The sequence below is a fragment of the Schistocerca piceifrons genome, unplaced genomic scaffold (genome assembly GCF_021461385.2).
Source record: "Schistocerca piceifrons isolate TAMUIC-IGC-003096 unplaced genomic scaffold, iqSchPice1.1 HiC_scaffold_2304, whole genome shotgun sequence".
In the NCBI taxonomy this organism is placed as follows: Eukaryota; Metazoa; Arthropoda; class Insecta; order Orthoptera; family Acrididae; genus Schistocerca; species Schistocerca piceifrons.
The window spans coordinates 1032144-1104232 of record NW_025728234.1 but is presented as its reverse complement, the minus strand read 5'-3'; the positions used below and the strand labels follow the sequence as shown (position 1 = coordinate 1104232).

At 38.4% G+C, this 72089-nt stretch overlaps 1 pseudogene; it reads left to right on the top strand.

The window, feature by feature from the left end:
- The first annotated feature begins 38298 nt into the window (after positions 1–38298).
- LOC124742298 lies at positions 38299–63149 on the top strand (annotated as a pseudogene).
- Positions 63150–72089: the final 8940 nt, after the last annotated feature.

The following is a 72089-nucleotide window of genomic DNA, read 5'->3' as shown; positions in this document are numbered from 1 at the left end:
TGAACTACCACCAGGAAAGAGGGTCATTCCGAACAGTTGGGTATACGAAGTGAAAACAAATGCTGATGGATCAGTCAATAAATTCAATTCAAGATTGGTGGTGGAGGACTACTCTCAGAGGAGTGGAGTTGGCTAAGATAAAACCTTTAGTCTTGTAACTCGAGTGTCTACTAATGAAGCACTACTCTGTGTTGCAGCAATTGACGTTCCAACATCTTTTCTTTTTAATGATTTGAAAGAAACCACATACATGCAGCAACCTGAAGGATGTGATGATGGGTCTGGGAGAGAATGTAGCTTAAAGAAACGTCTGCATGGACTGAAGCAGGCTCCTTGTTGCTGGAATGAAAAGTTCAGTAATCATATCTCTAAACTTGGCTTCCAGAGGACTGAAGCTGATTCTTGTATTGTCATGAGATAGAAAGGCTCTCATAAAATATTCGCCAGCCTCTGTGGCCTTGCGGTTCTAGGCGCTTCTGTCCAGAACCACGTTGCTGCAAAGGAAGCGGGTTCGAATCCTGCCTCGGGCATGGATGTGTGTAATGTCCTTAGGTTAGTTAGGTTTAAGTAGTTCTAAGTAAGGAGACTGATGACCTCAGATGTTCAGTCCCATAGTGCTTAGAGCCAATTTTTAAATAAAATACTGCTTGTGCTTTATGTTGATGATGGTTTGATTGCAGCTCACAGTGAATAGTAACTACAATAATTTATCATTGATTTAACAGAAGATTTCAAAATTACTTCATCACCTGCATCATTTCTCTTAGGACTGGAAACTGATTAACAAGAAGACGGATCTGTTCACGTAAGTCAGTCTCATTTTGCAGAGAAGATATTAGAGCACTTCAACATGAATAAGTGCAAGGCAATATCTACCTCGGTTGCGAATGACAGTGATGCAGAAGAAAGTCATCATTACTCTGAATTTCGGTTCAGACTAGCTGTCGGAACACTAATGTTTCTGATGTGTGGGACAGTTCCTGATACTGCGTATGCTGTCAGTGTGGTGTCTACAAATCCGGACAAACCACAGGTCGTGATTTAAGAGGATTCTACAATACCTGAGAGGTTCAACAAATTGTGGGCTTGTTTATAAAAAAGCTCAAAAAGGGGGATTTTTGAATGCTATGGTGATTCTGATCCGAGTAGAGATGTTGGCACAGGGCGCTCAAAATCAGGTGTTCTTTGTCCTTATTCTGAGGCACCCATCTCCTGGATTAGTCAAAGACAATCTTCTGTTTCCATATTCACAACTGAAGCTGAGATTGTAGCCACTAGCGAAGCTGCTTGAGGGATAGTCCGGATGAAGAAGCTTTTCACACAATTGGATCAGTTGAAATCGACACCAATTTTACATATTGATAGCAAAGCTGCTATCCAGCGAGCCTAGAATCCTAAATTTCATCGACAAACGTAGCATATTCGTATAAGACATATCTTTGTTCACGTTTGTTAGTGCTAGTGAAATTACAGACTTAAAAGTGGACACTGAAGGACAACTTACTGACATATCAACGAAACCATTGTTTTCAGTTAGATTTCAATGGTTGTGTAATAATACTGGATTCTGTAAGTTAGTAAATAAGGGAGAGTGGTGCTGTATTTTTTTTTTCATCTTTGGAAATTTAATAACTGAACTCTGTACCTTTGTTTTCAGCAGTTGGCAGTACAAGTGTGTAATCTTTTACCTTTTGATCATGTGCCTTTGTTTGGTTTGGTTTTGAATAAAGCTTGCATTATTCAACTGTGTAAACGTTCGTTTTTCTTCTTGTGTTTTTCAAGTGTCTAAATATTCATTTGTGATACAGTAACTCTCAGCAATATGTAAAATAACAAGATAACTAAGTCGATTGATCTTAAATAAGATTCGATGGATGTAAAAACGAAAACCTTCGTTCATTAGGAAAGGATGATAAATGTAATAGGCAAACGAAGGAAGTGCACAAATCTAGGAATTAGTCCCATTGCCCATTCAAACATTTTTAAGAACTGAAAACCTCCTCTCAAGTTCTTTTCGTGCTCATTTTATCTATTCAAAACTTACAAAAACATGTCTCTATCACTTATCAATCTCTCTCCATCAAAATCTCTTTTGTAAAAATTTTACAATTTAATCGACACCTGTAGGATGCCCAAGAGTAAATTTTTCCAATGATTTGAAAAATTTTGCAGATTGGTTCCCAAATCTACTCTTGAGTGATGCAATCAACTGGTTGAAAACTTCAGACTCTGATTGCTGGCAAATTCAGGAAGCGTTTTGAATTTACCTTGATCGAGACATTTTGGATTTTTGTGCTGACACAGATGTTTAGATTTGCCAACAACAAGGTCAGCAACATCTTGATAACTTTCACAGCGAATTTCCTGAAATTTAAATTAATAGGTAACCATTCACCCTCAAAAATAGAAGCTAAAAAAATGATATGATTGTATCTGTATGGATGTTTCCATTGGTAACTTGCTTACACTGTCTATATTGCCTTCTGAAGAAGACGTTTTTATAGAAGTTGAAAATCTGGTAAAGGGGTTTTAATAAACCAGCCAATTTGCAGCTGATTGGCTGTGTTCTATCTCTAGAAAGAAAGTATGTTTAACCATATCACAATCCCTGTCAAACTCTTCACGCAGTATCATATCTCCCATTTAATCTTCATCTACATCCTCTTCCATTTCCATAATATTGTCCTCAAGTGCATCGCCCTTGTATAAACCCTCTATATACTCCTTCCACCTTTCTGCCTTCCCTTCTTTGCTTAGAACTGTGTTGCCATCTGAGCTCTTGATATTCATACAAGTGGTTCTCTTCTCTCCAAAGGTCTCTTGAATTTTCCTGTAGGCAGTATCTATCTTACCCCTAGTGAGACAAGCCTCTACATCCTTACATTTGTCCTCTAGCCATCCCTGCTTAGCCATTTTGCACTTCCTGTCGATCTCATTTTTAAGACGTTTGTATTCCTTTTTGCCTGCTTCATTTACTGCATTTTTATATTTTCTCCTTTCATCAATTAAATTCAATATTTCTTCTGTTACCCAAGGATTTCTACTAGCCCTCTTCTTTTTACCTCCTTGATCCTCTGCTGCCTTCACTATTTCATCCCTCAGAACTACCCATTCTTCTTGTACTGTATTTCTTTCCCCAATTCCTGTCAATTGTTCCCCTGTGCTCTCCCTGAAACTCTGTATAACCTCTGGTTTAGTCAGTTTATACAGGTCCCATCTCTTTAAATTCCCACCTTTTTGCAGTTTCTTCAGTTTTAATTTACAGTTCATATCCAATAGATTGTGGTCAGAGTCCACATCTCCTCCTGGAAATGTCTTACAATTTAAAACCTGGTTCCTAAATCTCTGTCTCACCATTATATAATCTATCTGATATCTTCTAATATCTCCAAAATTCTTCCACGTATAGAACCTTCTATTATGATTCTTGAACCAAGTGTTAGCTATGATTAAGTTATGCTCTGTGCAAAATTCTACCAGAGGGCTGTCTCTTTCATTTCTTACCCCTTTTCCATATTCACCTACTACATTTCCTTCTCTTCCTTTCACTACTATCGAATTCCAGTCACCCATGACTGTTAAATTTTCGTCTCCCTTCACTATCTAAATAATTTCTTTTATCTCATCATACATTTCATCAATCTCTTCGTCATCTGCGGAGGTAGTGATCATATAAACTTGTTCTCCTGTGGTAGGCATGGGCTTTGTATCTATCTTGGCCACAATAATGCGTTCACTATGCTGTTTGTAGTAGTTTACCCACACTCCTATTTTTTATTCATTATTAAACCTACTCCTGCATTACCCCTATTTGATTTTGTATTTATAACCCTGTATTCACCTGACCAAAAGTCTTGTTCCTCCTGCCACCGAACTTCACTAATTCCCACTATATCTAACTTTAACCTATCCGTTTCCCATTTTAAATTTTCTAACCTACCTGCCCAATTAATGGATCTGACATTCCACGCTCTGATCCGTAGAACGCCGGTTTTCTTTCTCCTGATAACGACATCCTCTTGAGTAGTTCCCCGCCCGGATATCCGAATGGGGGACTATTTTACCTCCGGAATATTTTACCCAAGAGGACGCCATCATCATTTAACCATACAGTTAAGCTGCATGCCCTCTGGAAAAATTACAGCTGTAGTTGCCCCTTGCTTTCAGTCGTTCGCAGTACCAGCACAGCAATGCCGTTTTGGTAAGTGTTACAAGGGCAGATCAGTCAATCATTCGGACTGTGCCCCTGCAACTACTGAAAAGGCTGCTGCCCTCTTCAGGAACCACACGTTTGTCTGGCCTCTCAACAGATACCCCTCCATTGTGGTTGCACCTACGGTACGGCCATCTGTATCGTTGAGGCATGCAAGCCTCCCCACCAACGGCAAGATCCATGGTTCATGGGTTGGGGGGGGGGGGGCTGTTATATAAATAAGGAACAGCAGAAGCTCTATAACACTACGTTAGGGAAAGCCTGAAATCTCTTCTGTTTTACGCGATGACTTTCCGTCAATTACTACGAACTGTGACCTCTCTGACAGGGCCGGCTGGGGTGGCTGACCGGTTCTAGGCGCTATATTCTGGAACCGCGCGACCGCTACGGTCGCAGGTTCGAATCCTGCTTCGGACATTGATGTTTGTGATGTCCTTAGGTTAGTTAGGTTTAAGTAGTTCTAAGTTCTAGGGGACTGATGACCTCAGAAGTTGTCCCATAGTGCTCAGGGCCTTTTGAACCATTTTTTCTCTGACAGGAAATTGCAAATCCAGTCACATAACTGAGACAATATTCCATAAGCACGCAATTTCACTACGAGCCTCTTGTGTGGTACAGTGTCAAAAGGCTTCTGGAAATCCAGGAAAACGGAATCGGTCTGAAATCTCTTGTCAATAGCACTCAGCACTTCATGTGAATACAGAGCTAGTTGTGTTTCACAGGAACGATGTTTTCTGAACCCATGTTGACTGTGTGTCAATAGGCATAGTGTTGCGGAAAACGGTGGACAGCATACTGCACATGTTTTGCGCCAGTCACATGGAAATTAATAATACGATTTGATTTTTATTGATGCTTTTTACGCGCTTTTTTGCTTCTGGACAATTAAAAACCGATGTGATTGATCCTTTTTATGCGGTTTTTGGCTTCAGGACAATTAAAAACCGATGTGACTGATACTTTTTAAGTGGTTTTATGCCTCAGAACAATTAAAAACCCATGTGAGTGATGCTTTTTATGCGGTTTTGACCTCAGGACATTAAAAATCGATTTTTCCCATCTTATGTGATGTGACCTTGCCATGGTGGATGGGCTTACTTAACTAACAGTATCACAACTGTACACCCATGCACACTGAGTAGTACAGTTTTTTTAAAGTCAAACATACACCTTAGGTATCGTTGTATGATTCATTCTTCATTTTTAGTCGACCACTATTAAATCATGATGCTTACAGGGCCCTCTTTTCCTACATTTTGTAACTATTTGTTTTTCTTCTGCCATACGTTTTCTCCCTTCTCCGATAATATTACATATCAATTTGAAGTTATTCTGACCAGTGGTGTTATTTCTACAGTGGTTTGAAAGTTTAACTTTAATTATAATGTTTCTGTATTTTTAATTATTTCTAGTTCATATTCCACATCATGGTCTCTATCCCATCTCCTTGGATTATCATTAACATAAAATTAGGTAGAAGCAGAAAGTGTGAAAAAGCTATCTATGATGTTAATGTTACTTAACACAAATTTAATCTTTCATTTTGTTGTCACAATGCTACAAAGGCCAGTTCCCCTGCTCTTGGTAATCAGAAGTCCATACCTGGCTCTAAAACTGGGTTTCTACTGGCATGAATTTCTTACAAGTAGATCCCCTGCTACCACTCCCATAATTCAACATACGTGTGGAAACATACAATTTGCATGTTGTTATACCAACTTACACCTAACTTTTGAAAGTTAAGTGGCGTTCTACCTCCTCCACCATCATCTACAAGTTTCAGCAACTATGATTAGTGGATCTGCTCTCATTCTACTCTGATTCATTCAACAGCACAGATCTAGAATCGTTTGTTTATTTACGTGAAAAGTTAGCGTCATAACAAAATAATGTGCTTGCTCTTCAACTAAGTAAATGAATATCTTCTAAAGTGACAAAATTTTCTTAAACTATGTGACAGGGACATCTTTTTAACATTCAACAACTCTTTATAATCATTTATTTGTATCAGAGTAACATATCATCTTTCAAAGCGATGAAATGATTAAACAGTATCGTTACTGGCAGAATGGACTTGTTGAAGTTCATATTACAGCAGAACACTCAATACTGTAAAGGTATTTTTTATTTCAGTATAGTGATAATAAGGTCTTGCTTTAGTCATTGAGTGTAAGTATTATGGCGAAATAGAAGTTTATTTTTAACTTTAGAGAATTAAAACTACTCTTGTCCATCATTAAAATACTATGCAAATATGACATTGTTCATATTGGTGCTGTTACTGAGTGATTACTTTTCTCCACAACTTTGTAAATTTTGATTACAAAATAAGTGCTGCACCAGTGAAACAAACATATACAAATATTGCAGTGACTTCAGTTTGCCAGATGTTTCAGTGTTACTTCTAATGTAATGTGAGGTGGCATGACAGCTTGCATACATGTACTAAATCTTGCTACAGAGCCACAAATATAGCTCAAAAAAGATTTCAAAATTGATGTTACTCATTCAAAAATGATTTTAAAATGAATGCTGTCTCAAGCAGATAACTTCCTTATTAACATACTGGATGTTCCCAAGTGATTGCTACAAGATGTCCACTCCCATATCCAACTTTAATAAAAAAATATGACCTTTTAAGTTGAAAAAACTTTTTGAGTATCCCATTCATCAAAAAACAAAGTTCATTGTATATTTTATTTTTAGTTTCAGAAATGTTGATGTACGAAATCATATGATTGTTTTTATACACACTGTTCATAATTCACTGGGTCTCAGTGTGGTTTCAGGCCCCAATGGTTCATATTCAAAGATGTGAAAATGTTATTTCTTTCGTGCAAGCTTCTTTTGAATCAAAACCATCTACTGAAGGCACTCTAGCTGATCTGAGTAATGTATTTGATTTAGTAAACTGGAGATACCAAGGCATTATGGTATCCACGACTTGGAACCTTTGCCTAAGGATCAATTCTTCAGGCACTGTCATTTGCAATGTTTGTTAATGATCTTCAGAGTAATTTGTCATGTATATCTGTACATGATGCAGATGACACAATGACTGCAAATTCTGGAAAAGAGGTGAACAAACTGAAACTACAAAATGGTGAGTCCTTCAAGTTATCAAATACTTGGTTTAATGCCAATGAATATCTGGTAAACTACTTGGCATGTATATGGATGCAGATTTTATCTGTTGAGTAAACTACATAAATGTCTTTATGAAAAACTGTACCTTTGTTCATACTGTGCATTCTTTCACTTTTATATAAGATTTGGTTTTGTTGGGTGGGGTGATTCTCCTGGAGAAAAAAAAATTTAGCAGAAGTAGAGCATTAGCTGTTTCCATAACTGAAACATTTTGTGGGCCTTATTGCAAACAGTAAATTGTATTAATAGTTACATGTCTTTTCATACACAGTTTTCCCTTGCTTTAAAAGAAAACCACCGCCAGTATAGCCTAAGGCAGCCTGTGCACAAACATAATACTTATCAAATATTAAAAACAGATACACAAACAACTAGAGAAAACGCAGTGTAGTTACAAGTGTCAAGTTACAAGACGTTTTAGTATATTACCTTCATAGGTACCTCAGGTCTCACAAAAGTGGCTGAAAGAGAAGGTCTATCTTAAACTTGAAGAATATGAGAATTGTGTAGAGGTTGATCTTAATTAATAATTAATTAACAAAGTTTACAGCTTCCACCACCTGAGGAGGTGCAGTGGGGAATTAGTCCACATTAAAGAAGAATTACATGATTGTCAGAACACTCAATAAGGAAGTAGATCATAAATTGAAATAATGGCCGTAATCTAAACATACTGTCTCACAAAAGGGAAAACACTTCATCCTGACAACTCATTGAAGAGCCCAGACTACTTCTGTGCTGTAAATCTGATAAGAAAAATAAACAGAAACCCAGGAAAAAATAACGATTTTGAAGGGGGTTTCATCGAAAAATATTGTTGTTGTTCTTAACTATGTGACCAATAGTTGAGATTACAGTAGCACACGAGCCATTACCAGCAATTCAATAAAGAAACTTTAGAATACCTGCTTGGTTGATGAGTAATTATTAAAGCCATCAACTCTGCTGTTGAAGAATGAGTGGGAAGATCGTCAATCACAATTTCTAAGGACTAAAACTGTTTCATTGGTTCCACAACTATGTCATAGAATTGAGAAGTGAATGTGTCAGCCACCCATTAACTTTCAGCAATGGAGTCCACCTGGCACAGTGATCCAGCTCGTCATCAGTGTCCGCTACACACCATACTGCACAGCAACTGTGGTGAGCTGTACTTAATTCATACTACTTTTTTGTGACAGTAGTACCTACTGTGAAATAATTTAAAAGTGTCTACATCCAAAAACAGAGACGTTGAACGAAATATATATACGCCAGCTTGACAGTTCATGGGGTCGCGGGTAAATATTCAAATGGTCATTTCTTTTGTTATGTACTTATGAATAAGCACTTAAATTTTGTGTGCATGCTTTACACCTTCCTTTGATATTTGCAAGAGCCTGGAAACTAATTTTGCAATCTGGCAGAAAGTAGTGGAGAACATACTGAGCATAATTTCCAGTCTGCAAGTCCAGATTCCTCTTTATGCTCACTGAAAGAAAATGTGCCTCTTTGCTGCTTACTCAGCAGGATCAGGAACTACGACTATTAGTAAAACTTTTGAGTTTTAACTGATTGCTATATTCTGTAAAAGTTCACATGTACAAAATATAATAATATCCCTGATAATAATAATAATCATAATAATAATCGTTTCAGAAACAGCACTATTAACAGTGCAGAGATGACCACTGTGGGAACTTCCAAGTAAAATGGTATATCATCCTGATTTCTAATCACCAAAAGTTACTTCATTGCCAATATAGCGGAAAAATAATTTCCTCACTTGCCACGTGGTTTTGTCAGCATTGTGAGCGACACACAGTTACTTCTGTGAAATTTAAGGGAACCAGGATAGTGGAATATCTTCACAGGTTCACTTCCAGCTTTTATGGAAAATCGCATTCAACTCTGCCAAGCTCTGACGTCGTCCAAGACACCAGGCAAGCAGGCATTTGACTGACATGAACATATTGATATCCAGGTTCAAAGTGTCTCTCCTAACTGCCTCTCTGGCCATTTTTATATATGGCCACAGTGGACCACCAAAGGTAACATCTACTATCAGTCGTCCTAGGGACAGGGTCGGAATCTAAAAGGCCCATTTCTCGGACACGTATTAATTAATAATAATTGTTTACCAATTTGTAATCTTCTCAATTTGTATATAAATAGAATTAAGTTTGGTTTAGTTATTAAAATGTTTTAGCTGGCTACAATTTTTTAAAGCGGAATCGACAGTAGAACATGACCTCTGAACTGCCTTTTTAAGATTCCTTGTTCTCACAGTTATTTATGAACTGTCTCGAAACTTGCTATAGCTGTATTACTGCATTATTGCAATTGCGTACTGTAAGTACAACTTTCTATTACAAATACAAATGATAATCAATTATGAGTAAGGACTTCATTTCAAATTTCGTTTTTAGTAAATAATTTGAAAACCAATAGAGGTAACTTATTGGTGCTACATATAGAAGATGTTTACATCTTACTGAGGATGTTTCTATGTCTAGTATTTAGAACCTTTAATTTTTCATAAAAACCCAAATAACTTTTGATTGTGATGTACATGATGTGCATTTGTATATTATGACCAGTTTTTAGCTCTCTAGTTCTATTATTTAGTGCCACTATTTTTTCTTAAGGTCGTATATTTTGCCTGACATATGAAGGGCTTATTTCAATAGTATAATTGAATATTTCTGGTATCTCAACTGCAGATTTTTCAGCGCTCATTTAATTTTAGGACTCTATATCTCAGAATGGACAAAAATGGACTTGTACAACTATTGAAATAAGCCCTTCATATTCTTTTGATCATTCTGAGACCTTAAAATGTTAAAAATAATATACTTAAGCCTACACTGATGAAGTTTGGAGCATTTATTTTAGATTTAATGTCACAATTATATTATGGTGTAATCCTTTGTATGTTAAGCACAGATGTTATGATGATGTGACATTGGTAGTAGTGAACTGGAGTAAACCCCTGCACACTAGCTTTCCCCTGTGCCTCTTATAACGATACAGCACTTGTTTAGCCTCAAGTTAGCAGCAGTAGAATATTAGGTGCAAACTCGTTATGGTTCTACCATATGCCAATATGAGATGGAAGAGCTATTCAAGGTTTTTGCAGAATTAAAATCTGTCTTTAATAATAAATTGGATACTACTTATGCAAATATTGAAACTGGAGGTATTAAGTTAAACCCAGAGGCAGATGTACATTCTACATGTTTTTAAAGATATTTTATAAGTCCCTGCTTAAGTGTTGTGATGAATCTAAAAAACTGTTTTTCCCTGAGTTATTTGGAAGAGGATGGTGCTAAATGAGGAACTGGTCATTCGAAGAATTCCCTTCTTGGAATGATTTTCAGGAAATGTGTAAGAAGTACTGGTTGCCCAGCACACAGGAAAAGTTAATGCTAGAGTTATTTGGCCCAAAATATTATAGTAATAGTTGGCATCTTGGTAGTTATAAGAAATACAGAATGTCCCAAAATAATGTATACATTCTTTGAAACTGAACATCTCTTTAATGAAAGGGGTTAGAAATACAATTTTAGTGGTACTAGGTGCCTCATGACCCGACTTAAGATGGTAAATGTTCAAAGTGGTGTCTGTCCATCACAATACACTGTCGACAAAGACTTACAACTGAGCGACATGCCAATGTTATTGTTTCCAACGGAATAGCAGCACAGACTTGTTTAATTTGCTCTCTAAGGTCATCCAGTGTGTGTGGTCTCACAGTGTAAACTGTATTCTTGAGAGTACCCCAAAGAAAGAAGTCTAGAGGAGTTAAATCTGGAGATTGAGCAGGATACTCCACACTCCATCTTCGTCCTATCCATCTGGTACGGAATGTATGATTGAGAAATGCCTTCACATCCAGGTGAAAGTGAGGTGGCGTCCCATCCTGTTGAAAGTAATAATCTTCATTTCCAGACACAACGCTAAGACCAGGAGTTATCATTTACAACATTTCCAAGTACGAGTCACCCGTGACAGTGTTGTTGAAGAAGTATGGCCTGATTAACCCTCTAGAAGACAGACCACAACAGACTGTTACTCCTAGTAGATTAATATGCCTTTGCTCAGTTACGTATGGATTCTCCCTGGCCCAGTACACGCAATTATGGTTGTTAATTGCTCCATCAAGTTCAAACGTCGCTTCATCTGACCAAATAATTCGATCTTGGAAACATTGCTCTTCTTCACATCTGTTAATGTGCCACTCACAAAATTCGCTTCACCTATCAGGATCATCCTCGTTAAGAGCATGGAGAAGTCTTGGAATGTAAGGCTTAAAGTTCTGAGACGGCAAAATTGTATGAATGAACACTGCTTCTGCAGATCCCAGCCCCATGAGAGCATTGCCTCACATATTTCTTCGGGGATCGTGTGTATGCCTGGATTACTGCATCAAAACCCTCGTTGTCTGTTGAACTTCTCTTTCGTCCGCTATGTCTCTTCTTCTCATTGTGCACTGTTTCTTCGATTTCAAATTTATCTCTGACTATTAGAATTGTTACTCTTGTTGGTGGTGGTATTCCAAATTCAGCTCTCCAATGTCTCCAATTTTTCCCGAGGACATGCAGCTTTACTGTGTGATTAAATGATGATGGCGTCCTCTTGGGTAAAATATTCCGGAGGTAAAATAGTCCTCCATTCGGATCTCTGGGCGGGGACTACCCAAGAGGACGTCGTTATCAGGAGAAAGAAAACAGGCGTTCTACGGATCAGAGCGTGGAATGTCAAATCCCTTAATCGGGCAGGTAGGTTAGAAAATTTAAAAAGGGAAATGGATTGGTTAAAGTTAGATATAGTGGGAATTAGTGAAGTTCGGTGGCAGGAGGAACGAGACTTTTGGTGAGGTGATTACAGGGTTATAAATACAAAATCAAATAGGGGTAATGCAGGAGTAGGTTTAATAATGAATAAAAGAATAGGAGTGCGGGTTAGCTACTACAAACAGCATAGTGAACGCATTATTGTCGCCAAGATAGACACAAAGCCCATGCCTACTACAGTAGTATAAGTTTATATGCCAACTAGCTCTGCAGATAATGAAGAAATAGATGAAATGTATGACGAGATAAAAGAAATTATTCAGGTAGTGAAGGGAGACGAAAATTTAATAGTCATGGGTGACTGGAATTCGTCAGTAGGAAAAGGGAGAGAAGGAAACATAGTAGGTGAATATGGATTGGGGGGAAGAAACGAAAGAGGAAGCCGCCTTGTAGAATTTTGCACAGAGCATGACTTAATCATAGCTAACACTTGGTTCAAGAATTATAAAAGAAGGTTGTATACCTGGAAGAATCCCGGAGATACTAAAAGGTATCAGATAGATTATATAATGGTGAGACAGAGATTTAGGAACCAGGTTTTAAATTGTAAGACATTTCCAGGGGCAGATGTGCATTCTGACCACAATCTATTGGTTATAAACTGCAGATTGAAACTGAAGAAACTGCAAAAAGGTGGGAATTTAAGGAGATGGGACCTGGATAAACTGAAAGAACCAGAGGTTGTAGAGAGTTTCAGAGCATAAGGGAACAATTGACAGGAATGGGGGAAATAAATACAGTAGAAGAAGAATGAGTAGCTCTGAGGGATGAAGTAGTGAAGGCAGCAGACGATCAAGTAGGTAAAAAGACGAGGGCTAATAGAAATCCTTGGGTAACAGAAGAAATATTGAATTTAATTGATGAAAGGAGAAAATATAAAAATGCAGTAAATGAAGCAGGCAAAAAGGAATACAAACGTCTCAAAAATGAGATCGACAGGAAGTGCAAAATGGCTAAGCAGGGGTGGCTAGAGGACAAATGTAAGGATGTAGAGGCCTATCTCACTAGGGGTAAGATAGATACCGCCTACAGGAAAATTAAAGAGACCTTTGGAGAGAAGACATCCACTTGTATGAATATCAAGAGCTCAGATGGAAACCCAGTTCTAAGCAAAGAAGGGAAGGCAGAAAGGTGGAAGGAGTATATAGAGGGTTTATACAAAGGCGATGTACTTGAGGACAATAGTATGGAAATGGAAGAGGATGTAGATGAAGATGAAATGGGAGATAAGATACTGCGTGAAGAGTTTGACAGAGCACTGAAAGACCTGAGTCGAAACAAGGCCCCCGGAGTAGACAACATTCCATTAGAATTACTGACAACCTTGGGAGAGCCAGTCCTGACAAAACTCTACCATCTGGTGAGCAAGATGTATGAGACAGGCGAAATACCCTCAGACTTCAAGAAGAATATAGTAATTCCAATCCCAAAGAAAGCAGGTGTTGACAGATGTGAAAATTACCGAACTATCAGCTTAATAAGTCACAGCTGCAAAATACTAACGCGAATTCTTTACAGACGAATGGAAAAACTGGTAGAAGGGGACCTCAGGGAAGATCAGTTTGTATTCCATAGAAATGTTGGAACACGGGAGGCAATACTAACCTTACGACTTATCTTAGAAGGAAGTTTAAGAAAACGCAAACCTACGTTTCTAGCATTTGTAGACTTAGAGAAGGCTTTTGACAGTGTTAACTTGAATACTCTCTTTCAAATTCTGAAGGTGGCGGGGGTAAAATACAGGGAGCGAAAGGCTATTTACAATTTGTACAGAAACCAGATGGCAGTTATAAGAGTCGAGGGGCATGAAAGGGAAGCAGTGGTTGGGAAAGGAGCCTCTCCCCAATGTTATTCAATCTGTATATTGAGCATGCAGTAAAGGAAACAAAAGAAAAATTCGGGGAAGGTATTAAAATTCATGGAGAAGAAGTAAAAACTTTGAGGTTCGCTGATGACTTTGTAATTCTGTCAGAGACAGCAAAGGACTTGGAAGAGCAGTTGAACGGAATGGACAGTGTCTTGAAAGGAGGATATAAGATGAACATCAAGAAAAGCAAAACGAGGATGATGGAATGTAGTCAAATTAAATCGGTTGATGCTGAGGGAATTAGATTAGGAAATAAGACACTTAAAGTAGTAAAGGAGTTTTGCTATTTGGGGAGTAAAATAACTGATGATGGTCGAAGTAGAGAGGATATAAAATGTAGACTGGCAATGGCAAGGAAATTGTTTCTGAAGAAGAGAAATTTGTTAACGTCGAGTATAGATTTAAGTGTCAGGAAGTCGTTTCTGAAAGTATTTGTATGGAGTGTAGCCATGTATGGAAGTGAAACATGGACGATAACTAGTTTGGACAAGAAGAGAATAGGAACTTTCGAAATATGGTGCTACAGAAGAATGCTGAAGATAAGGTGGGTAGATCACGTAACTAATGAGGAGGTATTGAATAGGATTGGGGAGAAGAGAAGTTTGTGGCACAACTTGACTAGAAGAAGGGATCGGTTGGTAGGACATGTTTTGAGGCATCAAGGGATCACAAATTTAGCATTGGAGGGCAGCGTGGAGGGTAAAAATCGTAGAGGGAGACCAAGAGATGAATACGTTAAGCAGATTCAGAAGGATGTAGGTTGCAGTAGGTACTGGGTGATGAAGAAGCTTGCACAGGATAAAGTAGCATGGAGAGCTGCATCAAACCAGTCTCAGGACTGAAGACCACAACAACAACAACAACAACATGTCAGCATACGACACTCACATTCTCTGTTTTCCAGTAACACTTTAGCGTCCATTTCCTTTGTTCAAACGATAACGCCATGTTCGCTGACAATCCTGAAACAGAAGAAATCATTGTTATGTTTTTCACCGCCTTCTTAATTATTACGCATAAAAATTGTATTTCTGTCTCCTTTAATTAAAGATATTCTCTGTTTCAAAGAGCGTATACATTATTTTGGGACACCCTGTATATTGAGTGGTAGCTAAAAAGCTCAAAATACGTGGACAATCCTATAAAGGACAGCCTGTAATCAAAGTGTTGGTGCAGAGGATACCTTACTATGTCAAGAAAGATATATAATATTTTAGCAGATGACGGCAATCTGTTTATTGACATTTATCAAAGGTATTGATATACTGAACAAAGAATGAGGAGACTATGCACAAGGTGACAATTGCCAACCAGACAATAATGAAGAGAAAGGTATCCACACACATTTTAACGAAAAAGTAATACGAATTATTGTGAAGTAAGGATGTGGAATAATAATAGGAGAAATAATCAAGGAAGTAACGAGGCATAGACAATTCATTCTAGTAATGTAAACAACATCATCAGAAACTAGGTTGACACTTAGTGTGGTGGCTGATGTGAAGGTGGCTGATGTGAAGGTATGTCCAGCAGCTGTCGCTCCCATCAGCCACCGTGCCAAGTGTCAGCTTGTTGCGTGAACAGTAATGTAAGTACTAATATGCTGATTGACTGGAGAACACCTTGCAGTTTGTTGTTCACTTTATTGATCAGATGAACACGAGCTCAATGCAACTCATTTTGCTTATGTTGCACAATAGACAGGGCATCACACAGTTGAGTACCATCAGCTTACAGTCATGTGATGCCTTTTGATACCACTGGAAAGTTGGCGTTGTTTTGTAAAGGGCTCGTCGATACTGCTGTGGAGGCCGAGTTGCCACCGTGTTACGGCAGGCTGAGTTTGAGAGTTTGTGGAATGGCTTCTGGTGCAGTACACCGCTAAGATAATTTGTCCCTGCCACTATTACACAACTGTGCCCCAGTGTCAGGTGACAGGATAGGTGAATGAAGGTTCAACAACACTCCAACAAATTAGCAACGAAGTCACACAAATTAGTTAAAAAGGTTTACTTGTCTTTGTGACTTGTTGAATGATTAAGTCTGCAATACTGCATATAATATAAGACAAAAGAGGCCCTCAATGGCTAAGTGCAAATGATTGAAGGTAAACTTCACAGTACATAGCAAATGAAATTTTTACAAGAACTGTCTGTTCACTTTTAAGAGTTCACTAAATGACGTTCCCTGTCCGAGTCAGCCCTGGACGATGATCTATAAACAAGTGGGCGAGAGCTGCTCTTCTATCGTCCGAGCAGGCTTCTTTCGTTGTCGTCTGGTCATTGGCGGACCGTAATCGGTCAGCAATTGGCTGAGGCGAGGTCGATATCTTTACCCTCAGCGCCATGGAGGTAAGAATAAGGGGAGATGGCGCTACGTATCCCAGCCGTACTACGTTTTGAAGCCATGGGGGCGTGGCTCGCTGCCATGTCACTCTGACCAAAACATTGTCAGTGTGCTATAGTGCTGCCTGTATTACAGTGGCTAATTGCACCATATACGCATGTAACGTCATCAGATTGGTTGTTTCAAAGTTTTTGTTTAAAATAAAATCTCGTAAAGGCGAAATTCCGCATGTCTTCTGATTAAAAATAGTTTTTAATGTAATATTACGAACAGCTAGCCTTCAATGTAAACGATACAATGTTGTTAATTCAGTAATATACGTGTATCACAAACTAAATAATAGAAACTGAAAACTAAGTTAGCTATACCCTCCCTCCAAAGCCCCATAAATACATCTTGTTTGTAATACGTACTGGGACATTTCAGTTACGTTACACTACTGGGAAACACTCTTCATTACCACCAATATTTACTGAAATGTGGTACATAGAATGGCAAATCTACACAGTGTCCTGTTTAGGCCAGTTAATGTAGTGTTAGCTTTTAATTTGGTACATGATGAAGACAAAGTGAGTTACTCAACACTTCGATTATCGACGATACGTACATATTATACTGAAACGTGAACTTGAAAACTAAGAATTTAATTCTTTGAATTAACATACCTTTTGCAAATGTTTTGGGTGTGTAGGAAAAACTGATGGTACAGCATTTTCTCGGAGCCTTACTGTTGAAACGGAAGTTCGGTCTATGTCCTCTTCTCGGAAATGCTGAGAACATATAGTGCTCCATTTAGACGCACACCAATTCTTCCTCCTCACGGCATTCTCCCACAGAGCTTTCCGACTTTCATTTTTAGGAAATCTACAGGAGAAAAACACGCTATAGTACAAGTACCGATGCAGCACACGTTCATTCACAATGAAGTTGTAAAATCACACTTAACGAGACAACTTACACATGAAATGTTATTCCCTTCGATTTCGCATCACAATCAGAAAGATTCGTACATCCGAACACCACACAAGTCACCATAATAGCGCAAAATCCTTCCAAAAGTGAGCGACAAGCCTATGCACACAAGCTTACAGCAGCAATGTTTCGGTCGGATTGAGATGGCTACCCTCAGCTTCACATAGCTTCACAGCTGTGACGTCACGGCGTCTCCCTCTATTCTTACCTCCATGCTCAGCGCCGACAGTGGCGCAGGTGGAACTCGCGCAAGTGGAGAGTCTCTATGGCACTGGCACCAGCTCCCATCTTTGCACCTGTGTCTTGTTCGGACGACACAGCGCGTTGATGTATGTCAAGTTTAGAGACAATGTATCTGTAAAGAACTCTTTCGCAGTTCTGATAGCACTTTATTAATCACTATCAGGCTCAGAAAAGATCGTCTTGTTTTGGTGTAATAGGTACAGTAATACTCAACAACATTAACCCAAGAACCTCATTGTGTAAGTACAAGCTGAGGGGGAAATGGAGGGAAGCTCCTGTTCTATAATTTTTGTACTCTTAGTGGAGCTTTCACATAGATTATCTTGCTAGAGGAGATCGGTTGACTCACATCAGTGCAATTTAATTTCACCTCTTCTACAGCTCTGTACAATGCGTGTGCAAGGCAAGTGATGTGTGCCACACTGGGATAGAGACTCTGAAGTCTGTAGGCTGCTACAGCCATGTATGAAGCACCATTTATTGGTCTCTATTCACACCAACTAGCGACAGTAGCTTCATTGAGTTGTCAAACGCAAAGGCGGTTGTCGAGCTGTTTATTCTGCTGAGAGCTTCACACCCTTAGGAGAAACATTTCTCCAGGTCCGTCAACTTTAAGAACACCAACAAAAGTATTTACAATTTAACCCCTATCCAAATTGGTGATTTCCGATAGACGCCCTAATCTCTTGGTCAACAACTTTAGTTCGTATTTTATCGAGCACTTCCTCGTAGCACACAGATAAATAGTCGTTTCTCAGCGTAGCTTCATCTGGAACTGGATTTATTTTGTACTTCAAGAACTGTCTGAAGCGGGGATTCTTCAGCTTCTCCAATAGGACATTGCAAGACACCACCATCTTAAACAAGTTCTTGCACCTCTGAAGATGGACATGTCTACTCAAATAACAGCGTTCGCCTGCTGTCCTTTTCAGCACTTATCTTCGTGCAGCTACTGTGTTTGGAGGTGTTGCAGTGTTTTTACACGATAAAGCCGTTTCCCCCATTAACCTTAACTTCATATAGTTTATAAAATAATATTTCCTTGTCATTGCTGAAGAATTTCTCCCCTGGTTCGTCGAATAGGACTAAGTTTGTATTCAAACTGAATGGGGCGACTACTTGTGCTACGTTTATTACGCCAGAAGCCACCCTTGTTGGCTTCGAGAATGTTTTGTAGACTCTGTGCAACAATCTTTACATCAGTGAACGGACTACATAATGTGTTACACTGCTTGTCTACTATAAACCCGATAAATAAATCTTTGTAGTAATTGTGTTTAATTGTGACAACATTACCTCAAACATTGTCATGTGAGCAAAATTTTCGTGTTTATATTCTTGTGTACTTAAAAATACGACAAATATTTGGATTTCTGGAAAAAAATTTGGTCGAAATATGATTCATTATGGAAAAAGTTGTCCGAAATTTGACCTATTACTAAAAAAGATATAAACATAATTTTTGCTACATTAAAACTTTGTGGATGAATTGTTGTAAAATTCACCCTAAAGTTCAGGAAAAAGATTTGACACTAAGATCCATGCCAAACTAATAATAGAATAGTAGGCCCTCATTCAGAGAAGACAGTAATCCTCACATGGCTGAGACCTATTCTTGAGTAGTTGTTTAAAGAAGGAAAAGTAACAGCTAAGGAAGAACATTGTAAACCAATAGTAGTGAGTGACATTTTTGGAAAGAAAGTTGATGTTCACCTATATTCTGTGCATAAAATATCATTAATCTTACACCATGGCTAGCGCTAATGAGGAAGAAATATTGTTGCCTCCTAGTACCAGTAATGGGAGTGTGTGTTACTGGAACCACCTGTAATAAAGGGAAGCAAATTAAAAAAGAAATATGACTACCAGTTACGATTAAAAAGTGGAACTTCCATCAAACATTGTTGCTGGTGCCATAGATATCCTGTTAGGATAAGATTGGTTACTTGATAATTATTATCGATTGGATTTCAACCAGAAAATATTTGTGTGGAAAATAGGTAAAAAGGTAGCTAGCATAGCTTTCCAAAGTAATCCATTGAAATCTAAGCAAGGCCCATCATCAGAGGAGCATATTCATTTAGTTGTGTTTACTGATATTATTGCAACAGATGAAAATAAACAAGAAAAAGAAGGGAAGTATTAAATCAAGAGGAGTTGGCATTTAATCGATAGCAAGAGAATCACCTGTAGTGCCAGAAGAACAGAAATTTTAATTAGAAGGTATTCTGTTAAAACGTAAAGATGTGGTCACAGATAACTTGGGACTAATGAAGGAATACTTCTGTAACTTTAAAGTAAAAGATGACACAGTTTTTTTCCTTTTGCAAGTCATATCCACTACCAATAAACGTTCGAATTGCCGTGAGAGATGAAATACGAAAGGAGATAGACAGCAATATAACTCAATGTATTTTTAGGGTCTGTTGTGGGTACTTAAGAGACTTGTGGTAGGTGTTCATTTAGTTTTAGATTCATGATCACTCCATAAACACAAAGAGACAGAAAGGGTTAGAACCCTGAGTACAGAAGAGATGTTATCTAACTTTGATGAAGCTGAATTTCATATTTCCATAGATTTCATGGAAGGATACTGGCAGGTAGCATTACATGAACACTCAAGGCCATACACAGCCTTCTTATTTGAAAGAAAATCTTTACAGTTTAAAGTAAATGCCATGGAAGTATTACAATTCGCCTTGGGTTGTGAGCTGTACCAAGGAGAATGGAATCCAGGAGAGGGTGATCACAGAACAATAGCTTTCATTAGTTGAAGTCTTGGCAAGCATGATTGAATTACTCCATTACCGAATTGGACATTCCTGTGTCGGTTTTCATTCCTGCTCAATATTTATTAGGGAGGGAATTAGTGCAAGAATTAATAATGTATGTCAATGATTTATTAATAGTCTACAAGACTTGGGAAGACTGTTGACAATTATTGATATATATTTTGAGGTAACTGGAAGAAAAAGGGCTACTAATAAAAGTTTATAAAACATACTTTTGGTGACAAGAGTTGACTTTTTGGGACACAGTGTGGGAATAATGGGAATACAACCATGTCCAGAAAGAATGCAAGTTATAAAAGACTGTCCAGAGACTAGAAATATTAAGCATCTATGATCACTTTTAGATTTGGCTGGATTCTATAGGAGCTTTGTAAGAGGCTAAGCTGTGAAAGATGCTCATTTATCGAACTTATTGAAATAGAAAACTATCTGGAACTGTGATGAAAGTACAAAAGAAGACTTTAGCAATATTAACCAAGCTACAGCAAAAGCATCATCCTAAAGTGAATCAGGTGTTAAAACTAGCCATTGATGTATAATAATTCAACTTGGGTTGTGAGCTGTACCAAGGAGAATCGAATCCAGGAGAGGGAGCTCACAGAACAACAGCTTTCATTACCTGAAATATTGGCAAGCATGAGGTGAATTACTCAGTTACCGAACAATTTGGAAGCAAGACAAGTCACTATTTTACACTGACTATGAACTTCACTACATAATAGGTGAGAATAAATATTTTATGAGTATATAGCGTCCCCAGTGCTATATTACGAAAAGACTTAAAAAACAGTATTTATAAAAGATGAGACATTTAAAAGTTGAATGATGGATTTTTATCATGTAGCCGTAAAACAATAATTCCTCTGTCGAGAAATGCAAAGAAATGCAATACAGAGAAATATAACAAAGTGATCTAAAGAGACAACAAGATACGCTCTTTCATTAAGTTTTTTAGTAGTCTTCACTTCTTCTCTTGTCTTGATTGTGTATAGACGGACATCTTACGAGTGCTGGCAAATGTAAGCATCTTTGTATGAGTTAAGCAGATTATATATATATATATATATATATATATATATATTTAATATTATTGTGCACTTTTAATTTGTAAGAGGTGATCCCGATTTCATGTCCGCCTTCCTTGAATTAACCTGCATTCAAGTAATTTACAGTTCAACAATTGCAGCGGCTGATGCAGCCAACAACGCCATTACGTGGCGATATTAACTTATGAAAAATTAGTGGAAGCGAAATACTCGCCCGCTATTAACATAATATTAAATTTTCTCCACGGTCGCATGAAGTTGCAGAAATACGTAGCTTTAAGATTCTTATTTTCAGTACCATAGCCGAGAGCCAGAGCCAGGACTCCGACTACAATACAATGGTTAATGGATGTAAGAAAAAATACTCTCGCGCGTGTGTGGGCCGCAATTGTAATTAATAACTAAAGATCTTTTGCTTTAAAGTGAGCTGACTAGCCGAGGAAATTAATATGAAAAGTTTATTACATTGTTCAGCTTATATGCTCATGTTTTAAGATTCAGCGAGTCTAACATTCATTAACGTAACAAATAATTTGAGATTAATATTGCTAAAAAGGAGACCTTCAGGAAAGCATTTAATCGTAAATCAAAATTAAATGAAATATCATTTTTATTAAGGCCCACCACGTAAGTCGGCAACAATCAAAAAATAATAACAACAATAATAATATATTAAATTACGACGGCCGACGGACGCGAGACCAGAAAGAATGCAAGTTATAAAAGACTGTCCAGAGACTAGAAATATTAAGCATCTATGATCACTTTTAGATTTGGCTGGATTCTATAGGAGCTTTATAAGAGGCTAGTCTGTGAAAGATGCTCATTTATCGAGCTTATTGAAATAGAAAACTATCTGGAACTGCGATGAAAGTACAAAAGAAGGCTTTAGCAATATTAACCAAGCTACAGCAAAAGCATTATCCTAAAGTGAATCAGGTGTTCAAACTAGCCATTGATGTATAATAATTCAACTTGGGTTGTGAGCTGTACCAAGGAGAATCGAATCCAGGAGAGGGAGCTCAAAGAAAAACAGCTTTCATTACCTGAAATATTGGCAAGCATGAGTTGAATTACTCAATTACCGAACAATTTGGAAGCAAGACAAGTCACTATTTCACACTGACTATGAACTTCACTACATAATACATGAGAATAAGTATTTTGTGAGTAATATCTAGATAAGTATGCATGAGAAGATAGCATTTACTATTAAGGAATTACTCATTACTCACAGAAGTCACCATAATTTACCACAGCTCACATTTAAAAAGAACAAGAGATCAGAAGAGACATCAGAACTGAATAGATTCTCTCTTACATGCATAGCCATCACCACATAGAGAGATGGTAATAAATGGCAAGAATATCCAGATTACATTCTAAGTCCAAAAAGGCTACTCTGTAAAAGGAACAACATATATTTTGTCAAGGACAACCTTGTTCTGTAAGTTCTAACCTTTTCGATCTCTGATAGTGGCAGGAGCTGAAGTGGTGTAATAAATGAAGAAAATCTTAATATCGGTCTAGATGACTTTACTCAAAATAATGTTTCTTGTTCATGCTGAGTTGAACAAAGAGTAGTATATTTAAGAGACAGTCGTATATTTAAGAGACAGTAGTATATTTAAGAGGAAACTCAGTAATAAGGTGTGGGTTCAAAATACAATAGAATTAAGGTAACTAAAGTTATAAGAGGGAAGACGAGAAAGTAGTGGTTTAATGGGAGTGATGTAATAATGAACAGGCTATGAGACACATATATACATGAATTATATTATGAATAGTGCAGGTGGGATAAAGGGAGTATTACTTAAGTTTAAATGGAGGAAAAATGGAGGCATATATATATAGGGCCAATACAGTTATAAAATTTGAATGGTCTTTATGAAGGATTTTTCTGTAGGAGGAGGAGTATTTATGGGTTTCTGCAGAAGTAGGATACTATTAGCTTTGAGGATTACTCCAAAGTTGCCAAATATAGGAACGAACCTGAGTTTTGTGGTCTAATTCTTATACTCATTTCAGAAATGGATAACTAGGACAGAATTGTCTTAACTTTGTGTGCTGCTCTTAACACAGAAAGTAGGAAGTTAACGAGTTTACTACACTAGTTGTTCTCAACACTTATTACATTTGATTGTTTGGAATTGACAGATTAATATATAAACTCCGAAAAGCTCGAAGTGTCTAGGGAAAACTATAATTTGCTGTCAGAACTGAATGGATACATCCAACGACTTGGGATGTTTGCGTGTTTCACAACTATTCCTTAGAATGTTTCGTACTTTTCTTATGGTTAGCAGTACCTTTGTTTGCTAGGAGCTTTTTACGAGGGGAATTTTTACTTATTTTGGATGGTTAAATCACATGATTTAGTTTATACACATTTTTAGGGAATGTTAGCTTAACTTAGAATAAGTAGGTTAACTGCCTGCTTACCTTATCCTACTTGAAGGAAGTGTAGAGGAAATAAGAAATGAGGCTCCTAAGCCTATGTTTCCTCACAAGTTTAGTTGGTAATCCAGATGAAGATACAACTATGATCAATTCATAATAGGAATTAATAATTACTCCATGTCCAGTCAGCATGACTAGGCTACGAATACTCACTGTGTCTGAATAGACCATTGATAATTAAAACAGAGGTACAGCTGGTTTACCAGCCACCATTGTGGCTGGTCCACATACATAAATAGAGACAATGAAAAAATAATATATGGTCATAACATTTTAAGACTATAACTTACTTCAAGAATTCAAATTCCTATTGAAGAATGGTTACTTTGCACCAGTGTTTATCCGACCTCAAGCATAGTATTTGAGATCAGATACATTGAAATGATAAATTTTTACTGAGTCTTTGTAAGTAATCCACAAGTAATCATTAAGTAAGGTTAGGGCTATATCATGAGTAAAGATGTTTTGAAATGGAATTATATGAAATATTACTTAGTTCAAATACCATAAGTAAAGGGTTTTTATTTTACAAAGTTTTAACAATTTTCGTTTCTGAAGACAAATGTACAATCTGAACTAGCAGTATTATTTATTTCTCTATGTCCTGTGGTTGTGATGACATCGTTTACATACACAAAAAGGTGACATACAGTATAACATACCACTTGGGTAAGGTAATGTGTTGCACAATGTCTACCAGGCCGACAAATGATGAGTATCATAGTGAGCATACCGGTTTTTTATAAGTATGTTGTTCTAGAATAGCATGTTGTTTGGAAGTTTATGACTGTCTGTGCATGTACATGGGTAAGGATGGGAGCCACATGTCTGCAAGGTGGAATGACGGCAGCTGCTTTACTTTACTTTTTTGGTACTTGCTGGTTCGGCTGTTAATTCTATCGGAGATGTGACTTGCCATGAAACTGCATACTCTGTGACAATATGAATTATTGCATGCAGAGAAAAAAACAAAACAAACATTTTTTATATGTCAAAATGGATTAAGATAACTTTCATTAAGGTTAAGCAGAATGCATGTAACGTTACAGCTCATATTTGAAAACAAACCTTTATCAAGTGTTTTTGCATCATATATGAATGGTCAGTACAATTGTACTTCCAAAGAAATGCTATCTCCTAATTAGCAGAAAGTTACTAATTTGAGAAAAATATACAGCTTACAGCACCAGAAAAGTTACAGTGAAGAGAAATCCATATTAACAAATAATTACACAGACCAACAATGGAAAACTTTTTGGTGAAAATACCTTATTCTTTTTATTGTTAGGATGGGAAATCTAAATATGATACTTCAAAAACTGTATCACCCACCATTTCTTCACACTTTACAGTTAAATTCATTAAATTAAGCGATTTTTTAAAGAATTTAACAGCTTTTGTATAGTTAAAATAATTTAAAATGAGGTGTAATAAATGTAGATGAGAAACATTTGCTGGCACAAAAGGTCAATTCTATTTTTGTGTTAACAGATGGTGGTTTGTATACTGTCAATCTAACTTCACTTTCTCGTTTCCTGTACATGTGCTCAATACAGTGTTTAATCGTGGTTGTAAAAACTCTGCTGACAGTTTTTGTTATATTTGTTCTGAATTTGTGATTAAAAACACCAAAGAAACATTGTTGACTTTTTGAAAAAGGTTTATCTATCATACTTTCGATCTAAACTTGGTGATCAAGATAAATTTTAGGCGCCACACAAGGTATATTGTGTGTGTGTTGGAGACCTGAGAAAATGGTTCAAAAAGGAGAAAAAAGCCTTTAGATTTGCTGTTCCCATGATATGGAGGAAGCCAAGAAATCATTCCGATGATTGCTACTTTTGCAGTGTTGATATTACTGGTCATTATGCAGAAAACAAAAAAGGTAATAAGCTACTCTAACCTTTCATCTGCCATCCGACCAGTAAGGTATGGTGTAGATTTGCTGTTTCCTGACCCACCAGATGATTTAAATTCTGTTCTAACAGAAGTATTTTCTGATGCACAATGTGATTTAGATGAACCAGATGATGATGAATTCCAATGTAATACAGAAAGTCTAGAGCCCAAATTGTTTACTGAGACCGAGCTTAACGATTTGGTTAGGGATCTGGGCTTAATGAAAGAAAAAGTTGAATTGCTTGGCTTTAGATTAAAAGAAAAGAACTTATTGGCAGTTGAAACCAGCATATACATGCATAGAAAGAGTGAGCAGCAATTTTCCAACTTTTTTCAACAAGAAGGTGATTTAGTGCACTGCTCAGACATTCCAGGTCTGATGAATGAGTTTGGTATTGAATACAGCAAGGAAGACTGGAGGATGTTTATTGATTCATCCAAAACTAGTTTTAAGGCTGTTTTATTAGACAATTGTAACATGTATGCATCTATACCTGTTGGACAATCTGTACACATGAAAAAAAGCTATGAAAATCTAGAAATAATGTTAAATAAAATAGGCTATTCTGCTCATGGTTGGATGATATGTGGCGATCTAAAAGTAACATGCATGCTCCTTGGTCAGCAAGGTGGCTTTACCAAATTTCCATGTTTCTTGTGTGAATGGGACAGTAGGGCTAGGGATGAACACTGGTACAGAAAGAACTCGTCTGTGAGGAAGTCTTTAAACCCTGGCGAGAAGAACATTCTACACAAAACCTTGTAGATCCAAATAACGTCCTCCTGCCACCTCTACATATAAAGTTAGGCATAATGAAATAGTTTGTAAAGGCTTTGCCTAAAGATGGACTACTTCTTTTTCTCGATCAGTCGATAATAGCTGACGTCGAGAGATTGTGAATAAGATATTGGCCACGCCTTCTTTGCCAGCCTCCTCCACTTTCGTCTCGCACGCCGCTGCTATGTAAGACCACCTTCGTTTTACAACTTATTGTTAAACCTAAATCGCACTACACTGACTTGTGACCGCTTTGAGTTTCCCGTCATTTCGCCTCAGACAAAACTCACACACAGGAGTGGGTATGATGACAGTTTTTCATACCGGATATTATCAGATTTCTAATTTACCACGAGTAGTCGTAATTTTTTCTTCATACTTGGTGTTTATTCACTCATGCCGTAACTACGGCTATAATGGTTCTGCAAACAAATATGCTGCATGAGTGTGGAAAACCACAGGATGGTTGTTATTTGTCATGATTAACATTTTTTTAAAAACTTTCGAGAAATCGTGTTTTCACTAATAGAAGCAATAGATTTCTTTTATGTTGCCTCATTTGGTAAGAGGGTTTGAGTTGATTTGGGGTGAGGGGACCAAATAGCGAGATCATCGGTGGTCGCATCGGATTAGGGAAGGACGGGGGAGGTAGTCGGCCATGCCCTTTCAAAGCTGTCACCCCGGCATTTGCCTGAAACGATTTAGGGAGATCACAGAAACTTCAATCAGGAAGGCCGAACGCGGGTTTAAACCGTCGTCCTCCCAAATGCGAGTACAGTGAGCTAACCAATGCGTCAGCTTGCCCAGTCGTATGGCAAGAGTACTGCGCAAAAGAAACAGGAAGAACGAAGTCCTGTAAGCTGCCGTCATTCCGTCGGTCACGTGGTGACGTGCTGACACGGGATTGGCTGCCTTGAAGTGGCGTGATACTCTCATAGCAGTACAGAGCAGGGTGCGGTCGCATCCACGTCATCTCAGCACACAGATCGTTGGAAAGAGTGATATTGTATTTCTCTAAATACAATTTTAATAACATTCTCGGATTAACACATCAATTCAAAAATGCAAAATTAGCCTCTCAGACAGTGCAATCTTTATGGTTAAAGCCTAACACAACTGTGAAGCTAGTAGCGGTATCCATTCCCTTTGTTTCTAGCGTCTCAAGCATAGCAATAAGGAAAATATAATAATAATAATGCTACCAATAAAACGTGATGTAGTTGTTGATGTGGTCTTGAATCAAAGACTGGTTTGTGCAGCTCTCCACCTTACTGTATCCTGTGCAAGCCTCCTCATGTTGGCTAAATACAGCAACCTCTAATTGAAACTGCTTAACTGTATTCATTGCTTGGCCTCCCTCTACAATTTTTACTCAGCACACTTCCCTCTACTATCAAACTACCGCTACCTTCATGCCTTAGGACATGTAGTACCAAATGGTCCCTTCTTCTAGTCAAATCCTTCTATAAATTTCTTTTCTCCCCAATTAGATTCAGTACCACCTCATTAGACACTCGATCTACCTATCTAATTTTCAGCATTATTCTGTAGTACCACATTTGGAAAACTTCTATTCTCTTCTTATTTGAACTGCTTGTAATGCACATTTCATTTCTGTAGAAGGCTACACTCCACACAAATAGCTTCAGAGAACACTTCCTGACACTGAAATTTGTATTAGATGTTAACAAATTCTGCTTCTTGAGAAATGTGTTTCTAGCTACAACCAGTCTGCATTTTATATCCTCTCTGCTTCCGCCATCCTCAGTTACTTTGCTGTCAAAACAGCAAAAATCAACTAAAACTTTTACGTGCCTCATCAGTAAACCCATCACCTGATTCTTTAAAGATTCAAACTCATATGTATGAAACACCTTCAAACGTCTGATTAATATGCGAATGAGGTAAGGTGTTAAATATTCGACACTAACCATGTAAGGGAGAAAAAATTTAACGAAGATTTAAAATTACGTTTAAAGTTATGTTTCATGCTCCTCGATTTCATAACTGCAATACGGTCTGTTTGCTAGAAGTACATAACCTTCTGCTCTCTGTATTTTATCCCAGCTACCTTTAGAATTTAAAAGACTGTATTCCAATCAACATTGTTGAAAGCTTTCTGTGGGTCTACAAAATTATAAATGTAGGTTTATCTTCATTTAAACTGTCTTCTAAGATAATTCGTAGTCTCAGTATTGCTTTGTGTGTACCTTCATACTCCAGAACCCAAACACATATTCCCCAATATCAGCTTTAATGGTTTTTTCCATTCTTCTGTGAATATTAGTGTCTGTATTTTGCAACCATGACTAAATAATTGATGGTTCGGTAATATTCGGACTTATCTGCAGCCGCCTCTTTTGAAACTGGAATTAATACATTCTTCTTGAATTCTCAAGGTATTTCGCCTGTCTCTTACATCTTGCACATCAGGTAAAATAGTTTGTCATGGTTGGCTCTCTACAGCGTCTAATAATCCACACTGAATATTGTCCACTACAAGGCCCTTGTTTCCACTTAAGTCCTCAGTGTTCTGCCAAAATTCTTCTTCCAGTGTTATATTTTCAGCTCATCTTCATCTAATTTCTTTTCCCTTTCCATAACATTACCTTCAACATAATTTACACTGCATTGCTCTTCTGTGTATATCTTCCACCTCTCAACTTTGCCTTCTTTGATTAGTACTGGCTTGCCATTGAAGTTCTTGACATTTATACAGCAGCTTCCCTTTCTCCAAAGGACTCTTTAATTTTCTGTGGGCGGAATTTATCTTTGCCTAGTTATACATGCTTCCTAATCCTTGCATTTCTCATATAGCAGGTCCTGCTTAGCCATTTTGCACTTGCTGTCAATCTCTCTTTTTGGACATCTGTATTTCCTTTTCACGGCTGCAGTTGCCTTATTTTTATATTTTCTTCTTCGTCAATCATTTCAATATCTCGTGCATTATCCAGCTATTTCTACTGGTCCTTTTCTTTTTACTTGTTTGATACTCTACTATCTTCACCATTTTATTTCTCAGTGTTACCCATTTGCCTTCTGTTGGGTTTCTTAAGCTTCTTTCAGTCGATAGTTGCCTACTTCTTCCTTGAAATTCTCATCAACCTCTGCTTTTTTCGACTTATCTGTGTCCCATCACGTTAATTTCTTACCTTTCTGCAGTTTCCTCTGTTTTAATGTGCAATTCATAACCAATAAAAATATTTGCAGAATCCATATCTGCACCTGGAAATTTTTTGAGTTTAATATCTGGTTTCGAGATCTCTGTCCTACCATCCGGTAATGTATTTGAAATCTTTCTTGTGTCTGCAGGACTTTGCCATGTGTACAGCCTTATTTCATGATTTTTAAACCATCTATTAGTGATGATTAAATTATGATCCATGCAGAATCTACCAGAATTTTTCATTCTTTCCCCCAGTCCTTGTCCTACTACTCTTTTCCCTTCTTTTCGTTTTCCTGCTACCTAATTCCAATCCTCATCAAAGTTAAATTTTACTCTCCCTCAACTATCACAATAATTTATTTTATCTCATCATAAATTCTTTCAATCTGTACGTCATGTGCAAAGCTAGTTGGGATATAAACATGTAATTTTGTAGTGGATGTTGGCTTCATTTTTTTCTTGACTACGATAATGTGTTCACTATACTGTTCATAGAAACTTAACCTACACCCTTATTTTCTTCTTCATCATTAGACATATCCCAGCATTATCCCCAATTGATTTCGTATTTATAACCCCCTACAGACCTGACCAGAAGTCCTGTTCTTTCTGCCACTGCACTTCACTAATTTCAAATATATCAATCTTCAAGCTATTCGTTTCCCTTTTTAAATTCTCCAAACTACCTGCTCGATGCACCCCACTTGCAAACAGCACTTGGCAGACAGGGACAGTGACACATCCGAGTGCTAGCCAAGCTCTACAGCGCTTAACTTGGGTCATCCAATGGGGATCGGTGTTACCACTGTGGCAAAACCATTGCCTACATGTAGCTATAGAGTTATGAACCCTGAAGTGCAGTAGGCATGTTGCACAATATTGTGACAACCTGGGGTTAGAGTATCATCTTGTTTCTTCAGTTCTAGGCTGTTAAGTCAGTTCTACTGGTTAACTTGAGTTTTTTGGGAGCTTAGAATGCTGACTGTGGGTTGCACATTATCCAAACAAACCAAAAAAGAAGCTTCATTTTACTTTAATTATGCAGGTCAGCCCGAAACACTGGATGGTGTGAAAATAATCTAATAAATCCATTCACATGATCAGACTTTACATTTTGTAAGCCAGATGACTTCAAATTTACTATTTTAATCAGTCACTTTTTATTGTTATTTTTGTGATATTCAACAAGGTTTATGTAGCCTGTCTGACTTTTTCGTTCTATTGCAGTATTCAGTGACAATCTAAACATTATAACTATATGAACGAAAATATCTTCAGTGAATATTGTCTGCCATAATTTCCCGATTTGTTGAATCATATGCAGATGTCATTTTCGATCGTTTAATTGAAAAGAATGTATCCATATTCATTATTACTAGTACAAAAAGATTTACTTTGCATTTATTTATGAAATATGCTTGCCTTTTGGATTATGAAAGTAGTGTGTTCTTCAAAATATACAGAGTCAACTACCAATGCTTTGAGATACAATAAAACTGATAATACCATGTTACAATTTATTCTTAGGGTATAATTGTCTGCTGAGGGCCATATCAAATACGAAAATTTTAAAACCTTGACCACTCCTGAATAAATTTCTGCAAACATCCACGTTTGTTGCATTTAAATATGGCTGCCATCAATGTTTGCACCATATCATAGCTCAGAAAAGAAAATACACACTGTCATCTGAAGCTGTCAAACCAAACAAATGTGTCCCTTATTAGTTGGTTAGTAGATAACTGCCTATAACAGCTAATTTTACAATGGTGATGTGTAATGTCGTTCTTATGGCGTCAGGTTATAATTACACAATGACTTTTCAATCAAATTATCGTTTAAACAATTTCAAAGACAACCAAAATGATGTTCAGGTATCCTTACACTCTGTCTCTGTTGTTTGGAGGCAAATCGTGTTTGTAATATATTGACTAAACTGGTTTGGTGTGGGGACAGAAGGGCTAAAAGTTACGAAAACAATAATTACTACAAAACCAAAATTGTACATAATTTAATTGGTATATTAAAAGACTGTATCTGATTAGCACATTACGTATTAGGCGTCGGATTTTGTTAGGTTGAGTTATCTCGAAATTTGCTGCTACATCCTTATTTCTGTTTTAGTTAATTAATAATGACTAAAACATCTTCTTTTAGATTAACCAGATCACTTCCATCACGGCATTTTGACCTCACAGTTTGATCAATCTATCTCATATGCTTAAAAACTATATTTAACAAAAGTACCAAAAAGCAAAGTGAAACACACTTTCGTATCAGAGTTAGTGGGATTAGTCCATAGAATCCATCCTCCACACACATAATGTTACTGTGGGTGGTTCTGATTTCCACTAAGTGTTAGTAATTCTGATGATAGTTTCTAAATAAGAAAACTTAAATTACAAAGTGAAAGCTGATAAAGTAGATATAAGTGAAAAGATTTATATGAAAAGACACAATAACTTGATAGCATTTTTATGTTGTATTAGGGACTGTTTCTTATGCTATGAGTGACTGAAATCAGGAAGTACCACAGTGTGTGACTGGCATTTGCATGAAATCAGACTGTGACATGATGTCTTTCTCCCACAGTGTAATGTGCTCTTTGTCTTGACTACCACATTTATGAAAGCGCTGCTAAAGATTCGATCATAACTAAATATTTATGACAAAACGTTCAAATATGTGTGAAATCTTATGGGACTTAACTGCTAACGTCATCAGTCCCTAAGCTTACACACTACTTAACTTAAATTATCCTAAGGACAAACAGACACACCCATGCCCGAGGGAGGACTCGAACCTCCGCCGGGATCAGCCGCACAGTCCATGACTGCAGCGCCTTAGACCGCTCGGCTAATCCCAAGCAGCATTTATGACAAGCGAAACTATAAATATGGTTACTGCTCATTTCATTTGCACCAATTTAAGCTGTGCTCTTTGGTTTGTGTATAACCACACTCTCAAAAATCATGGCTTATTTCAAAGAAACCACAAAGTATTGGTAACAAGCAAGACTATACATATGATTGCTGCTCGTTTCACTCGCAGTAACTTAAGCTTTACTTGTAGGTTCCCACCTAACCACACCCTCAAGAATCATGACATATTAAAAAAAAGTCAAGTATTTGTGATAAGAAAAAATATAAATTTCATATGATGTAAATGTCTTTACTGCTTGTTTCACTAGCAGCAGTTTCATCGTTCATTTTTTAAGCTTGAAGCCATGAAAGAGAAGAAACTCATTTCATGTAAATAACATCGAATATTGTGGGACATGCTTCTATTACATAAATAAGAAGACCCAGAATGTGTTACAAAAGCAAAGCTGGAGAGAAAAGGTATTAGTGTGTTCTAGGATATTATCCTACTTCTTTCAGTTCTGTAACAATACGTCTCTAACCACAGTGAATGCATTTCATCTTGAAATCTCTTAAGGACTGATGTGTCTAAGAGATATTTAATTATAACAAATCGTATATAGAGTGATGTGTTTGTGATAAATCTTCTATTTGACGTTGCCTTCAAATTGCATACTGTCAAAAAATCCAAGTTATAACATGGAAACAACGAAATATGATGGATACAATACTGTGTCTCAAAATTAGTGAGTGAGGAATGTCACATGACCGATTTCTGATTTCAACCAAACACTAGCCACTAATTTCTGATTTCAGCCAAATGCCAGCCACATAACATAATACTTCCTAATTTTAGTGACTAACGATACGTTATGTCATAACCAGTGATTAGTATGTGAAAATTTATGTTATGATGGTACCACTTTTGTTCCAACTGGTAAAAATTGAGGAGCATTAAAGCAGTAAAGTAGGGATCATTTCAGTGCAGCCAGTAAATGGTTCCATCTCACTGAATTTTGTATTAATACTGACAAACTGTAAATATTCTCTTTACCTTATCAATTAAAGAGGATGACAATAACTGCTTCAGCTAAACTTCTTGACTTCTGTCTTCACACGAAATTAACATGGAAGAATTATACCAAATATATCTCTACTAACTTAGTATGTGTTACATATTTGTTAGGTAAACTAAGGTCATGTGTTAATGATAAGCTATTGCTAAATGCATACTATACCTTTTTCCAAGCACAATTGACATGCCATTGTGTTATTGAGGAATTTCCCTGGAGCAAAAAAAGATCACATTTGGCAAAAATAAGAAGTTCAGATGCATCTGTGGGGCTATAAATAATGAGTCTTGGAAACCCTATTTAAAAAAAAAAAATACCAACAGCTACATTCCTCTTCATATTAAGTTGTCTAATACATACAAAAGAAAACTAGCACTATTACAAACTAAAACACTCTACCCATTGATGTTATTTTGGAAATTTGTGGTACGTTCCTATTGGGACAAACTGCTGAGGTCATGAGGTCATTGGTTTACACACTACTTAATCTAAAACTATCTCACGCTAAGGATAACACACCCATCCATGCCTGAGGGAGGATCCGAACTTCTGATGGGGGGGGGGAGCTGCAGGAACTGTGACAAGGTGCCTCGACCCCGCGGTGGTGTAGCCATGTGGCCCGTCAATGTAATACACACCTAAAACAGAAGACAGACATCACAGTCGCTAGACTTAAGGAAACAGTTACAAATACATGAGGGTAAAACAGTTTAATATGTTGTCACTACAGGTACACAATGTGTCACCAATATGTTTAAAGACGTCGCACAGATGTGGCTTTGAGAGAAAAAGTATTTTATACAATAGAGGAGTTCGAAATAGGCTTTAAAAATTATCTCAGACAGTAATATAGTTTCATTACATTAAACTTATGTATGTGATTCTACAGAATACATCATACGCAGTATGATGGACAATTTAATGTCGAATAGTAATTACGTAAAATATTTCTTAGTCTGTGCTTGTTATTTATGTAATTGTATTGCTACGTCTGTGTACACAAAAGATTATGTTGGTTGCATTTTTAAAGGTGTATAATAAATAAATAAATGAAACATCCTTCATCTGAAGCACTTGATTAGATAGAAAGTGTGTATTTGTAATTGACCTTGATCTTTTTTCCTTTCAGATGATTTTGCAGTTACAGTCATCTCGAATACAGGCTGCTGTGGCAGACTTATATCCATTTATGGAATTTACCAAACTATTCTATTCGTTATGTTCGGCTGACGTAGAGACCCATAAATCTTCCTGTCTATTCCAGAAATTGGGAATCTAGCACTTTCTGCAGTGTTTGCTTATTTTTACATGACATCCATCTTCTCACTGTCGTTTCTTGGGGTGGTAGGTTTCATATTTCCACAATATTATTTTCCAACTAATGAGAACTAATCAAGTAGATATATATGCAAAACAGAACTAACAGCCCCTTGGTTTCCAGAGCTCTTACTTCCATAACATAAGGTGTGCAAAGTTAACGTATCTATAGAAATACCAGTAACTTGATGATTTTAATTTCTGGATCTGCGTCGTTTACCAGTCATGATTGGACAGACTGTGTGAAGATTAAATATGCAAGAGTTATTTATCATTTTTCATATGTATATAAGGAAATATGTATGATACACACACTGAAGAGCCAAAGAAACTGGTACACCTGCCTAATATCGGGTAGGGCCCCCGCGAGTATGCAGAAGTTTTGCAGCATGACGTGGCATGGACTCAACTAATGTCTAAAGTAGTCATGGAAGGAATGACACCATGAATCCTGCAGTGCTGCCCATAAGTCTGCTAGAGTAGAAGGGGGTCGAATCTGTTCTGAACAGCTTGTTGCAAGGCATCCCAGGTATGCCCAAACATATTCATGTCTGGAGAGTTTGGAGGCCAGTGGAAGTGCTGGACGTGTGGGGTGTCGGATTGACCTGCTGGATTTTTCCAAGTCCGTCGGAATGCACAATGGACATGAATGGAGGCAGGTAGACATGATGTTTACATATATGTCACCTGTCAGAATCGTATCTAGAAGTATAAGGGGTCCCATTTAATTCCAACTGCACACGTCCCACACCATTACAGAGCCTCCACCAGGTCGAACAGTCGCCTGCTGACATGCAGGGTCCATGAATTCATGAGGTTGTCTCCATACTCATACATGTCCATCCGTTCGATACAATTTGAAAAGAGGCAACATGGTATCAGTCATTGTTGACGGGCCCTGGCGAGGTGTAAATCTTTGTGTTGTGCAGTTGTCAATGATACACAAGTGGGCCTTCGACTGCGAAAGCCCATATTGATGCTGTTTCATTGAATGGTTTGCACACTGATGGCCCAGCATTGAAATCTGCAGCAATTTGCAGAGGGGTTACACTTCTGTCACACTGAATGCTTCTCTTCAGTCGTCGTTTCTCCCATTCTTGTAAGATTTTTTCCAGCTACAGCGATGTCGTAAATCTGATGTTTTACTGGATTTCTTATATTCACCATATGTTCGAGAAATGGTCATATGGGGAAATCACCACTTCATCGCTACCTCAGATCTGCTGTATTCCATCTCTCTTGCACTGACTATAACACCATGTTCAAACTCTTGATAAGCTGCCATTGTAGCAGTAGGTACCGATCTGATAACTGCTCCAGACACTTCTTGTCTTACATAGGCATTGCCATATTCTGTCTGTTTATATATCCCTGTATTTGAAATCACATGCCTATGCCAGTTTCCTTGGCGCTTCGGTGTTTGTGTGTGTGTGTGTGTGTGTGTGTGTGTGTGTGAGAGAGAGAGAGAGAGAAGATTACTCTTTCATATCTTGTGCAGTTGTCCTTTTGAATGGTCCTGGTGACAGGAACTGCACTTCTGGGGCAATGAGTTGAATATTTTTAAAGCAACCATTGTATCAATGTTCCTTTCATGATTATGCATGTCCTGCCTCATGCAGATAACACCTTGGTTTTCTTTTACTCTGATGTGGTATAAAAACACGTAATGGATCTAGATTTCATTATTTCTAATTGGGTGAACATAGGCCTGCAGTGCTGCAGTCTTTAGCTTGATGCAAAGATTCTGACTGCTTTTTTTATGTAGCACTGCCACATTCTTGCAGCCTTCAGAATATCCCCATAACAGTAGGCCATGATTGATGTGGCTATTAAATATTGCATAATGCACTGTTATAAGGTATGGGTCAGCTAATACACCTGTTCTCCTCAGAAGGTATATTACAGTACACACAAACTAAGTTGACACTCGGCGCGGTGGCTGAAGCGAGTGACAGTGGAGGCATCTCCCATTTACAGTCATTCCCATAAGCCACGGCGCCGAGTGTCAACTTACTTTCTGCAGACAGTACATCGGAGAGCTGGGAGCACACATACACTGTTTGTTCATTCATTATTAATTTGCTGTCAGCCAGGAATCCCAGCAGTTTGATAGCCTCCATATTATCGGGGTATGCAACATTCGTAAGGCTACATGTAAGATTTTGTTGTGTTATTTCTTCATTCGTTTTCATTTTATTGTCGAAGAACCATTGTTTGATGTTTTGTAAGATCACATTTGTTGTTTGCAGAGCTTGTGCAGCAGTTTTTGTTTTCGCAGATATTAACAGTGCACTGGCAAAAAAATAAGTTAAAATCTATGTGAATGATTGGTGCTGTACAAACAAAACACAGAAGGAAACGTATACTGGAGACTGCCCAACCGAATGAACTGCTGGACAAGGAAATATGCATGTGTGGTTGGACATTTAAAAAAGTAAAATTCGTAATGTCCTGTCGGTGCCGAATTCACTGAAGACATGATACATGCACGGATTGGAGAAGGATAGAACTGTCTCTGTTATTTTCCTTGAGTTTTTTAGTGAGATTACAGAATGCATAAATCTGGCAAATGAGTCGAGGATTATACACTTCAGAAAAGTTGCAGTAATATTTTCAGTGATCAGACCACCGCTACGATCGCAAGTTCGAATCCTGCCTCGAGCACGGGTGTGTGTGATGTCCTTAGGTTAGTTAGGTTTAAGTAGTTCTAGGGGACTGATGACCTCAGAAGTTAAGTCCCATAGTGCTCAGAGCCTTTTGAACCATTTTTTGAAACTAGTAAAGAGTCTAGGAAGGTGTTTTGTACTGAGTGACTAAAACAGTTAAACAACACTTCGAAAATGTGCCTCTGTTTAATGGTTTTGTTCAAATTTAAATACGAAACTCACGTTATGCAAAATTTACTATAAAGATAGTGACATTTATAATAAGTATCCTTTACTTCCAAAGCAATTCGTATTTTCTCCTTGAGTTTCATTATTCTACACATTTTTCTAACGCACACTGTGGACATTTTTATAAGCGGAGGTAAGTTTCTGGAAATTTCTTGTTTAGTTATTAGTGTAAGATCTACGGTCTCTATTGGATTGGATTGGCTTTGTCAGTAATGATTTTTAATTCTGTCATCAAATGCCCCCACTTTCGAAGTCAGTACTTTAATCTAAAAAGCCATGGATTCATGTCAGCAAATAACAACTCTGCTTTTTCCTTCACATTTTAAATTAATCAAATAAACTGGCTTGTTCTAGTGCGTAGTTCTGTTGCTTTGTTGTCTTTGGTTGTCGGTATTATTAAAATCCACTGCTCCGGTATGTCTTCATTTATTAAAATACAATCTCTGAAAAGTAGTTTGTTTGGAGGCGTACGAAATCCAGTGCTGTGCTTATCTAGGTTTGTTATTTTGAGTATGCGTATGGTGTCTATTGTCATGTAATCGTATCGGGTTAAGAAGTTACTTGTGTGTTCGAAGTTTGGTTGCGCGTTGCGCGATTACTTGCTAGTTGCAAGCAGTTATTTTTATCGGTGTACTGCTACAAATTATTCGATTGTTATAAAAGACGTCTCCAGGGCTATTACGAGTCATAACATATCAAAATTGATGAAAATACGTCCTAAAATAATCTCCCTTCGTTGTCTCATACCATTATTATATATACTGTCTGATGTTTTGGAGCATTAGTAACATCCAGTACTGGTATGTATAATTTCACTGATAAAATAAAACCATTACCGTCGCACCCCTCCAGTTCTGTATGACTACGGTTTTGTTGAATACAGATTTTTTAATATTGAACTGTATTAATCATCCCTTTTATGTGTAATCATGCTTATTTCTAGACCTCGGTATATTTATTTTATTATGCATTGTATCGCAGTCATGTTTTACGTGAAGTTTCATTGCTCACATCGAAATAATTGTGACGCATTGGCATTATTTCACCTAAACCAAGTATGTAAAGATCTGTATTTACGAATACCGGTACATGAAATGTGTAGATATTGTAATTGGAATTGTGAATAAGTTTTGTTTTAATTGTAGCGTAACTATGACTGTGTAGCTAATATCTAAACCCCAGAAAGCACCAAGCTGGTATTCTGAAGGGGGTGTGGAATCTGAGAAACAACCAGTATTCAAGAATATTGCTATCAAAAAGATGTTTTTGGGAGTTAATTTGACAAACTTAACCATGATAGCCTCATGATACTTATTCAAGAAACTGGACTAAGCAATAAATGCTTGTGTGTGAAAAAATAAACGTGTTTGGAGTCCAGTGAGCAACATGAGCCATAGGTAGCCTATATGAACTGTGATGTCATATGGCATCTATGATATTTTGTTTGTTTCAGTGAAATATTTTGAGTGTGTGTTTTGATCATAATATGAAGTTTATTTTTTGTGGCTGGTAGCTTAGACTGTATTGTTTGCTAGGTGTACTTTAAGTCTAGGCCTACTGGAGATGGTGTTCGACTGGGGGAATGCTTGTGGCATACAAGATGTATATATGTGTTCATTTACATTGACAGGCTGATCTGTAGACTAGTGTAAACATATATCTAGGATAGGTTGGGTTGGTAGGTCATTCCACAGATACATTTAAGGTAGGTCATTCCATAGATACATTTAAGTACCTATGTGAGGCTCCATTTTCGAATTGTGGTCTGGTATTTTCAAGTTTTTAATATATTTGAAGGACTAATAGAAAGAACATCATGGGCCCAAAACTACCTTTTCTCACAGAGATCCTGTTAGTCTCTAGCATTTTATTTCGCTGATGTTTTCGTGTTATTAGTTATGTGAGCAGTTGATCAGTTCTGTCTCTTATATCTCCACCACGTTAAGGGTGTTGTCGTTCATAAGCTTGGTATCACATTTTTAACTAATCCTGTTGTTGGCATTTCAAAGATTGATTTGGACACAACAGTTCATAACCAGTTCTTTGTCTTGCCTTTCTCCAACCAGTCAGTTATAGAGAGGTCTGTGGTTTAACATGAACTCTAAAAACAGTGCAGTTTTTATATTAACAGATTGTTGCCAGAGGTTAAAGAGTGGTAAATGACAGAAGAAAGGGGTTGTGACATTTTGAAAACTTAAAGTAAGTGCAATATTAGGGTATGCCTTCTTAGTCACTGTCCACGTTCTCAGACTAACATGTAAAAATCTTTTTATGTACCGTGATATCATGTCTTAGAGTTGAAGTTTGTTGTCTAGATAACAATAGGGGGAACAATCTTACACGTGAGGTGATATCAGTGCAAGAATCCAAATATTAAACAATGACGTTATTAAGGAATTGTTTTATAAAGAAACAGTGTGGCTGGTCACTACTGATAGTCAAGGAAGCAAGATCCCAGGAGGCCCTACTGCTGATTAACACTTTTAAAAGTGAAACACTAATCTTATTTTTCAGAACTATTCATTCTTGTCCTCACATCCTGTCTGTCTGCGTGAGGTAGGAACTAAGTTAAGGGGCCATTGGAAGTGTTCTATTCCACCTGTCTCCTTTGACCCATGAGATAATGGTGTTGTGTGTGTGTTTTTGAATTGGTTTGTGTTTGTTGAGTTTAACATGTGATATTGGGTTCATTATCACTATGGTAACATGGGTTTATTTGAGTCTGGGTAGCCAGTGCTGCAATGTGGATTTGGAAATCTTCATTTTTCAGTGATGGTTATTTATGTGTGTGGCATTTTGTTAGGTTTGATTAGTTTTTTGTGTGTGTGTGTGTGTGTGTGTGTGTGTGTGTGTGTGTGTGTGTACTGGTAGCGGCGGTCAACCTAGGTGATTTTGTTGCATGCTTTTGTTGGTAATAAACTTTTATTTTTGTTTTAATCTGTAGTAATTCTGATGTTCTGTCTGTTTTACATTTATCGTACTTTAGTTGGTTTTAATTGATCTGGTGTATATACAAGTTTTTGCGTTTTCGAGTTGTTGAAGGTTTTGGTTTTTGTGGTGTTTTTTGGTATGTTGGTGTGTGAAGTTTACATTGTTTTCATTATTATTATTATTATTATTATTATTATTGCTGGTAGGTATTGAGAGCTGCATTTGAGCTACATAGGTCAAGGGAAATGTCTGATTCCACTCTTCGGGTTGTAGCTATTGGTTCCTTGGTATCTGGGCTTCCTTTCAGCTGTATTGGTTCCTTGCTATCTGGGCTTCCTTTCAGCTGTATAGGTCGAGGGAAACATCTGATTCTGCTTTTCGTGGCACTTATGCAGTCTAGGGAGTACATGCGCTGATCACGAGAAAAGTACCTATTTTTGAAGGAAACACGTGTTTCTGAAGATATAAGCATATATATGCGCTGAATACCAAAAATTTTTTTATTTCAAAACTTGAGTGTTACAGTCATATCTGACGCGCTCTTCACCAAAAAAGTACTTATTTTTCATTTGGATGCAAAAAAAAAAAAAAAAAAAAATCAGTTAACTGTTTCAACATTTTTTTTTGTATCAAAATTGACATATTGCATATGTATGCACGGAATTTAATTTTTTTTTTTTCCTCTCTCTCTCTCTCTCTCTTCAAGAAAGGTGGAATTAATAACAAAATTGTGGAATGGATTTTCCCAAAACATTGACGCCAGAGAAATTCCGCCAGGTAGTTATTCAGCATAGCACGGTGAGTTCTGAAAGGCCTTATAGGATTTTTTCTTTAGCTTTTTGCCAGACTGACTTCATGTGATTTGTGGTTGCGTTCGTAAAGGGATCGAGAAAATAAAGCGAATGATTAACAGCCAGATTATTGTAGCCCAAGTTACCTATGGTGTTGTAAGTTGCCACAAATCAGAAACTGCTGTGGTTCCAGTAGCAAAACATACTGTTGCAAAATTGGCAGCAAATGGGTAGCATCACGTTGTGGCACAGCAACCATAAAGCTTTGCTTTGTCTCAACGTCATAACCACCAAAGACCCATTGCTCTCGCACCTGTGACTTCGATGGTGCTGACGAAGCAGCTCTCGTCTATTTCAACAGTATGGCCAGGGCCGCCCAAAACTATTGGCTCAATTAAGAAATATTCATGGCAGATATTTCTACAAAATTGGCACCAATCGACCACAGTGTGCTCACTGCCAATTTTGAGCTCCCTCATTAAAAACTTTTGCCTATTGAGTTCGAAAACCCACATGTAAGACAGTTGCAAAATTTTAGAAATGTCTAAATGACTGCCAGCAAAAAATGACATTTTCCTGATTGAACATTTCTTTCTACAGTCCCTGCCAATGGAGCGGCTCCAAATTTCGCCATCTTTCCCTGTAGTTTTCTCCAGCTTCATCTCGTTGTATCCAACACAATACCCATTTTCACACACCATATCGTTCTTCATAAGATCTTGTTGCCTAGCCCATTGTATTGAGCTTCGGGTGTTCTCCATAACATGGTATAAATCTTCCATTACAAAGTCGCTCAAATCTGGAAAATTTCTCGCCATTTTGGCACACGCAGTAATATACGATACTTCAAAACGGACAGCCTCAACAGAAAAATATAGGTTGTTGGGCGCACTGATCAAGATGCATAACTGTGAGCAACAGGGACATATACCATATGCAACAATATGCAAAGCCAACAATAGCTATCATGGTTAGGATGTATGAAACTGTAAGCATTACCTATGGCTAAAGAACTCTGTGAAGAAATATATTAAAGTGTCTGCAGCATATTGGCATAACAACATGAATAAGCTGGTGAAAGCAGACAGTTAATTAATCTTTTTTTTCCCCCACCTCCATATGAAAATAAGTACTTTTTTGGTATTCCGCGCATATATATGCTTATATCTTCAGAAATATGTTTGCTTCAAAAATAGGTATTTTTCTCATGATCAGCGCATGTACCCCCTAAACTGCGTAAGTGCCATTTTCGTTATTGCAGATGTTGGTTTTTTGGTATTGTGGGCTTGGTTTGAGCTATATAGGTCGAGTGAACTGTATGATTCCTACTGGCTTTGTGGCTGTAGCATTATGTTGTAGGTTGAGACTTTTTTAGGGGTGATGTGATGTGATGTTGTTAAAATTAGGTTGTCCTTGCCCTAGACCCCCTATTTCCCGCGGTTGTTCTGTAGTTTCATTTTATCATTGAAGTAAGATTACTTTCACTGTTTCTGTTTTCCTGCAGGTTTGTTGGCATGTGTACATAGTGACAATATTGACGACATTTTGTATACTCTGGACGTAGGCGTTTCTGTCATATGGATGACGTCATGGGTCAAAGCAGATGGATTAAATCGGATGCTTCCGAAGGTTTGATTGGATGTACTGACACTGCCTTTGACTGGTAGCATGCTACTGATGATGTGGTGTGTGTGATATCCATGCACAAAACGTCCACACAAACACATGGGTCGTTTCACAATGCCGTAATTAGTTTCAACCAGTCAGTTGTAGTCTTCAGACGAAAGGCATATGCTGAAGCTGACGGTAGACAGAGATTAGTTTCTGTTGTGTTCAATGTTGTTGAGAACAGAATGGAAACCAGTATGTGCCTTTACCCTAAAGGCGCTAGCTGGCTTGTCAAAATTGGATACAGCGTTGTGAAATGCTTGTGAGATTATGTCAAAAAATATATAAAAGAATTTTAGATCCCTTATCTCTAAAACAGTATGTCATTTTTTTCCATATGTATATTGCTTCTGCATTATTTTTAAATGCAAGTTGGGGAGCCTATGATTGTTTCGTTATGAGAATAGATAAAATTGTCGTTGCAGTGTGTGGCTGATTTCGATGAGTGATTTATGTCCAGCATTTTGATTATGTGATAGGTGAAAGCAGACGGTTGGTATTGATAAAAATCAAAATTTCTGTTATGTAAGCTAGGACTAGTGGGCCAGGGAAAAAACTAACTAGTCGCTCGGTCATTTTAGAAAAAAATTGATATTTGCTGGATGAATTCCCGAATGTTTAATGGGTTTAAAGACATTTTTTAAAAAATTTTATTCTCAACATTTAGAAACAGTGGCTATTTTTTGCTTTTACAGGCATCTGTTTTTCTTTTTTTTTTTTTTTTTTTTTTTTTAAATTGTTCAGTACTGAGTTGAAGAATCATTAACTGGACTATAAATTAAAAACCATGATAACCATGCTGAATGTATTCCTTAATATAGGCCCTACTTTTAATGGCTCAAACTTGTTGATTGCAAGCTAAAAAAGCGTATTCTTTAAACTATTTAATTGGATAGATAAAAATTCTACTCATCAAGCAGCGGCAGAACACATACATAAAAGACAGCTGTAATTGGCAAGCTTTTGGAGCCAGTGGCTCCTTCTTCAGGCAGAAGGGTGGAAGGGGAAGTAATCGAGTGAAGGAGAAAGACTGGAGAGGTCTAGGAAAAGGGTTAGATATTGGTTAAGTCACCCAGAACCGCGGGTCAGAGGAGACTTACCGTACGGGATGAGAAGGAAAGACATTACTTACGGTAAGTCTCCTCTGAGCCGCTGTTCTGGGTGACTTTCCCGATATCTACCAATTTTCCTAGACCTCTCCAGTTCTCTTCCTTCACCCCTCTTCCGTCTTTTATGTGCGAGTTCTGCTGCCACTTGGTGAGTAGATTTTTTATCAATCCTAATTGTATTTTTCCAAAGTAAGAGTAATTTCTCAGCCTTAATATTTATTGTGCTATTACACTATACAGTATAACTACTTCTTATAGTGAGAAGCTTACACAAAATGTACACTATTTTAAAAAATTGATTTTTTGAATTTTTTCGTTCTTTGACCTACAATATCTTTGTAAGGAGAGCAGATAAAAGTCTGAAAATTACACACTTAATGGATCTTCATGATATCAAACTTAAATTGGAAGTAACAAACAGAAAATATTGTGGGGAAGGCTAACCAAAGACTGCAATGTATTGGCAGTACTAAGGAGATTGCCTACACTACGCTTGTCCGTCCTCTTTTAGAATTCTGTTGCGCGGTGTGGGATCCTTGCCACATAGGACTGACAGAAGTACATTGAAAAAGTTCAAAGAAGGGCAGCACATTTTGTATTATTGCGAAATATGAGAGAGAGTGTCACAGAAATGATAATGGATTTGGGCTGGACATCATTAAAAGGAAGGCATTTTTTGTTGCAACAGAATCTTCTCATAAAATTCCAATCACCAACTTTCTCCTCTGAATGTGAAAATATTTTGTTGACACTGACCTACATAGGGAGAAACGATCACCACAATAGAATAAGGGAAATCAGAGCTCGAATGGAAAGATATAGGTGTTCCTTCTTTCTGCGCTCTATACGAGATTGGAATAATAGAGAACTGCGAAGGTGGTTCGATGAACCCTCTGCTAGGCACTTAAATGTGATTTGCAGAGTATCCATGTAGATGTAGACAAGCCTGTACAAATCTGTGTGTTGTCATCCCCCTTCCACCAACATCTGTTCACTCACACTTAGTTAATAATGAGCCCTTGAAGTGTGCAGTTGAACAATGGAATCTCAAAATAACGAGAATAGTTTTTCTAAGTGTTGGTTACTAACCTTGAAAACTCAATAGTGTGTCATTTAATTGCCAAAGTCAGGATAAATTTCTGAAGGGCAAAAGCAAACCTTGGCAGTTGATGAATGTATAGTTCTTGCTGACTTTTCTGAAAACTATTCCTTTGTTGTTCAAGTGAAATACAAGGGCGCCACTGGGTAAACAAACAGGCCACAGTTTGTCCATTTGTGTTCTGTTATAAAGATCCAGATAGACTAGAGTTATAGTTTTTGTGTTGCAAATGATTACTTTGAGCACAAAGCTACAGCAGTGCATGCTTTTCACCTGCAGTTAACAAACTACGTAAAACAGCACGACAGTTCCATAAACAAACTGATGAACTTCTCTGATGGTGCTGCAGGCCAATATAAAAGCAAACAAATATTAATATCTCCTTTCTCAAAGAAAAAAAGACTGTTGGCTCGGTGCAGAATAGCACTTTTTTGCATCATGTCCTGGGAAGAATGAGTGTGATGGCATAAAGGGTACAACAAAGCGAGCTGTCACAAAAGCTAGTCTGCAACGGACCTATGAGAACCAAATCTGGACACGTCAAGAAATGTTCAAATTCTGTAAAGAATAGGTAAAAGGGATTACGTATGTTTCATTAAATGTGAGGAAATATGAGAACTCTATGCCAATGTCTTGGAGGAAAGATTCAAAACTTGTCAGAAGATTAAAGGCACCCGATCTTTTCATTGTTTTATGCCTCAGTCATACAACTTGCTCAACTGTAAGTTCACATCAACATCCTCTGATAGTGAATGTCATCACTGTGGAAAACTTGTACCACTGACACTTCAAAGTAAGGACATAGTGGCTTGTGTCTATGACGAACAGTGGTGGATTGCCAAAGTTGGTAACATTGCTCGTCAAAACCAAGATGTGGATGTTACATTTTACCAGCACCAAGAACCCCATTTACAAAATTTGAAAAGGATCAACACGAGAGGCCCGTTAAAAATGCATTAAAGGAGTTGTCTTCTCCCCTGGAATTTATGACTGTGACTAGGCGAACATTTAACTCTGTGCCCAACATGAGTGAAGAAATATCTCTGTTGTTCAATAAACAACGTAGCAAAAACAAACAAGTTGAGAACGGGATAATGTAATGAATTGTCTCATTTTTTAAAGAGTTATCCTAGATATTTTTAAATTATGTAATTTATACACTGTTTCCATCAGCCCAGATATTGCAAACAGTAAGAAACATATTTTTGACTCATATTTGAAATTTTTTTTGTCCATGGAATCTCAAGGTTGAAATTTATACAGAAGTTTGATATCATAAAGGTCTATTAAATGTGTAATTTTCAGATTTATATCTGGTCCATTAACAAAGATTTGCAGACCAAAGAATGAAAAAATTCAAAAGATTTGTTTTTAAAGTGTTTCTAAGTATAAGCTTGTCATAATTGTTTCTCTCTAAAAAAAAAAAAAAAAAAAAAAAAGGTATCTGTACTGAGTAGTGTAATACCACAAAATGTATTAAGGCTAAGAAACTACTCTTTGGAAAGATAGTATTAAAAATGGGTTTTTAAAATTTACAACCAACAACTTTGAGACATTAAAAGTGTATTCCCTAATACATTCAGCAGGGTGATCATGGTTTTAATTTATAGTCCAGTGTCTGCTGAAATAAATACCTCTTATATGAAAGGTCTGGGGCAATCCATTACTGAATAATTTAAAAAACCACAGACGCTTATAAAAGTGTAAGAAAGCCTGAAACAAAAATGGCTGCTCTTTCTAAACGATAACCAATAAATGTTTTTAAAAAATATTTTTGAGTCCACCAAACATGAAGGAATTCACCCAGCGAATTCTTTCTACGAGAATGCAGTTGTCTCTCTTTGTAATTTTATGGCTTTCTCAAGTATGTTTCCCTTTGGATACAATTAATTGATAGTTTTATGGTTTGGATGGTGTAAGATCTTCCACGGAATGCTTTTATTTACTTAATAGGCACACGTTTAAAAATCCAAATATTAGATCATTATTTCTCTGAAGGAAACATTGTTTCCAGTATAAATCCTAGATGCAGAATTGTATTGTTTACATTGTGACTGCAGCACTATTCTTCTCTCACCTGTTGTATATAAATATTTCTGGAATAATTTTAACATCTGTTTAACAGGACACTAATGACAGCAGCAGAGAAGCTTGCTGCTGTTCCTGATGTGGATATCGACCCAGAAGGAACATTTAAGTATGTTCTAATACGTGTCTTTGGTCCAGAGGGTCCTGATGGCAAAGAACCGAGCAAATTAGTGGTCAGTAACTGGTAAACTAATATTTGGTCAACTTTGTGATACATTATTATTTGAGAGACAGTCGTTAGCATCATTTTTCAATTTTCTCAGTTGAATTTTTCTTCTGATGTCGGTGACTTGCAATGGGGAATTGTAGCCTAAGGTTGGTTGTTATCTGCATAACATAGTGTTTCAGTGTTTACTGTTAAATTGGAAGTGAGATGGTGGATGGCGATACAACTGAAAACGCACAAAAGATTTTCACTGAAACACTGTTGAACTACAGTTATGGCCCTGTGTGCTATGGTATCTTTGCCAGATAGTGTTGACAGAGGACATAAAAAAAGCATTCAAAGAAGAGCAATGTATGTTGTTTTATAGCTAAGAAGGGGGAGTGCGCCATGGACATGCAGGGTGTATACGACCCGGAAGATCCGGGGAAAAACCCAGGAAATTTTTCATTGTTTTTGTTTTCAGTTAAATTTTTGTAATTTTGATTGGTAAGAACCGATACTCTAACAAAGGATATTACTGTGTCTCAATACTGCAGCAATAAAACATGAACAAGAGAAAAAACGAAAATAAAACTTAAATTTCAAGGGAAATGCACCATATACAGCAACAAAACAGTGCTCATACAAGTGTCCGCCAACAGTAAAATGTGTCAAAGGCTTTAGGAAGACTGTGCAATGCTTCGTAACAGCAAATTGCCTCCGCTGAGCGTGACGTCACAACTGTTTACATTAAATTCATTTTAGCAGTTACGAGCTCGATCATGCGCATGCACAGTTGAGTAGTACCTTCTCCCGCTTCTGGCTACAGAAATTGTTGGCTGTGTAAGCAGTCGCAGCAAGCAGCTAAATGCTACCGGGAAAAATTTTACTGGAGCGCCCAAGCTGCCAGATTTATACATGCGCAGGAGGTCCAAATCTAGGGGGGGGGGGGGGGGGGCAAATTCATATTCTTGAGGGGGGGGGGGGGGGAGGAAACCTTGTTTCACAAAGCGACTCGCATCCAGCGCACGTTAGTTTATCGATTATTCATATTACTTTGAAACTCATCCCTGTCTGTTTTTGAACATTTTTAACACATTCTAAGTTGATTTTGAATGAATCGTAAGTTGATTTGTGAATGCGTGCGTAGTGTACATGTTTCCTCTGTCAGTGGAATCTGACAGAGCTGAGCGAAGTAAGGCTGAACGGATGAATACCAACCGCTGTCTGATTGTGTGGTTGATTGTGTTTGCAAATGATGAGCGTTGTTGTAATTACTAGCGGAATCCATAGATTCAGACTACAGGAGTGGAAATAAACGAATAACACGTAAGAATGATTACGTATTACCTTTGCGGTGTACACAAGAAAATGAAATTTTGACAAAAAATTTTTGGGCAGATCGCTATACTAGTAAGGGCGAGTTGTACAGTCCCCAGCTAGCAGCTACTTTAAGTTCTGTTCTGGAAGAAGCACGGAAAATGTGTTGTACGACCATGTAACAACGCCTAACCGGAGAATAATCACGGGATAGCTAAACCGGTGATTCTGGTAGAGTTAATGAAGTTAAGTCGAAATGTCGTTGTCTAATACTGAAAAAGCTGTTAATACAAATAGGACCCAAGACTGGTGTTGTTTCCCGATCTGATTACACCTATTTTGTCACTGTCTGTCTGTGTATGTGTGGATGGATATGTGTGTGTGTGCGAGTGTATACCTGTCCTTTTTTCCCCCTAAGGTAAGTCTTTCCGCTCCCGGGATTGGAATGACTCCTTACCCTCTCCCTTAAAACCCATATCCTTTTGTCTTTCCTTCTCCTTCCCTCTTTCCTGACGAGGCAACCATTGGTTACGAAAGCTAGAATTTTGTGTGTATGTTTGTGTTTGTTTGTGTGTCTGTCGACCTGTCAGCACTTTCATTTGGTAAGTCACATCATCTTTGTTTTTAGATATATTTTTCCTACGTGGAATGTTTCCCTCTATTATAACCATATCATTAATTTGAACCCAACAATTACGTTTGTTATTGTCGCTGTTGCATTTCGAAATCTTTCCTGTCGTCTTATTTTCCTGTATTTTCTCTTTCTGTTTTTACCAGTAGTCTCACTTTGTATTCACCTTTCCCTTTTTACCGTAATCTACTATAAAATTTTATCCCACCTATATATACTCAATAATATGTAACCCACTTCCAAAACATAACCAAAAAAATTTTATTTTCCGCTTTCAACACTACCGCTGCTATAAAATCCACCGTTTCTAGTTCAATAACAGCTGCTTTCACGTATTAAACAACCATTTCGGCTAGTTCTAAGAACTTTCACTTTATTTCCACTTCCGTTTTTGCACATCACTGATCATTTTTAGCCGCTCCCCACAGGTTTTAACGTCATTATTTCTTCGTCAGTCAATTGTTAACCCCATTTTCGTAATCTTTCACCACAACACCACTCCTTTTAATACATTTACACGTTTTTTTCGAAATTTTCCCGAATTTCTCCGTCCTTTAACGTGTTTTAGCGGCAACACAACCACGTAACCCTTATGCACATCACTCTCTACCAACCCAAGTTCACCACAGGATCAACTTAACCAACACTTTTTCGCCTTTTTTCATACCAGATTTCCAGTTGCTTTCTAGTTCACCTTTATCTCTCCCCATATATTTTTATCTTTCATTTTCATTTCAACCTCATGTTACACTTTCCACCTTCTAATACCATGTCACCCTCACAACACCCCCACAAAAAAAAAAAATGGTCTTTAAATATGTCTGCTTGTGTCTGTATATGTGTGGATGGATATGTGTGTGTGTGCGAGAGTGTATACCCATCCCTTTTTCCCCCTAGATCCGGGACTGATGCGCAGAACAGTCTGAATTACAGTTGGGAAGTGGGTAGTCTACACGTGACCCATTTTTACATTTAGTGTTTTTGCTGTTTCCTCTTCATTTGCTGCTCCCACATCAAATGAAGACAAAACAGATTTCTGTGGCCGGGAGCTATCAAGTGAATTAAAATACATTCACATAATAATGGAAGGCTAAACTGTGTTATTAGTTGCAGATTTTATTTTATTTCCATCTTTCTGACAGTCAAGCGTTAATTGCCTTTTAGAACAATGAAGTTATTTTTGTTGGTTTGCCAAAGAAATTTTCTTTCATTAATCTTTTCCACTAAGGCAGACAATATATTTGAGACACTGTGTTTGCTGCATTTCAAGTGCACATTTTCAACTTCTAGCACATTTGGCATTACGCCATAATAAAGAACCAAACATGAGACAGGACAGTACTGGTACTCCAAGAAAATTTACATCCCAAAAACCACATAGAAAAGCTTAATAACAGGTCGTGGGATTCTGGACATACAAATTTGCACTTTAAATGTGAACATTTTAGTATGGGTCACGAAATTCCAATTCTCTTGGAGTATCCTCTGATGTCTTGTTTCTTACATAATGTAAGATCTTTTAATGTTTCACACGTACGAACATGCGGGCTCCCTACGACATCGTAGCTGCGCTTGCGCGGTGACGCCTGTCATCTGGCGCTCTCTGGCAACTGCAGAAACGAACCTATTTCTAACAGGTCGTGGGAAAATATTTCGAATGGTGTGTTGAAAATCGTTACCATCAAAGTACCATTCTAGCAGTTACACCAGAACTATGTGAGATAATGTACGATGAATTTCTTAAATCACAAAGTGTTTGACTCTCATTTAAAAATCAACTCTTTGATGATGAGCCATTTAGATGAATTTTGAGCCTCGGAGATCAGACATTTATGTCGTTATTAAAAATTTTACTGGCACATTTGTGTGATACATCTTAAATTGTAATACGCGCATAAAAGACCAACATTTTATGAGAAAGCTTAGCTTCTCTTGCAGCGTATTAATCTGATAGACCAATATTATATGTGAAGGCTTTGCGTTTCGTTTAGCAACACTATTTACATTAATTTGAGCCATTAACTTTTTCTGTTTGTGTGTTCGCGCTACTTAACAGTGATGTTGCTGTTGGTTGACTACATCACGTGTCCTAAGCTCTGAATACCTGCTGTGATCGGCTGGCGAAATTGCATGAAATGAGCTATGACTAACTTACAAAAGCGCATCCCAATCTCAATTTCAATGCTTTGGAAAGTAACATGCGGTGTTTGGTGGAATTCGAGTTTATACTTTCCTAATACAAAAATATGCAGCATACATGTTGCTGCACATCAAAGATCTTTCCAAAATGCGTGTTTTTTTTTTCCTAAAGCGCCAGGAAATTCTACGCCCGTGTATAAAACCATAATCAAAGGACTTATAAGGTATACAGTTCCAAGAGAAAATATACCGTCAGTTAACAGGGAAAAAGTATGTTTTCACTTGGGGGAAAGTGTATTTTTGACTGAGAAATCCGGGAATTTTTTTTCCTTGTCCGCATATACCCTGACATGATATACAAGTTGGGGTGACAGTCATTAAAACAAAGGTGTTTTTTGTTATGATGAGATGTTTTCAGGAAATTTCCTCTGAATGGCAAAATATTTTGTTGGCACCCACCTACATAAGGAGAAATTATTATCGTGATAAAGTAAGAGAAATCAGAGCTCCCACAGAAGCTGTTGAAGAGTGGAATGTTACAGAAATAGTCTGAAGGCTTTTCGATGCATCCTCTGCCGAACACTTAAGGATACAGGATACTTATAAATGGTGGAAAAATCAAAATTTTTTAAATGACTTTATTAAATTCTATAGTCTTTCCTGATTACATTGATATATACACTGTAGGGTTTGAAATGAAAAATGACCTATACATACCAAATTTTAAAGTTACGGTCATGTACGAGGTGCGACAATAAAGTAATGAGACTGATTTTCTTTGCAAGATGTGGCACCCCTGCAGGCTTGCGTAGGCACAATATCTGTGACCTTGGTCTATAAGCCGCTTCTAGTTCAAGCGGCATGTTGAAGCAACTGCTCAGTCATTAGTTGTGCTGTAATAAGTTAACGCGTGTTAGTGTCTCTCATCACAGAAATGGAACTGCATAATATTGCGCAACAGTATGCCATTTCTTTTTGCGTTAAATTGAGTGAAAACGCGATGACAACTTTTACGGTAAGCTTAAGAAGGCTTTTGGAGAGGAGGTTATGTCAAAAGCTCAAGTTTTTGATTGGCATAAAATGTTTAGTGAAGGCAGAACAAATGTTGAAGATGAAGACTGCAGTGAACGACTGTCAACCTCACGGACGGATGTCAACTTGGCCAGGGTGCATGAACTCATAAAATCTAATAGAAGGTTATCCATGAAAATGATTGCAGGAGAACTGCACATCAATCGAGGAACGGTTTGTCTAATAATAACATTGCTGATAATTGGATTCTGCATCACGATAATGCACCATCCCATACTGCTTTGTCAGTACAGTAATTTTTTACCTCAAAACAAATTTCGGTACTGCCAGAGCCACGTTATTCACCAAATATTGATCCGTGCAACTTTTTTCTCTGTCCAAGAATCAAAATGGCGGTCAAGGACACCATTTTCAAACAACGCAAGATGTCCCAAAAGCTGTGACGAAGGTCTTGGAGGATATTACAGAAGATGAGTTCCAGAAATGTTACCATCAATGGCAGAAGTGCTAAAAAAAGTGTGTGCAATCAGAAGGGAACTTTGAAGGAGACAACACGAAAATTGACTAAAACTGTAAGCAACATTTTTTTTCATATCAGTGTCATTACTTTACATTCGCACCTTGTATACTGCCATGCCCCTTTTATTTCTGTTACAGAAACCAGTATTATTTTGAAAAGAACTGTGCACTTTCTTTCTGTTTCCAGCGATTATATGTATGATACATTGTATATGTTGGTAACAGTGCAGGTTTCTAGCGTCTGTAAATGATTATCTTTGCAAGTATTTACTTTTGTGTTCTGAAGCAGTTTGTTCGCATGTTAATAAACGTTTGTTTCCCAAGCGCTACATATATTTGTGAAAATACATATTTTTTAGTGTGCCACACATCAAGAAATTCAATAAAAGGAAATTCTGTGGTAACCAGTTCACAAACAAAACAAGCCACACTGTTGAAAGTAACCTACGTGTCAGTTCTTCAGTGAAGAAATTCGCACATGGCACGCCTCCTGGTGATTCAAATTTTTGTGTTAAAAATGACGCTGTTTGTAGTGGATTTGTTGTTGTTGGTGTGGGTATCTTATCTTCTTTGATAAAGGAAGTGGAAAAATGTAAACAATGTGATGGTGTAGGCTGTCTGGAAATAACTGAACAACAAAGTAGCAGGAAGGGTTTGGCGTCAAAATTAGTTGGTCTGTGTAGATCCTGCAATAAATCTACCTCGAAAATGACTTTGAACATTGTGCATAATTCATATGATGTGAATTTGAGGTTAGTGTACGCAATGCGTGCAATAGGAAAAGGAAGAAAAGGCTGCACAAACGTTTTGTCATTTGATTGACCTTCCTCCTCCCAGTAGGTTCAGCAAGTACATAAGAATACTTTTAGGTGCCTTGACGGTTGTGTCTAAAGCATCTATGAAATGTGGAGTAGAAAAAACTGTTAATATTAGTGAAACAAGGGACATTGCTGTTGCACTTGATGGGACATGGCAACATCGAGGACATCGTTCCTTGAATGGTGTTTTAAGTGCTACTTCTGTGGAGAATGGAAAAGTTGTTGATGTTGAGTGCTTATCTAATTATTGCCACATCTGACATAGTAACACTGAAGGACATATTGAACATCAGTGTTATAATAATTATGATGGTTACAGTAGAGGTATGGAGTGTGATGGAGCTCTAAAATTATTTCAGAGGTCAGTGCCGGTTTATAACGTTAGATATACAAAGTACCTAGGTGATGGGTACTCTAAAGCTTTCAATAAAATTAATGAGTTCAATGTTTATGGTGATAGCTTCGTAACAAAACTGGAGTGTTGTGGACATGTGCAAAAGAGGATGGGTGCTAGATTGAGGAAGCTAAGAAGAGAAATGAAAGGAAAATTGCTATCTGATTGAAAATCTCTGTCTGGCTGAGACAGATTGACAGAAACTGAAACAGACCTCCTTCAGAGGTATTAAGGACTGGCCATTAGACAAAATGCACCTCTGAATGATGATACAGCAATGAGGAAAGCTGTATGGGCCACCTACTTTCATAAGTTGTCCACAGATGACCACACTGTTCATGGACTTTGCCCTAAAGGAGCAGATTCTTAGGTGTGGTTACCAAAAAGCAAAGGAAAGTGGTCAAATATACTATCAAAATATCATAAGCATTATCTTCTTGAGCCTGTTATGAATGAAATAAAACCAATTTTTAGAGATCTGAGTGGACCCTGTTTTGCTTAGTACCACATTTACTCGAATCTAAGACGCACCTGAAAAATGAGACTCGAAATCCAGGAAAAAAAATTTTCCCGAATCTAAGCCGCACCTGAAATTTGAGACTTGAAATTCAAGGGGAGAGAAAAGTTTTAGGCCGCACCTCCAAATCGAAACAAACTTGGTCCATTGTAATATGAGACACAATTTAGGTCAAATGAATGACGATACAGCTACAGTAGTTTGGTTCGAGTCGTAAGCTCAGTAGTTAAGCTTTACCAGGTAGCCATTGCTATGCGTCAGGCGCTCCGTCCGTATTATACGGGTACCCTTCCTCTTTCGCGTACTTCGTTAGCGAAACAATGGCAAGAGACTGCTATTTGCAGTTACCTACACTCCTGCTTTCTTTGAGAATGATCAACAAGAACCAAATAATAGACAGCGTATGATAGAAGATATTCTGAACGGGAGTTTAGCGAAAATTTTTCTCCGTTTGAAAATCTTTGCAGGCACCTCTTTAGTACATTACATTCTGCACTGAAATTAGTCATCTTAGATTCAAAAATCTAGTCAATTGCCGTGCTTCATTTCTGACTGTATCACTATTAGGCATAAGAATAATACAAATATAAACATGGGATGATATCTATATTTTTCCGCGTTTGCTGTTGTCTCACTCTAGTTTCGTAGTTTATTAGGCAGACAGGATTTAAATGAGTTAGCAGCAAACACGAAAGAATACATGGCAAAATGTTTATATTCTAATTATTCTTATGTGAAGAGAATACTGCATGCTATTCACAATTCATAAAAGTTCCTATAAGGAACCATCTCTTATCACAGTTAGGAAAAAATTCAGAACGTAAAGTTGGCCATATTGACAAACATCCCAAACAGTCTTGCCAGTCGGATTTTCGTAGCGCATTGAAATGCTGCTACATTCAAAGGTGCACAATACGGAATTTGTATTTACTTTGTTGGATAATGTATGAAAATGCAGTGGTCGAAACCCGAGACGGAGGAAAAACTTGTCTGCCACCCCCCCCCCCCCCCCCTTTTTTTTTGTTTTTTTTTTTTTAATGCACTCATGCAGAGGGTTTGGCGCCAGTATTTATCTTTGTGCCTGCAAAGCATGCCTGTGTAGCGCTACATATATTCGACAGCAGAAGTTAGTTGTGGCGACACCTACCAACATTTTCCAGAACTTCCGCTTACTTTGCACTCGATTCTAAGCCGCAGGCTGTTTTTTGGATTACAAAAACCGGAAAAGAAGTGCGGCTCAGATTCGAGTAAATACGGTAAATGTCTTCATGGGGGCACTCAGAAAACAAATGAAAGTTTCAACCATTCCATACGGGAAAGATTACTCAAGAATGTTTTTGTAGGACTAAATACATTAAAAGTTGGTGTACTAGATGGTGTGCTATGTTTCAATGACGGAGTGATAGGAAGGTAGGAAGTCCTGAGAAATTTAGGCATAAAATGTGGCTCTAATATGAAAGATCAATTTCTTCTGTGTGACAGACAATGGGTGCATGAAGCTGAAAGATTCGCTCTTCAAGTTACCAAAGAAGCAAGAAGTGCTAAAAGGAATGCCAAGAGGAAGCTTGAAGATGAAGAAAGGCTGCAGGATGTAGACTATGCTTCAGGAATGTTCTGAGGCACAGTTTAATTGGACTCATATGTTCATTCGCAATTTCCCGCTAGTTGTTTTCTTCAGAATTCAGGTACAAATATTTCCTAAAGTTTATAAAGCATTGCTCTAATTTTTTCTGTAACTTTTGGTAGTCCATACTTATGTAGTAGACCTAAGCTTTATTGCAGAATCAGCTAAAGCATAGAAAAAATAACATTTTTATTTGGAAAAAATTATAAATATTAAAATGTAAGATGTGATACTTTTTTATCCTTGTAATATACGTAATAGGTGGAATTAAATAGGTCTAGTATCTCAGCCATGTCATGCATGTCTGGTAAAAATTTGGTCTCCTTCAAATGTATAACATTGGATTAAATGGTACCTCAGTTTGAGGAAGAATTTCCTTGTTACTTTTTTTAAATAACTCTAAGCAGGTTCAAAAATATTCAAAATACTTCTAATTTGTTTAGAAAGTGTGCTCTATTACCTGATATCAACAAAAAATCTTAAAACATATACATTATAAACAGTGCCTGAAAGAAATATAATATTGAGCTGGAAAAATGCCCTGTATCCTTAAGTGTGAACTGCCAGATAGCCGTGTAGATTTACACGAGAAATATCGTCTGGTTTGCACTGATGATGTAATGATGTGAGGGGGCTGAATGCAAATTTTATTTTATTTTATTTTTTTTTTTTTTTACACCTGCTTTGGTGACGGAAGCAATGCATTCAACTTCCAGAAAGAAATTATCTCACAAAACAGGCCTTTGACTAAACTTCATAAAGTGCCGTACTGTGCTGGTTTATGGTATAGAGCAGATGTTACCAACAAGTATTCCATTGGTTCTCCATCATTTGAAAAAACGTCGTTTTCACTAAAACACAGCTACATTTACAACTCCATTTTTCCTGTACAGTGTTCTATAATACATACAATTGTGACTTTAAATGACAGCTTTGAATTATCAAGGGCATCAGTTTTTTTTTCCAAATTTAATGTGCCATTATCAACAGAATGATTGCATGCAGATCATTATATTGGCGTGTGAGGTTTTGGGATTGACATTTATTTTTTTTATCGCGTATCTTGAGACTTTGAGCCAAAGCTCGTGGGATGAGGTGGTACCTAGTTTACAGAAAGCTGAATATAAAATTTATAAACAAAAAATTACAGAATTAATAAAATATGAAATTAAGAGAAATTAGGATAAATTACATGTTGCATAGAGAAGTTCTCATGTATTGTGAGGGTCTCTTGTGCAGAATTGTAGCATACCACAAGGTAACCTTTGTGTGTGGATTTGAATACTTACGTGTATCACTCTTTTTTTCTGCCCTGCTGGGAAATTTGGAAAAAAAACCTGGAGAAATCTTGTTTTTTGTCTCAGTAGATGAAACAGTTTGTTTACTGGGATTTCCTGCATCGTCGCTGGCTGGATGCAGCTTAATACATGCACCGCTTCCCTACTCCCTCATTCTTACTGCTTCTCCACTTCCTACCACTCCCCTCAGCTTGCAGTCAGTGCTGCCACCACTTCTTGCCACTAGCCTAGTAGCTGCCGATGGGAGGCGTGAGGGGTGGTTTGTTTTGATATGATTCTTGGAGATTGTTGACCCAGTGGCTGGAGACAACGGTCATATGTGCACGAGTTGTGTCTGAGTGATTGTGTGAATGTGGTGTGTGTGTGTGTGTGTGTGTGTGTGTGTGTGTGTGTGTAGAGTATTTGCACAAATTGATGGATTTATCACCACCATCTCATTTCGTCAACATAATGTCAGTGACTTGTGTAAAGCTGGCCACATGAATGGACTTCCATGATGGGCCAAAACCACAGGCCGTTTCTGTGGGTCTCTCTAACGATTTGAAGCCCATCGTTTCCCAATAATGTGCAAGCCCTGCCCATCGGATCTAGTCTCGCCGATCTGCTCCCAGGCTGGCTCTGTTTGTGTGTGGTATAATGCAGTGGGTTTTCGTGATTTATCCGAGGACTCAGGACTGTGGTGCTCCTCGGCAGGCCAGAGGCCACGGGCGATGGAGTTCAGGAATTATGACTTTCTCACTGCAAGTACATTGTGCAGTACATTGTTTTATAAACATTTTATTTATTCTAGTACATTTTGGGGCTTAGAAAATAATTTATACAGGATGTACATATCTTTTTTTTTTTACGAACATTCAGTACACGAAACATGAGTGACCCGGCAGACATCAATACAGTAATCGAATTCGTGTCATACCTGTCCCAGCATGGCATCGTCAATTGTGATATTTGTTTCTCGTATTCTCTCCTGGAGCTCCGCTACATCACGTGGTAGAGACCATACATACACTGGATCTTTAATGTGTCCCCACAGAAAAAAAGTCACACGGAGTGAGATCTGGTGATCAGGGAGGCCATTTCATGAAACAGCTGTTCCCTTCTGTAGCACGGCCAGTTCATCGATGCGGCAGCTCCGTATTCAGGTACCCACAAACTTCACGATGAAAATGGGGTGGAGCTCCATCCTGCTAAAAGATGAACGGAGAGCCCAATTGCATCTGAGGCATCAGCCATTGCTGCAACATATCCGAGTAGGAATATCCAGTGACAATGCTCTTGGCGAAGAAGAATGGCCCGTACAGTTTTCGACACGACAAAGCACAAAAAAACATTTACATTTAGCGAATCGCACCCAAATTCAATGCATTCGTGTGGATGCTTTGTACCCCAGATTCGACAATTATGCCTGTACACTTTCCCATTAGTGTCAAAAGTGGCTTCATTGCTAAAACTGAAGCGATCAAAATTCCATCCCCGTCCTTATTCAGTTGTTGCAACTGTGAACAAAACTCAAAACACTTGTCTTTGTCGTCGTTATTGACCTTCTACCCTAGCTCCAATTTGAATGGTTTCATAGACAACTTCTGTCGCATGACTTGCCACAGTCAGTGGAGCCATTTCGAGTTCATGGGATGCACGACGCACCAATTTCTTTGGACTCCTTATGAATGTCTCTCGTATGCAATCCAAATTCACTTCACTCACACTGGGATGTCTGCTTCTCTGTGCTGGGCACAAGCAACCCATCATAATAAATTTGTTGTGCCTTCCTTGTTGGTGGTTTCTTACCGTACTTTGTTCTAAACATCCATTGAACAGCTGTAGCACACACTTTTTTTGTTGAACTCCAACACACAGAAAGTTCGCTCCGCACCTGAACTTGCCATATTTATGACTGGTGCTATTGGCAAATCACCAAAGTATGCTGTGGTGGTATACATGAAAAAGAACTTTCAGGGTATCTCTTCAAAATGAGTGTTCCCAGATGTAATGTACACCCTGTATATTAGAAAGTATGAGCGATAGGAAGAACAACTTGTGGCAGTCACAGGCGGTTTGTATGCTATGTACCTGTATATTTTGGCCTGCCTTATATACTTCTTTCAATAGGCCTACTTTTTTCTGAGGTTATTTCTGAAATCAGTGTAGGTATTTTAAATCTGTCTTGTGACTCCAAGGAAATGCGTATTTGTGTCACCAAATATGTTTAGTTTTATTGAAATAAAATAACATCAGTGGTCTTAATGGAATATTATATACCATTGTCTTTCTTTCTCCATCTAAAAACTGTTCATTACAAAAGATGCTGAAATTAGTACTTAAGATTTTTGCTCATGAGGGGAAGAAATACAGAAGTCCTTACATTTTTTTTTTTTTTTGTGAACTTGTCTTTACTTGCCCTTGAGATCTCGAAATTTGTCAGGGAAAAATGCTAAAACTTGCTGGAAATCGGGGAACGTCACTTGGGGGAACTTGCGGCAACCCTGAATGTTCACAAGCTGGCACTGCAGAGCTTGCCGACTGCATTTTTCAGGGATGAGAATATTCTTGCCAAGTGCACAGAATTGGCCCAAACTATAACACCATATGAGATAACAGAGCAAAAGTAAACAAGCTTTTGTGTTTGTGTCCAAGACATAGTGTATAGTGAAGACAGAAGTGTTCATTTTCTGCTTAAGGTGTTGAACATGATACTTCTGAGAGAGCTTTTCATCTATCTTCAGTCTTAAGAATTTAAAATGTCTGTTCGACCAGCTCAGGACAAGACTATTTCTATTTTACAAGAGTTCAGTTGTTGGCAGTGAAGTATTAATCCGTTCTCCAAAAGCCATGTGCTGATGTTGCCAACTACCTTGTCAGCTAGATGATTTACGTTATGTTCAGTGTTTTCCGAGAGAACACATGTCTGAATATACAAAAGCTTTCATTTGCATTTGCAGTAGGTATGGGGGGGGGGGGGGGGGGGGGGGAAAGGAAAAAAAAAAGAAACAGAAGCTCCTGTGTGTGTTTCCTATAGATAGTGGATATAACAACAGCTCCTTTAAGTTATGTTTTCAGATTATTTTTGATGCCACAATTTCCACTCACGTTGCTACTTTTGTGTTTTCTTCTTGCTTAGTACTCTTGATACATTTTGTTCAAAGTTTGACTATGGTTCCTGTTACTAGGTGCGAGGATACAAGTGAGTTGGCTTCCATTCGGACATCTACGATGAGACGATGGACAGGGTGAATGGCCTCGGCATTGATACAGAGTGCACTGGTGGTGGCAGAATACAGCACGACCCCAGTGCCAAGGTCATCAAAGTGTACAGCTACTCACAGGTAGTACCAAAAGCAGTGAGTTGTAGAAATGACAGTATGTGTCATCTTGAGCTGTTATTCAACTTAATTTTTTACTGTGTGACTGGTTTCAGTTGAAGACCATAATGGTTTCAGTTGAAGACCATTTTCAGGCACCTGTTGTATATACAGCGCGGATACGGGAGAATTTGAGATGAAAAGAATGTTTGAAAATTATAGTAACAATACAAGCAACACTTACAGAATTTGATTACCAGCAAAAACTATATATATCAAAAGAATACAATGTCAGAAATATAAATTAAATATCCACAAGCATTGTATGTATTGTTACTACAATTTTGAAATATCCTTTTTGCCTGAATTTTTCCTGTTTCTATGCTGTGGGAACAACAGGTGCTCGAAAATGGTCTTTGACCAAAACTGGTTGCATCGTAAAAAAAAATTATCAACAGCTTAAAGTGTTACATGATGTCATTTCTACAATTCGTATAAGCTGCAGACCACAGTTAACAAAAAATATTTTAAGAACAGTGAAGTTTCTGTTCATACGTTGTGTGCCCTATAATTCAAGTATTTTTAAAGCTTTTAAGAGTGTTATACGCCAAGCTCCTCCATGGGAAAGCAGTTTCTGCTTTGGTTACATGGCACAAATTATAGAATACCTTGTTAGATGGTCAGAAGTAAATGTCACCAGATGTTAATACCTGTAAATCATCATCATGCTTCTTACAACCGTGTACAATAATTTGGGTGTGGTGTTGTGGACAAGTGTTATGGTTGAAATGGCTACTGTTGTTCTGGGTAGCAGCCATGATTATGAAACTTCCTGACAAATTAAAACTATGTGCCGGGCCAGGACTACATCCTGAAACCTTGCCTTCCGTGGACAATGCTGATACCAACTGTGCTGTTCAATCTGATTCAGGATTTTTTCTTACACCTTTCAGATTACTTTTGAGGCCACAATCCTTGCTTCCACTTGTATATTTAGCGAGAGAGAGTTGTATATGTAGCGAGAGAGAGAGAGAGAGAGAGAGAGGATCTTCTGTCCCATAATTTTATGACATTATTATTATTAATATTATTATTATTATTATCAGCTTCTGTATCTTTTGATTGAGTATAGTTACGGCAGCACATGAATTGTGGTGAGCCTGGTGTTTTTACAAGACTTTTTCCAGTTGCCAGGACAGTTGTCATAATTACTCAAATCAACAATTCCTTGCACTTGGAGCAGACCAAATGATTCCTCTGTACCCCTCGCACCTATTTTATACTTTTCAGACTGTGTTTCACACATTTTGTGACCTACCTGTTTCATTTAACACAGTTAATACAGTTGCAGATTGTGGGTACGTGTTTAATTTTTTTGCACGGTTACTGCTGCTTGTGTTTCAGTGTTGTGTACAATGCCAGACCCATCAATAGAAAAATTAATTCTGATGCTGCATCTTGCACATCTGTTCCGATGGTTTTTACACACTCCCTTTTTCTGCTGCTTTTGTGTTGTGATGTGTGGTGTAGAAAATTTCAGATTGCTTTACGGTTTCATGTGCTCTGTATTAGATGCAGTTTTAGTGTACGTACAAGCACATTGTTTACTTAGGATGTAGTTGTAGTTAAGAGTTCTCGTTTTAGTGTTTAATTATTATTGTGATATGTAGCACACTGTTTAATTGTACTTTAGTTTTAAAACAGCCAAGGACTGCTTCATTTCAGGGGTTTGGGAAGGCAGACCACAGCAAGACTGTAGAAATTCTGAAGACTGCATATCCTGTTTACAACATTACTTGGAGTGATGAAGGATACTGATCTGCTCAGGTAATTAAATTTACATATGTGTGATACATTCAAAATGTCTCTGACATTACGACAACCTTCATAATGAATGAAGGTGATATTTTTTCCATTTAAGCTGTTGTATTTTAATAAGACCTCTCCTTAATTATACAGGGTGATTCAAAAAGAATACCACAACTTTAGGAATTTAAAATTCTGCAACGACAAAAGGCAGAGCTAAGCACTATCTGTCGGCGAATTAAGGGAGCTATAAAGTTTCATTTAATTGTACATTTGTTCGCTTGAGGCGCTGTTGACTAGGCGTCAGCGTCAGTTGATGCTAAGATGGCGACCGCTCAACAGAAAGCTTTTTGTGTTATTGAGTACGGCAGAAGTGAATCGACGACAGTTGTTCAGCGTGCATTTCGAACGAAGTATGGTGTTAAACCTCCTGATAGGTGGTGTATTAAACGTTGGTATAAACAGTTTACAGAGAATGGGTGTTTGTACAAAGGGAAAAGTTCTGGACGGCCGAGAATGAGTGATGAAAATGTAGCACGCATCCAGCAAGCATTTGTTCGCAGCCCAGGAAAATAGACTCACAGAGCTAGCAGAGAGCTGCAAATTCCACATTCAACTGTATGGAGAGTCCTACGAAAAAGGTTAGTTATGAAACCTTATCGTCTGAAATTGGTTCAAGCACTGTCTGCAGCTGATAAGATTAAAAGAATCGATTTCTGTGATTTTATCCTTGCTGAAATGGAAACAGATGAATCTTTCGTTTCAAAGATTGTGTTTAGTGATGAAGCAACTTTCCACACTAACGGGAAAGTCAACCATCACAATGTCTGTATATGGGGCACTGAGAATCCGCGGGAAACAACTCAGTATGAACGTGACTCGCCTAAGGTGAACGTTTTCTGTGCCATTTCAGCCAATAAAGATTTTGGTCCCTTTTTCTTCGAAGGTGCTACTGTAACTGGACTACAGTATCTGGAGATGTTAGAGAATTGGCTGTTCCCTCAGCTCGAACAAGAAGCACAATAATTCGTATTTCAGCAGGATGGAGCGCCACCACATTGGCACTTATCTGTCCGTAACTACCTGAACGTCAACTACCCGAGGCGATGGATCGGCCGCCAGGCAGCCCGTGACAGAGCACTTCATCACTGGCCTCCAAGAAGCGCTGATCTTACCCCCTGCGATTATTATTTTTTTTTTTTTTTTTTTTTTTTTTTTTTTTTTTTTTTTTTTTTTTTTTTTTTTTTGGGGGGGGGGGGTGTATGTTAAGGATATGGTGTTTCGGCCACCTCTCCCAGCCACCATTGATGATTTGAAATGAGAAATAACAGCAGCTATCCAAACTGTTACGCCTGATATGCTACAGAGAGTGTGGAACGAGTTGGAGTATCGGGTTGATATTGCTCGAGTGTCTGGAGGGGGCCATATTGAACATCTCTGAACTCGTTTTTGAGTGAAAAAAAACCTTTTTAAATACTCTTTGTAATGATATATAACAGAAGGTTATATTATGTTTCTTTCATTAAATACACATTTTTAAAGTTGTGGTATTCTTTTTGAATCACCCTGTACAGTTAGTTCTGGCCCAAAAAGCCATTTTAAATGTTTTTAAAGTACAACAAACAGTAGCATTTCTACTGTAATTTGTAAGCCATGATGAACAGTAGCACATAGTGTGAGTTTGCTGCCTTTTTATTTCTGAGAGACCCTGCTATGTGTGTAAACCGAAAAATGGCTTTTCGAGCTGAAACTAGTTGCTTAACTAAAAATATTTTTAGTAACTATATTATCTTAAGTTGAAAAGTATCGTTTTCATCCAATGACATTAATAATTTTTGTGTCCTCTTTTTCACTTTTGCCATGTGGGTGTGTTCTGAGAAGGTCTATCACATGTTTGTTTCTAAGATTGGTACAGTTGTTTTCTGTCATTAGTTATTGTATGCTGCTTTTGACCACTGAGAATCAAATTTTTCAACTGTTTAATATCAGGATTTAGCAGCAAGTTTTTTCACTCAAGTGTTAAAAGGTGTTGTATCTAACAACTATTTTTCTGATCTGAAGATTGCCATGCAGGAACTCAACAAACTAGTTCTGATCTGATTCAAAGATTGCATTCATTTTGTTGGTAGAGACAGTGGGGAGCTGTCCTCTTCAGTCATCATTATCCAGAGGTGAAGCTAGTTTCCTTCAGTAGTGGCTGTCATTATTGACTTCAGTCTTCAAGAGTGTGTCTCAGAAATCATTAAATCAGCAGCAGACTGTTGGTTTATTGCATGAAGAGATTCCAAATACTGCTTTAAATTCACTTCTATCTTAAATTCAGTGCCATGTATGAATGTCTTCTTTTAAACTCCATTGCTACCTCAGTCTAACTGATGTGTGTACAAAAGGAGTGAACAAGTGGCCCGTGTAATATGCCTAGTGTGTTAACAGTGTACACCACTACACTGTCTATTTTAGAAAATGAATCACTCTGCAGCAACCCAGAATGTCTCAGAATTCCCACACTATGCAGTACAGTATCCAAAGATTGTTATTCTGTGAAAAGAAATCCATTGGTGTTAATTAGATGTGTACTGTACTCTCCATTTAATGTACAAAAGCAGTTGTCCAGTAGCAATCCATTGCAAGAGGAGGGACAATTTCCAGTTTTGTTATTTATTTTATTTACCCATTTAAATAAAGCTGACTTAGGAATTTTCCCTTATGTGGGGACTGTTTGTACTAGATAATGTGTCTATTTGGAGTTCTATATTAGTATATTTTGCTGTTCATGTCACTTCTGCGTAATTTTTTATTGATTGTATCGATACTTGTTTGAATTCTGATATGTTGTGAAATTTCAAACATTTGGGAATCCCGTGATAAACTAGTACTATTAGCGTCAATTGTAGGCTTAAACTAAATTGTGCTCTTTCAAAATTTTTTAGAACAGTATGCCTATCATCGTCATTCAAAATAGTCTGTCTCTTATTTTGTTGTCCAATTATGTGAGAAATAGTTTAGTTTCAGAATTTTGAGATGCCTGCAAAACTATACTTTGTAAGTTAGTGCTACCAGTGTTTTGTATACGTAATTTACGTAGCAAATCAATGCTTTGTGGTTCACAGCTCAGCCAAATTATACATCACCCCTGAATTTCATTGTATATCAATGCAAATAAATGTGTATTTTTGAGAATTTTCGGAAGTTACCATTGTCCTTTGCATAATCTGTGAGCAGTCGGGGTTTGTGATGTAGTTCCTGTAGCAGATTTTCTGCCAGACATTCTGTGTTACATCTGGTTTTCCCTTAACGCTCTACCGGCCAGAACTCTATTGGATCTTTTTTTTTTGCAAACTTTTATACATAAATATGTTACATTGAGTGATAAATTGAATAAAAAGTTGGTTTGAAAAGTTTCAGTTTATTAGAACAAAAACTACAGACGTCCCATTTTTGGGACATTGGCCAAATGCGCTATCCAAATTCACAATCTTATTCTCCATGCATAATATTGTAAGAAGCAACACAAACATTAAATAAAGAATATTTTAATATGGAATGTATATTCAGTATGAAATGAAGCAAAACACTTGTCATGTACACCAACATTGCACCTATCACAAATTTTTGTTGTTTTTTTCTTGCAGTAAGCACATCTCTTCTGTGTTTTACTTGGCACAAAGAAATGATTTCCTGGATCTAGTCGTACATTTGTGCTCACCCGTCCTCCCATCAATTTGCTGTCCGCCCTGGTAGCTGAGTGGTCAGCGTGACAGACTGTCAATCCTAAGGGCCCGGGTTCGATTCCCGGCTGGGTCGGAAATTTTCTCCGCTCAGGGACTGGGTGTTGTGTTGTCCTAATCATCATCATTTCATCCCCATCGACGCGCAGGTCGCCGAAGTGGCATCAAATCGAATGACCTGCACTAGGCGAACGGTCTACCCGACGGGAGGCCCTAGCCACACGACATTTCCATTTCCATCAATTTGCTTCCTTGTGGTCCTCTTTGTTTTGGTACTGATCCTTTTTTCTTTGATAGAAAAAACATCACTATTCTCTGTCGGACATCCAAAAGTAAGAGCTTCTCATTAGAGTTAGCAATTTGGTATGCACGCCATGTGTTTACTACGCAGATATACACTCCTGGAAATGGAAAAAAGAACACATTGACACCGGTGTGTCAGACCCACAATACTTGCTCCGGACACTGCGAGAGGGCTGTACAAGCAATGATCACATGCACGGCACAGCGGACACACCAGGAACCGCGGTGTTGGCCGTCGAATGGCGCTAGCTGCGCAGCATTTGTGCACCGCCGCCGTCAGTGTCAGCCAGTTTGCCGTGGCATACGGAGCTCCATCGCAGTCTTTAACACTGGTAGCATGCCGCGACAGCGTGGACGTGAACCGTATGTGCAGTTGACGGACTTTGAGCGAGGGCGTATAGTGGGCATGTGGGAGGCCGGGTGGACGTACCGCCGAATTGCTCAACATGTGGGGCGTGAGGTCTCCACAGTACATCGATGTTGTCGCCAGTGGTCGGCGGAAGGTGCACGTGCCCGTCGACCTGGGACCGGACCGCAGCGACGCACGGATGCACGCCAAGACCGTAGGATCCTACGCAGTGCCGTAGGGGACCGCACCGCCACTTCCCAGCAAATTAAGGACACTGTTGCTCCTGGGGTATCGGCGAGGACCATTCGCAACCGTCTCCATGAAGCTGGGCTACGGTCCCGCACACCGTTAGGCCGTCTTCCGCTCACGCCCCAACATCGTGCAGCCCGCCTCCAGTGGTGTCGCGACAGGCGTGAATGGAGGGACGAATGGAGACGTGTCGTCTACAGCGATGAGAGTCGCTTCTGCCTTGGTGCCAATGATGGTCGTATGCGTGTTTGGCGCCGTGCAGGTGAGCGCCACAATCAGGACTGCATACGACCGAGGCACACAGGGCCAACACCCGGCATCATGGTGTGGGGAGCGATCTCCTACACTGGCCGTACGCCACTGGTGATCGTCGAGGGGACACTGAATAGTGCACGGTACATCCAAACCGTCATCGAACCCATCGTTCTACCATTCCTAGACCGGCAAGGGAACTTGCTGTTCCAACAGGACAATGCACGTCCGCATGTATCCCGTGCCACCCAACGTGCTCTAGAAGGTGTAAGTCAACTACCCTGGCCACCAAGATCTCCGGATCTGTCCCCCATTGAGCATGTTTGGGACTGGATGAAGCGTCGTCTCACGCGGTCTGCACGTCTAACACGAACGCTGGTCCAACTGAGGTGCCAGGTGGAAATGGCATGGCAAGCCGTTCCACAGGACTACATCCAGCATCTCTACGATCGTCTCCATGGGAGAATAGCAGCCTGCATTGCTGCGAAAGGTGAATATACACTGTACTAGTGCCGACATTGTGCATGCTCTGTTGCCTGTGTCTATGTGCCTGTGGTTCTGTCAGTGTGATCATGTGATGTATCTGACCCCAGGAATGTGTCAATAAAGTTTCCCCTTCCTGGGACAATGAATTCACGGTGTTCTTATTTCAATTTCCAGGAGTGTATATCATTTGTGTGAATAATGGCCACCACCATTTCTTTGACCTTATCCTCGTCCTATAAAGTGATATCTGCTTGTCCAGTAGATATATGCCACCCATATGGGCATTGTATTCTTCAATGATATGTGGCAGTGTAACAGATATTTCCTTTTTCTTTGCCCGTGAGTATCTTTTAGTAGAACTCGAGGAATAATAGTACTGTTATTTGTCACTACACATACTGGTTTGTTGTCACTCCATTTCACAACCAGAACTTCATTCTCTTTGTCAAATATGTAGTCATAGAATCCTCGTTCCTTCCTTTTGCCATTCTTTTTGAGTCAATTAAAGGACATGCATTAGTTCGGATCTCTGTTATTGTTTCTGCAGCTTTCATTTTACTCTTTCCGAGTGTGATCAGTGTGTCAACACTGGTGAAAAAGTCGTCAAAGAAAAGCTTATAATTCGGATACTCTGATTCTGGAATCATGCTGGTTAGTTCATTTATTACCCTTGCACCTAAAGGCTCCTGTTTGTTGTCAGTCTTGCCACAGTATGGTGAAAAATTATAAAGAAAGCCATTGGAACTTGTAAGACACCAAATTTTATATCCAAATTTCATAGGCTTTCCCCTCAGAAACATTTTAGCTGAATGTTTGCCATAATAATGTACCATTATTTCATCAGTTGAGAGTTCTGAATGAAATACGCCAAATTTACCAAATTCCTATTTCAGCATTTCAAATTATAACCTCAGTTTGTACATCTTGTCGTTTCTGTCTATTTTGGAGTTGTCATTGAGATGAATGAATCTCTTTATTTCCCAAAACCTATTTCTTGACCCGGAGTTGAAGACTAAAGGAACACCGACATCAGGAACCTGTTCCCAGTACTTATTCTTGTGGGGAAGCTTATGATAACCACTCAGAAGTAGTACGCCAATAAATAATTTTAGTTCTTCTTCGGTTAGCAGAAAATTTATTCTGTTATGTTGGCAAGCATAAATTTCGCTTTGTTCAATAATAGTATCCATTAGTTTCTCAGAAAAAAAAAATCCTCAAACACCTGGGGCACTGTGTTACTTGCTAGACATTCCGCATCATAATGTTTGTTGCTCTTCCCTGGTTCACTATTGTTTGTGTACGTTGGTTGACATTTATACCACTTACATATATATTTTTTTGTAGATAACATACCACTTTCTCCTCCACCTCCCAATGCTTTCCTTCTTTTGGCTTCTGGATGTACAACTGTAGCATTAACTTCATCTCAGCTGGTTGTGAGCTCTAAAGTACCGGCGTCATCTTGTACAACAGTACATTTTCGTCAGTGTCTTCTTCATCTGTTATTACATCTGCATCGGGTGGAATAATCGCCAATTCTATATATCATCTTCATCGTCACTCTCTTGATGGTTCTCTAGTTCTGCTAGAATTTCTTCAAATATAAGTTCACACGGCATGTTTTTATCCTGTTGGAATCGTAAAATTCGAATAGAGAGAGAGAGAGAGAGAGAGAGAGAGAGAGAGAGAGAGAGAGAGAGAGAGAGAGAGAGAGTGTGTGTGTGTGTGTGTGTGTGTGTGTGTGTGTGTGTGTGTGTGTGAAAGTGCTGGCAGGTCAACAGACACACAAACATACACACGAAATTCAAGCTTTCGCAACAAACTGTTGCCTCATCAGGAAAGAGGGAAGGAGAGGGAAAGACAAAAGGATGTGGGTTTTAAGGGAGAGGGTAAGGAGTCATTCCAATCCCGGGAGCGGAAAGACTTACCTTAGGGGGAAAAAAGAACAGGTATACACTTGCACACACACCCATATCCAACCACACATACACAGACACAAGCACATTTGTAAAGGCAAAGAGATTCGGCAGAGATGTCAGTCGAGGCAGAAGTACAGAGGCAAAAATGATGTTGAAAGACAGGTGAGGTACGAGTGGTGGCAACTTGAAATTAGCGGAGGTTGAGGCCTGGCGGATAACGAGAAGAGAGGATATACTGAAGGGCAAGTTCCCATCTCCGGAGTTCTGACAGGTTGGTGTTAGTGGGAAGTATCCAGATAACCCGGACGGTGTAACACTGTGCCAAGATGTGCTGGCCGTGCACCAAGGCATGTTTAGCCACAGGGTGATCCTCATTACCAACAATCACTGTCTGCCTGTGTCCATTTCCCCCATGCGGGTTCAGGGGTTAGAATAGGCCCGCGGTATTCCTGCCTGTCGTAAGAGGCGACTAAAAGGAGTCTCAACTGTTTCGGCCTTTAATGTGATGGTCCCCATTAGGGTTTGACCTCCATTTTTCCAAATTCAACAGAAGTAAGGCCTTTTGGGGAAGGACCCCTTACATGGTGCACCATCAGTCCTCTGTGCCCTAAGACCTTGGCACTCTTTATCGTCTGGGTGTCGTAACTGCACCCTCCATCCCTCATTTTGGGCATACACACCTGATGGATTGTGTAAGTTACGCCCTTAGTGCATCATAATCTGCACCCACGATCACTATGGACTACCCATGGCACCCAAAATCCAGCACGGCAGCCAGCCCGTTGTGGTGGGGTCGTCATGTACCCTCTAGGTTGTAGCCCCCTGACAACACAGGGATCTTACTGCCGATGCCTGCGCTGCCGCCTCCCCACGTAAGCCAAGGAGTAGATGCCCGTCTCTCCGGGGCATCAGGACTCCCGGCAACGGCCATCCTGCTAGGTGGCCTTTGCTGTGGCTGGATGGCACCCGTGGGGAGAGCCCCTGGTCGGAGTGGGTGGCATCGGGGCGGATACCCCGCAATGAAGCGGGTACAATCTCAATCCGGTGGTCGCACGACCACCAACGTCTCTAAGCGTGGTAAAATAGACTTTAAAGCTGTGGCATATAACCCCAAATCGTTCCCTTCCATAGCCACGCCCTGGGAGGGACGCAGGGCTGCGGACAGACAGGAGCCATATTCACCGCGATATCTTGTGTGCAGCAGAACTGATGGGGATTCATTTTTGGGGACTAAGCCTCTGTTCTTTGCGACCCATCTTGAAGATAAGTTCGGGGAAGTGGCCTCTCTTTCCAAAATGCAGAGCGGGGCCATTTTGATACAAGCACCTTCCTCTGCACAGTCAAGGGCGTTGCTCGCCTGTGAGAAGCTTGGTGACATACCTGTTAACGTCACTCCCCATAAGTCACTAAATTTGGTCCAGGGGATTATCTTTCATAAAGATCTTCTGCTACCGTCTGATGACGAGCTACGGGAGAACCTGGCTTGACGAGGTGCACACTTCGTTCGTCGTGTCTTTAGGGGACCCAAGGATAATAGGATCGCTACCGGTGCTTTCATCCTGGCCTTCGAGGGCGACTGCTTGCCTGAGAAGGTCAAGGTCATGATCTACCGGTGCGATTTCAGGCCCTATGTCCCGCCCCCTATGCGATGCTTCCAGTGCTGGAA